This window comes from Capricornis sumatraensis, chromosome 13 (genome assembly GCF_032405125.1).
Source record: "Capricornis sumatraensis isolate serow.1 chromosome 13, serow.2, whole genome shotgun sequence".
NCBI classification, from domain to species: domain Eukaryota; kingdom Metazoa; phylum Chordata; class Mammalia; order Artiodactyla; family Bovidae; genus Capricornis; species Capricornis sumatraensis.
The window spans coordinates 88,155,913-88,227,128 of NC_091081.1; the positions used below are offsets into that span (position 1 = coordinate 88,155,913).

The 71,216-nt window shown below is 49.1% G+C and overlaps 1 protein-coding gene and 1 non-coding gene across 4 annotated transcripts; one reads left to right on the plus strand and one right to left on the minus strand.

Annotated features, from left to right (window-relative positions):
- Positions 1 to 20,001: 20,001 nt before the first annotated feature.
- Positions 20,002 to 29,452, minus strand: TBXT (T-box transcription factor T). Of its 3 annotated transcripts, none has more exons than XM_068985418.1 (8): positions 29,247 to 29,452; positions 28,354 to 28,618; positions 27,300 to 27,434; positions 26,219 to 26,280; positions 26,041 to 26,102; positions 23,874 to 24,047; positions 22,477 to 22,606; positions 20,002 to 20,275 (listed from the first exon to the last, which is right to left on the minus strand). In XM_068985418.1, the coding sequence occupies exons 1-8, from the start codon at positions 29,450 to 29,452 to the stop codon at positions 20,002 to 20,004; spliced, it is 1,308 nt and encodes a 435-aa protein (XP_068841519.1). The 3 variants fall into 3 exon arrangements, with proteins under 3 accessions (XP_068841519.1, XP_068841518.1, XP_068841520.1); XM_068985417.1 differs by having other exon boundaries at positions 23,874 to 24,050; XM_068985419.1 differs by lacking the exon at positions 23,874 to 24,047.
- Positions 29,453 to 61,223: 31,771 nt separating this feature from the next.
- Positions 61,224 to 61,326, plus strand: LOC138090027 (U6 spliceosomal RNA). Its single transcript, XR_011145851.1, has one exon. It is a non-coding gene; the product is annotated as a U6 spliceosomal RNA (small nuclear RNA).
- Positions 61,327 to 71,216: the final 9,890 nt, after the last annotated feature.

Genomic DNA, 71,216 nt, shown 5'->3' on the forward strand with positions numbered 1-71,216 from the left:
AACTCAGTGCTGGACAACCACCCACAGGAGAACGTTGGCTTCCACCAAAAAAAGATACCCCACATGCAAGGGCAAAGGAGAAGCCCCAGCAACACAGTAGGAGGGGCAAAATCTCGTTTAGACTCAAACCCCATACCCACCAGAGACGCTCGGAGGGCCCAAAGCCTTATGCTCACAAGGAGACCCCACAGACTAAGCCAGACCTGCCTTTGAGTGTGAGAAAGCAGTTTATATTTTTGCTTTTAAGTGGTTACCAGTGGTCCCAGGAGAGCGACTGAACTGAGTAGATAATATGTCTTGAAATTATTTAGGATTTTGTCCTTTTTCAAGGTCACTTTCACCATATTAGGTCATTTCCATTTAAAATTTACAGTTGGCTTTTCAACATCTAATAAAAAGGCCTGCTGGGACTTAACTGAAATTGCCTTGAATCTATGGATTAATATAATGAGAACCAGCATCTTAATGACATAGTCATCAATCTGTGAACATAGTATATCTCTCCGTTTATCTGAGACCTTCGTATTCTCAGCAATGCTTTGGAGCAAGATATTACAGATAAGATAAATGTCCATAACTAGGTAATTTTGCGATGCACCCTCGTTATATCAGTAAGGGACAAGCATTACTAGACAAGATAGCTCACATTACAGTAGTTTATAAAGATGGCGTTTTTTATTAATTTTAATTGGAAACTAATTACTTTACAGTATTGTGGTGGCTTTTGCCCTACATTGACATGAATCAGCCATGGGTGTACATGTGTCCCCCAGCCTGAACCCGCTTCCCACCTCCCTCCCCATCCCATCCCTCTGGGTCATCCCAGCGCACCAGCCCTGAGCGCCCTGTCTCATGCATCGAACCTGGACTGGTGATCTCTTTCACATGTGGTAATATACATGTTTCAATGCTATTCTCTCAAATCATCCCACCCTCGCCTTCTCCCACAGAGTCCAAAAGTCTGTTCTTTACATCTGTGTCTCTTTTGCTGTCTTACATATAAGGTCAGTGTCACCATCTTTCTAAAGAATGGAGTTTAATTTTCTCTAATTTATAAATCCTGAAGGAGTTATTTCAAGGTTGTATGGAAGACCCAGGATGTCTTAACTGACCCAGGTCCTTCTATATTTCTTCTCTATCAATCTTATCTCCAGGTCCTTCTATATTTCTCCCCTGTCAATCTTATCTCCAGTTCAGTTCAGTTCAGTCGCTCAGTGGTGTCCGACTCTTTGCGACCCCATGAATCGCAGCACTCCAGGCCTCCCTGTCCATCACCATCTCCCAGAGTTCACTCAGACTCATGTCCATCGAGTCCGCGATGCCATCCAGCCATCCCATCCTCGGTCATCCCCTTCTCCTACTGCCCCCAATCCCTCCCAGCATCAGAGTCTTTTCCAATGAGTCAACTCTTCACATGAGGTGGCCAAAGTACTGGAGTTTCAGCTTTAGCATCATTCCTTCCAAAGAAATCCCAGGGCTGATCTCTTTCAGAATGGACTGGTTGGATCTCCTTGCAGTCCAAGGGACTCCCAAGAGTCTTCTCCAGCACTACAGTTCAAAAGCATCAGTTCTTTGGCGCTCAGCCTTCTTCACAGTCCAACTCTCACATCCATACATGACCACTGGAAAAACCATAGCCTTGATTAGACGGACCTTTGTTGGCAAAGTAATGTCTCTGCTTTTGAATATGCTGTCTAGGTTGGTCATAACTTTTCTTCCAAGGAGTAAGTGTCTTTTAATTTCATGGCTGCAGTCACCATCTGCAGTGATTCTGGAGCCCAAAAAAATAAAGTCTGACACTGTTTCTATTGTTTCCCCATCTATTGGGGACCGGATGCCATGATCTTAGTTTTCTGCATGTTGAGCTTTAAGCCAACATTTTCACTCTCCTCTTTCACTTTCATCAAGAGGCTTTTTAGCTCCTCTTCACTTTCTGCCATAAGGGTGGTGTCATCTGCATATCTGAGATTATTGATATTTCTCCCAGCAATCTTGATTCCAGCTTGTGTTTCTTCCAGCCCAGCATTTCTCATGATGTACTCTGCATAGAAGTTATATAAGCAGGGTGACAATATACAGCCTTGACGTACTCCTTTTCCTATTTGGAACCAGTCTGTTGTTTCATGTCCAGTTCTAACTGTTGCTTCCTGACCTGCATACAGATTTCTCAAGAGGCAGGTCAGGTGGTCTGGTATTCCCATCTCTTTCAGAATTTTCCACAGTTTATTACGATCCACACAGTCAAAGGCTTTGGCATAGTCAATAAAGCAGAAATAGGTCCTTCTGTATTTCTCCCCTGTCCATCTTATCAAGGCTTCCGTCTGGGGTCAAGGCTGCCGTCTGGGGTCAAGGAGACTGCTGGAACTACCGTCAGTTTGTCCGCACACAGACAAACACAGACACTCAGATGAGGACGGTGCTGGGAGCAAAACTGCTTACGACACAGTGGAGAAGTTTAGGGCACAATCTGAAGCAAGTAAAACAGAGCGGACGTGAATAATAATCCAAACAAAAGCAAAAGCAATGAATTCAGTTGACAAGCACGTAATGCATTATAAATGTATAGCATATCCCCAAACGGGGAACAAAAGCAGCAGAGCTAATGTCAAACCACAAACTATACAGAAATATGCAAGAAGTTACAAGAAATTTCTGAAATACGCTCGGTAGATTGAAAAGCCCACAACAGCCATTGAAAACAAGTCACAATTTACTGAAAAGACCAGGACACAAGTTACTGAAAAGACCAGGACACGAGTTACTGAAAACCAAAGTAAAGATGAAATTTTTAAACATCCAGACAAAGAAAGACTAAAGACTGTAAAAGTGAAGTATCAGACTGATTCCAAAATAACTCTGAGAAGCATTCCATCCATTCATGGAGAAATATCTACAGATTTCCAAAGAAAGAATGCGACTGATGAATTTACTACCAAGGAGGTGTGTTAGTCACTCAGTCATGTCTGACTCTTTGTGACCCTATAGGCTGTAGCCCCCCAGGTTCCTCTGTTCACGGCATTCTCCAAGCAAGAATATTGGAATGGGTTGCCATTTCCTTCTCCACCCAAGCCAAAGTATCATTTAAATATAAAAAGACACAATGGGAAGTATAAAGCAACTGCTGGAACAAAATACTTATACAATTGTCCAGCTTACTAGAAGTATACACACGAGGCAAAGGAACCACAAAAACAAACACAGGTGGGTTTAGTGGAAAACATGCTTTAAATAAGCAATAAAAATGGTTACTTGTTGCTGTTCAGTCACTAAGTCCTGCCTGATCCTTTGTGCCCCCATGGACTGCAGCACACCAGGCTCCCCTGCCCACTGTCTCTGAAGCTTGCTCAAACCATGTCCATTGAGTCACTGATGCCATCCAATCATCTCATCCTCTGTCGCTCCCTTCTCCTCCTGTCCTTAATCTTTCCCAACATCAGGGTCTTTTCCAGTAAGTTGGCTCTTCTCATCAGGTGACCAAAGTATTGGAGCTTCAGCATCAGTCCTTCCCATGAATATTCAGGGTTGATTTCCTTTAGGATTGAGTGGTTTGATCTTGCAGTCCAAGGGACTCTCAGGAGTCTTCTCCAACACCACAATGGGAAATCATCAATTTTTTGGCACTCAGCCTTCCTTATGGTCCAACTCTCTCACAAGTACATGACTACTAGAAAAACCATAGCTTTGACTCGATGGACTTTTGTTGGCAAAGTAATGTCTCTGCTTTTTAATATGCTGTCTAGGTTTGTCATAACTTTTCTTCCAAGGAGGAACTGTCTTTTAATTTCATCACTGCAGTCATTCATTGTCCGAAGTGATTTTGGAGCCCAAGAAAATAAAACCTGCCATTGTTTCCATTCTTTTCCCGTCTGTTTGCCATGGAGGATGCCATGGTGTTGGTTTTATGAATGCTGAGTTTTAAGCCAGCTTTTCACTCTCCTCTTTCACCTTCATCAAGAGGCTCTTTAGTTCCTGCTCAGTTTGTGCCATAAGGGTGGTATTATCTGCATATCTCAAGTCGTTGATATTTCTCCAGACAACCTTGATTCTAGCTTGTGCTTCATCCAGCCTGGAACATTAAAAATCACGACAAACTACTTTTATCCTCCATAGCAATCAATGCAATTAAACTAATCTCATTTTTAAAATGTGTGTGTGTGAGTCGCTCAGTTGTGCCTGACTCTTTGTGATCCCATGAACTGTAGCTTGCCAGGCTCCTCTGCCCATGGGATTCTCCAGGCAAGAATACTGGAGTGGATTGCCATTCCCTTCTCAGACTCTCAAATTAGATCAAAAGGGAACCCTAGCATGAAATATAGAAAAAAATAAAACCACCTAAAATAAAGCTCACCTGAGTGAGAACCTGGTAATGACTTTACCTGAGAAATGGGACCACTGTCTTGCAGTGAGACAATGACTTTCTTTTCCACGGATGACACTCTATATAAAAGGGTCTCGATTTAGTGTTTTCAAGAACCGGGAAGATACAGTCAGCTAGTTAAACAAGAACTGCACAACCAGTATTGATGGGACCTCTCTGGAAAAGGCATTTAAATTCAAATTATTTTTAAAACTAGGTGATGAAATAAAATATTTCTGCAAGTGGATACACAGGTCAAGAGTTTCTGATCCTAGTATTTTTACTTAAGGGAAAAAAAGTGTTTACGTAGGAGGTAAAGTGATAAAGTCAAATTACGGTTGCGGTGATGGGGGAGGGCGGGAGAAAGTTCTGAAGGAGACAACTGGGGAGGGGGGCAGTGGTTGTGGGAGAGCTGGCAGGGCCAGGAAGGCCAGCAGGGGTGGGCTGTGCAGAGGGCAGAGGGCAGCGGGCAGCGCATCTTAGCTCTGTGGTCACTGAAGCCACCACACCCATCCCATTACACGGAGAGCTTCATGTTGTTGCTTCTTTATCCACCACTGTGCTCTGCACTTGCAAGAGAGACTGCCTGGAGTCACAGGAAATCATCAGCTCTGGAGTCAGACGAGCATGGACTCAATTCGGGCCAGCTACAGCCACCCACGTCCACAACAGCTCTGCTCTCTGGCTTCTCCCAAATACATTAAAATCTATGAGATATTGAGGGCAATGTTACAGAACTTGACGTTTATCCTTAGGACCAAATATCGGGCGAAGTGCAATCCTCAGCCCCCAGGATGCTGGCCCGCATCCTCTCTCCCAGGGGCCCCAGCTCATGTCCCTCCCACTGTGTCTCCATCTTCACTTTTCATAGCTTTGCAGTTGCAAGACTTTTCTTTAACCAGGTAAAGCATCGAGAACAAGGGCCCCTACGCACTTGTGCACAGTTGCCTTTGCAAGCTGCCAAATCAGCTATTCGTCTGAGGATCCCTGCAGCCAGATCTGTTTACCCGCGTGAAGACCAAGCGTTCAAGAGCACACACGGCTTCTGTTTGTCTCCTCTGGAGGGAATGTTCTCACAGCCGGGGCCGCAATAAGCCGAGTCATATATCACCCCGCTCCCTTTGACATGTTTGGTCCGCGGCCACCCACCCACACCCAAAAAGAAGACTCCACACTGCCAGTCACATCTAATTAAAAGTTACAGGACCCAGGAGGTGTTTTGGAAACAAACGAAAAACTCATTCTGGAGAGTTCTAACTCAACGCATTTTTTTCCTAAAAATTCCATCAGAAACTTTTTCATGAGTCGCCACCAGGGCATGAAGCAAAGTAGGCACACCAGTGCCAGGTCTGACCCGGGAGAATTTCAGATCCACCCAAGTTCCAATTAGAAAGCAACCATTAGGTGCCCGGCCACCTCGCCATCCACAGAGGGTAACCTGGCTGCAGCTGCCTGGCTGTGCTCATCACCCCGCCTGAGAACACACAGAAAGCAGGGGCCAAAGTCCCTGTGACCTCACCTCCAGGAAGCTGGAAACCCATCTCAGTGAATATGGCTCCATCACATGCTCAGGAGATTTAAAATCTGTCCCATGAAATTCAGTGTTTGTTATGCACTGGAAACTGTCTTCAGATGCGTTATCCTGGCCTTAAGCCAACGTGATGAAGAAATAAGCCAAACAATTTTCAGAATAATACCTTAAACTTCGATGCATAAGAAATTTTTTGAGCAATTGAGCTGTGTCATCCTGTTTGAAACATACACTGTCATACTATAAAGAGTTATGCTATTTAAAAATAATGCAGAATGACTTTTTTAAAAATCTTTTTATTTTATACTGGAGTACAGACAGATTAACAGTGTTGTGATAGTTTCAGGTGGACAGCAAAGGGACTCAGCCACACACATACATGTGCCCCGTCTCTCCCAAACTCCCCTCCCGTCCAGGCTGCCACACGACACTGAGCAGCGCTCCCTGAGCTGCGCAGCAGGATGACTTTTAAAACGGCTAATCTAATAGCCTGGTTTTAATTCAGTCACCCTAGGTAAGAGGGACCACACCACATGGGAGCTATCTTGTCCCTGCGAACATCCCAGGCATGAAGTCATGGAAGGATCACAGGCTTTAGAGACCGACACACACCGGGGTTCCACTCCCAGCATTCCATTAATTACGGCAACTTGGACAAGTGTCTGAAAACTCCAAGAAATGGTCAGACTAGGAACACAGGGTTATGTACTTGCTGCCACATATGTACCCATCACTGGGACAGATCGCGATGGGAGGGCTCTTCCCTGTCCAGCCTAAGACTGGCCTGTGGATCTCCTTTGCCCCCTCTGATTTTCTGACGTTCACATCTGGAGCTGGCAGCAGGCTGTATTGCACAGGTCCTGTGCTTCTGCTGCTAAAATGCATGTAGGAACAGTGCTCCCCCCGTGGGCTGGTGTGGAGGTAAGCTGAGAGGACGCTGCTGGGTATAATCCCTGGCACAGAGTAAGCCAGTCTGTGGATGTGAGCTGTGAGGATCACGTTTTTTCAAGGTCCCGTCCAGCTTTTTGAAGGGTCAATATCTGTAACACAAACAGAAAATGAAAGTGTGGAAGAGATGCTATGAAAGCACAGAAGGGGAGACTACCCACATTATGGGAAGAAACAAATTCTGATCAAGGTGGAAGACGTGAGGGGAGTAACTACTAAAAATAGAGTTTAGTGTTCTTCTACGTGAGACTATTAGTTACAACTGAGACCATCATGGGGCTTCCCTGGTGGCTCAGACAGTAAAGAGTCTGCTGCAATGCAGGAGACCTGGGTTCTATCCCTGGGTCGGGAAGATTCCGCAGAGGAGGGCACGGCAACCCACTCCAGTATTCTTGCCTGGAGAATCCCATGGACAGAGGAGCTTGGTGGACTACAGTCCATGGGGTCTCAAAGAGTCAGACATGACTGAGGAACTGACACTAACCAAGGCCATTATGCTAATATGTTTTTTTGCAAAATTTACACAGATATAGTGGACACATTTCCGAAACCAAAACTTGAAGCACAGAATTAAGTGATGGACCAAAATCGTTTATTTCTGAGAGTGCAGTAAGCTAAAAACTGCAACAAAAAGCTCCTATTTCATGAGCGCCTGTGATGTTCCTAACACAAGCTTTTTAAGATGCAATTAATTTCTGCTTTTAAATACTCTCAAGATGACATTCTTTTGAAAATGACAAAACTAGGTTGTTTCTAATTCTAAAATAATTTGTGTGCTCTTTCTTTAATTTCCCTTCAATATATTGACTAGCAATTATTTATAAAAACATCTCAGAAACATCCTTAGTTCACAAAACATTGCTCTTTGGAGATGTTTTGAGGGTATGCAATTTCCTCAAAATATTTTCCCTAAAATGAAAGTTAAGTGTTAAAACAAGTTTCATGATTACCAATTGTTTTTATAAAAGTCAAATGTCAGCCATGGTTCAACCACAGCTAATTATCCATGTCCAAAAACGAAGCTTTAGAAGCTCTGAAATAATTTCTTCAAAAACACATACTGCTGAGTTGGAACACACGCTGCCTGCTGGGTTCCAGTCCACCGCCCATCAGTCACTGGGACCAGAGGAATTTTCCTCAACGCTGTCTGAACTATGTGTTTTTTCTGATGAGAAAATTCTCCTACATAGGTGAGGAATGGCATTCGTTTCCACACCGGGCTGCTAAGAACAGAGCTCACACAGAAAGCCTGGGTGGAGATGCTGCCTGCAGTTGAAAGCAAGACCACACGGCTGGGGCCCCTGTGTGTGCAGGCCTCAGAGAAGCCCCGATTCCCACCAGAGAGAGGTCAGAGCACTGGGTCTGCTCTTGTCGCTGTCCAATGAATCAACAAAAATGATTTTAACAAAATCTTGACCTTTGACAAGAAAGTGGCATGTCTAAATATCGCCATAGAAATGGTACATCCACATTCTGAGTTGTTTAGTCACTAAGAAGTGTCCAACTCTGCAACCCCATGGACGGCAGGAAGTTGCTTAAAAGAATATGACTTAGTCAGAAATAGCCTGGCAGCCCTTTCTGGGCTGGAGGGAATTATCTGAAGAGCAAGGCCATGAAAGAAATCTGTTCTACACCTCATGTAATTTTTCGAACCATTTTTTGTCTGTCTTCTAACATGTTACTAAGCAACATTACTAAGTAGAAAATAAGGCAGAATTCTCACTTCCAGAAAATTAGAGATAAGTTCAAAGCCACAAAAAGGGATGAGAATGAAGCTATAATACCTGGTACCATCTGAGCAGGCGCACGGACAAGCGTTATATTGATAATGCTGTTATTCATGAAGGGCCCTGAAAAATACCCCCTTGGCCACCACCTCACTCGTGTCGTATTGGAAGTTCCATTTCCTAGAGAAACTTGAGTTTTCTGCACATTTGCTCGCTGCTCAGCCCTCCTTCCTTGCCTGCCACTACTACAGAGGTTATAGAAGCGATCTATAGAGCTTTTCTCAGCCTCCTAAGAAGAAGCAGCCTCAGGACATAGTTCTGGGAATGAAACTCAGATAGCGGGTAATGGATGTTTTTCCTTCTCTCTTTCTTCCTGCTTGAAACGTGGCTGGGGGCCTAGAAATGTAGCAGCCCCTCAGAAAGGTATAAACAGAAGGGTCAAGTTCAAGGTGGCAGAGATCGTGGAGCAGAGGAAAGAATCTGGGTTCCTGTGAGCAACATGAAGCCTCACTGTAAATCCCGGATTTCCTCTCCAGCTTCTCATTATGTGATGTCAAGAAGATCCCAGCTTTACCCGGGCCTATTAGAGGTTTGTGGTTTTTGCAAAACTCATGCCAGTCTTAAATATAAATAAATTCTAATCAGAGCTTCAGATCCCTTATATATTAAATCAAGTAGAAATATCCCTTGAGCCATGTGGACTTACAGTGTTGATGGGCTGCATGGAAGAATCTAGACTGACGGGCATATCGACATTCTCCCTACCTGCAGACTGCTTGCCTAGATTTCAGAGCAATAGTGCTGCAGGGCTCAGGACTGAGACGCTCCACTGTATCGGACTGCAAGCATGCATAGCTGCACCCGTGTAGCCAAGGACGTGCAGAAGCAGCTTTCCATGCTGGCCGAAGAGCCAGGTGTGAGGGGCTTCAGCCAGGGACAAGGTGTTAACTGTCGCTGTGTATTTACAGTGAGGGCTTCCCAGGTGGCTCAGCAGTAAAGAATCTACCTGCAACGCAGGACACACAGGAGACTTGGGTTCGATCCCTGGGTCAGGAAGACCCTTTGGAAAAGGAAATGACAACCCACTCCAATATTCCTGGCTGGGAAATCCGTGGACAGATTTAGTCCAGGCTACAGTCGATGGCAGCCTTTATTTTTGGGGGGCTCCAAAATCACTGCAGATGGTGACTGCAGCCATGAAATTCAAAGACGCTTACTCCTTGGAAGAAAAGTTATGATCAACCTAGATAGCATATTGAAAAGCAGAGACATTACTTTGCCAACAAAGGTTCGTCTAGTCAAGGCTATGGTTTTTCCTGTGGTCATGTATGGATGTGAGAGTTGGACTGTGAAGAAGGCTGAGTGCCGAAGAATTGATGCTTTTGAACTGTGGTGTTGGAGAAGACTCTTGAGAGTCCCTCGGACTGCAAGGAGATCCAACCAGTCCATTCTGAAGGAGATCAGCCCTGGGATTTCTTTGGAAGGAATGATGCTAAAGCTGAAACTCCAGTACTTTGGCCACCTCATGGGAAGAGTTGACTCATTGGAAAAGACTGTGATGCTGGGAGGGATTGGGGGCAGGAGGAGAAGGGGACGACAGAGGATGAGATGGCTGGATGGCATCACGGACTCGATGGACGTGAGTCTGAGTGAACTCTGGGAGATGCTGATGGACAGGGAGGCCTGGCGTGCTGCGATTCATGGGGTTGCAAAGAGTCGGACATGACTGAGCAACTGAACTGAACTGAACTGAGCTGAACTGACAGTCGATGGGGTGGCAAAGAGTTGGACACGACTGAACAACTGAGCACAGCACAGCACATTTTCAGCGAACGTTTCTCTCCCTCCCAATGTCTGTACCTTAGGCAGAAGACAGATGTAAGAGTTTTTCAAATTGGAAAAAAAAAATTTTACTAAAAATTCTACCAATCCCCAAAGGACAAAAACATTTTTTGGAGCTCTTCTCGCAGAGTGAAATACAAAAGCGAGAGGGGCGTGCTCTCCCCGATATGCCAGCCGCATTTCACCTCTGCCACTGCAAACGTCCCAGAGCAACCATGGGAGCCTCCGGGCAGGGGCAGCTCCAGTGAAAGGCTTCTGTTTTCAGCCAGAGATGGCAACTTGGAGATGTTCAATCCTCGGGTCAGGAGATCTCCTGGAGTAGGAAATGGCAATCCATTCCAGTTTTCTTGCCTGGAAAATCCCACGGACAGATGAGCCTGGAGGGCTACAGTACATGGGCTCACAGAGTCGTACACAGCTACACATGGACAGAAAGCATGGCCCCACCCTCTCCTTTTGAAAGCTGACCAGGAAAAAAACAAAACAAAACCTCATTTTGTGTAAAGATGAGCAATGAAAAAACTAAACAGCTCAATATCTAAACATTTAAATTGGGGGGTGGGAGGGGGGAATCAGTGGAAAGAAAATGGAAAGCATTTTGTAGATGAGTAACACATCAGAGGGGTTTTTGACTCTGATTTAAATTTAAAAAAAAAGTTGTCTGAGACCATTGATTTTAACTTAACAAGAGAAAGGAGATAAGCTACAAAATGATAGCGCTTGTTTAGAATTCTGAGGACACAAAGACACATAAGAAAGTGACGAGCTGTCCACAGGAGGGAAGACACCCAAGAATGCACTCATTCATAGCAGAATGGTAAGGCCAGGGTGAATCTACCTCGGGTGAGGCTAAGAAGAAATAGTCAACGTTTTCACATCTGCACGTGAGCTGGATAGAATCCTGGGAGCCCAAGTCTCAGATCCTTTCTGCACTGAACCACCAACCATTCTCCCCGGGCCTCCACTGAGCGCTTCCCTGGGTGCTGAGAACAAAAGCTGATCAGAGAACAAGAGCTTAAAGGGAGCTCAGTCAGGTGCATGGGGCCTCACCCAGGCACAAGGAATCCCTTTCTGAAGTCCAGAGGGGCACAGAGAGCTGTGAGCATTCCGTCTTAGGTGTTCTGAGCCTTTAGAGATGGCAGGGCAACAGCTCAGATGTGAAACAGCTGAGACAGCTTCTGGAACCACAGCCATGTTCAAATCCCATCCATCAAAATACGTAAGCCAGCAGTGAACTGAATCACACAGAAACAGCAGCAAACCTCAGACTGCCCTGAACTACAGATCAGACTGACATCCTTACCTCAGCCCAACAGAACAAGAGTTTGCCTCTGTCTGCAGGTAAATATCATCCACTTTCAGTTCAGTTCAGTTCAGTTGCTCAGTCGTGTCCGACTCTTTGAAACCCCAGGGACTGCAGCACGCCAGGCCTCCCTATCAATCACCAACTTCCAGAGTCCACTCAAACTCATGTCCATTGAGTCGGTGATGCCATCCAACCATCTTATCCTCATTGTCCCCTTCTCCTCCTGCCCTCAATCTCTCCCAGCATCAGGGTCTTTTCCATCAAGTCAGTTCTTCACATCAGGTGGCCAAAGTATTGGGGCTTCAGCTTCAACATCAGTCCTTCCAGTGAACACCCAGGACTGATCTCCTTTAGGATGGACTAGTTGGATCTCCTTGCAGTCTAAGAGACTCTCAAGAGTCTTCTCCAACACCACAGTTCAAATGCATTAATTTTTCACTGTTCAGCCTTCTTTATAGTCCAACTCTCACATCCGTACATGACCACTGGAAAAACCAGAGCCTTGACTAGATGGACCTCTGTTGGCAAAGTAATGTCTCTGCTTTTGAATATGCTGTCTAAGTTGGTCATAACTTTTCTTCCAAGGATCAAGCGTCTTTTAATTTCATGGCTGCAGTCACCATCTCCAGTGATTTTGGAGCCCCAAAAAATAAAGCCAGCCACTGTTTCCCCATCTATTTCCCATGAAGTGATGGGACCAGATGCCATGATCTTAGTTTTCTGAATGTTGAGCTTTAAGCCAACTTTTCACTCTCCTCTTTCACGTTCATCAAGAGGCTCTTTAGTTCTTCACTTTCTGCCATAAAGGTGGTGTCATCTGCATATCTGAGGTTATTGATATTTCTCCTAGCAATCTTGAGTCCAGCTTGTGCTTCATCCAGTCCAGCGTTTCTCATGATGTACTCTGCATATAAGTTAAATACTCAGGGTAACAATATACAGCCTTGATATACTTTCCCTATTTGGAACCAGTCTGTTGTTCCATGTCCAGTTCTAACTGTTGCTTTCTGACCTGCATACAGATATCTCAAGAGGCAGGTCAGGTGGTCTGGTATTCCCATCCATTTCAGAATTTTCCACAGTTTATTGTGATCCACACAGTCAAAGGCTTTGGCATAGTCAATAAAGCAGAAATAGACGTTTTTCTGGAACTCTCTTGCTTTTTCGATGATCCAACAGATGGTGGCAATTTGATCTCTGGTTCCTCTGCCTTTTCTAAAGCCAGCTTGAACATCTGGAAGTTCACGGTTCACGTATTGCTGAAGCCTGGCTTGGAGAATTTTGAGCATTACTTTACTAGTGTGTGAGATGAGTGCAATTGTGCAGTAGTTGGAGCATTCTGTGGCATTGCCTTTCTTTGGGACTGGAATGAAAACTGACCTTTTCCAGTCCTGTGGCCACTGCTGAGTTTTCCAAATTTGCTGGCATATTGAGTGCAGCACTTTCACAGCATCATCTTTTAGGATTTGAAATAGCTCAGCTGGAATTCCATCACCTCCACTAGCTTTGTTTGTAGTGATGCTTTCTAAGGTCCACTTGACTTCACATTCCAGGATGTCTGGCTCTAGATGAGTGATCACACCATCATGATTATCTGGGTCGTGAAGATCCTTTTTGTACAGTTCTTCTGTGTATTCTTTCCACCTCTTCTTAATATCTTCTGCTTCTGTTAGGTGCATACCATTTCTGTCCTTTATCGAGCCCATCTTTGCATGAAATGTTCCTTGGTATCTCTAATTTTCTTGAAGAGATCTCTTGTCTTTCCCATTCTGTTGTTTTCCTCGATTTCTGTGCACTGATCGCTGATCATCTATTTTAGTCTCTACTATTCTTTTCTACAAAAATACCCAGCAGAAAATCAAAAATTACAAGACATATGAAACAGTAGGAAAAGAAACTCATGTTTAAAAAAAAAAAAGGAATCATCAGTAAGCTCAGTTTTAAATAGTTTTAAAGAGTCAGAGACTTTAAAATGGCTATGTTAAAAATGTGAAAGTGCACTGTGGGAAAAGACTGCTTGTGTACACATGGAACTCTGCTCGGTGTTACATGGCAGCCTGGACGGGAGGAGAGTCTGGGGGAGAATGGACATATACATGGCTTAGTCCCTTCACTGTTCACCTTCACCTGAAACCATCACAACACTGTTTGTTAATTGGCTACAACCCAATACAAAATAAAAAGTGTTTAAAAAAGAAAAAGATAGCTTGTGTAAAGAGACAGCTAAATTCAGCAGATAGAACACTAGAAGTTAGGACCAATTTCTCGAATGCTAGATGTTAGAAATAAAACTTACTAGTAATAAACGAATCCTTAGACAGGCTCCCCACGTGGCCCCGTCCACCCACGAATGCAGGAGACACGGGTTCTATCGCTGGGTTGGGAAGATTCGCTGAAGGAGGAAATGGCAGTCCACTTCAGTGTTCTTGCCTGGAGAATCCCATGGACAGAGGAGCCCGATGGGCTACAGTTCATAGGGTCGCAAAGAATCAGACAAGATGGAGCAATTGAGCATGTACACACACTGATAGGTTTAACAGTAGATTGGATGTTGCAAAGGAAAGACACAGTGAATTGAAGACAGATCAATGAAGAGTCCAAACTGAATAAAAAGGGAAAGAAAGTAGAGGCAAAATCAGTCAGGAGCCCACAAAATTTGTGGGACAAGATCAAAAAGTCAAACATCAAACAAGCAAATGACTGGAGTCCTAGAAGAAGAGGAGAGAGATAACGCCACAGAGAAAACCTGTCAAGACACAACAGCTAAGAACATTCCCAAACTGGTGAAAAACACTAACTCGCAGATACAAAATTCTCAGCAAACTCCAAGCAGGATTACTGCAAAAAATACATGAATAAATAAATTTAGGCGCATCATAGTAAAACTGCTGAGAACAAAAGATAAATGACTGATCTTAAAAGCACCAGGAAAAGAGTAGTGTGCAGAGAAAAATGGACAGCACAGTGCGTGACGCCGCTGTGAGCGGCGTCTGACTTCTCGCCAGAGACCATGGCGGTCGGACGGCTGGGGAATGGCCGAGAAACACCCGCAGGATATAAACAAGCCAGGAAGCGAGAATCCTATTCCTGGCAAAAATAGTATTCAAAGTTGAAAGTGAAATAAAGAGGGTCATTGACAAAACCTGAAAGGATTCATCTCCAGCAAACCCATCCTATGAGAAATACTGATAGAAATTTCCCAGATGGAACTCCAAATCTGAAGGAAATGAGGCAGATTACCAGAAAGGGTAAATATCACATCATACACTGATCATTTAAACCAAAACTAATAACAGTTTGGGGGCATAAGCCTATTATCGACTTCCCAGGTGGCTCAGTGGTAAAGAATCCCACTACCCATGCAGGAGACCTGGCTTTGATCCCTGGGTTGGGAAGATCCCCTGGGGAAGGAAACGGCAACCCACTCCAGTATAAGAATACTGGGAAATCCCACGGACAGGAAAATCTAGCGGGCTACGGTCCATACGGTCACCAAGAGTCGGACACGACTTACTGACTCAACAACAGCAGCAACATATATTTAAAGTGATCAAGAAGGGTAAAGTTGGAGAGCTTTCATTCCTTAAATTCAAGCATTATTATAAAGCAAGACTGAAATAAAGATAGGAAGACAGATCAATGGAACAGAATAGTCAGGAATAGACCCACACTTGTACGGCCAGTTAGTTTTAAACCAATGTAGACAGCACCCCTTCCTCAAGCCCCCTCCTCGCCCCAGCATCCAGCCAGCCGTGGGTCCCTGTGAGGTGGAGTTAAGCCGTGTCTCCACTGGATACGGTCGAACTGTTATCAGATGCCTCGATATTCTAACAGTGCAACAGAGCTCCTCCTGGAACCACCGGGGCACTCCGTGCCTCCCTCAGCCTCCCACGTGGCAGCACCAGGGAAGACGCCCGACCTGTTTCGCCAGCCAAGCACACAAGTAGCAAGCGGGGGCTCTGCACGCAGATCCCCTGGCCGCGCCACCCAGCCCTCCGCCCACCGTCTATGTGACCTGGGACAGGCCATTCCACGCCTCTGCTCTCCACCTGCTTTTCTATGAAATGAGGAGAGTTTTCATAGAAGTCAGAGACACAGGCAATGTACTTAGAACAGTGGTGGTGGTGGTTTCATTGGTAAGTCGTGTCCGACTCTTGAAGGAGGAAATGGCCACCCGCTCCAGTATTCTTGTCTGGAGAATCTCATGGACAGAGGAGTCTGCTGGGCTGCAATCCATGGGGTCGCAAAGAGTCCAACACGATTAAATAACTTCTCCAGAGGATCTTCCCAACCCAGGAATCAAACCCAGGTGTCCTGCATTACAGGCAAATTCTTTTACCAACTGAACTATGAGGGAAGCCTCTGAGAACATTGACGGGCACATACTAAGCACCCCAGACTGTACAGCTGTCGTCTCCAGAGAATTTAAAACTGGGAGTCAGGAGGCCTCCCTGGTGGTCCAGTAGTCATGACCTTCCCTTCCGCTGCAGCGGGCACGGGCTTGCGATCCCCGTCGGGGAACTAAGTTCCGGCATGACACAAGGCCCAGCCAGAATAAAAACTAATAATAGTAAATTTCTTTAGAGTTTATAAACTGCGAGTCAGATGGGCGAGCTCCCCCCAGGCCGGCTGGAAGCAGGTGACCTGCGCTTGGGTGTGGGAAGCCAGCACCTCTACCATGCGGATTCTTCACAGGGTCTGTTGGGGAGGAGAATCTGGGGGCCTTTATGAGGCCTGAGGGTGGAACAATTGTCTTGCCGTTTGATGTCTGGAGGTTTTTACACCTGAGTCAATGAAGAGCTGGGTGAGTCAGCAGTAAACCTTTCTTTCAAGTGGAAAAAGGGCAATAGGGATGGGGCTGGGAAGGGGGACTCCACTGCAGGGCCCTTCCCAAGCAGAGCGGCTTTAGGAGCAAGGAAGCCCGGGAGTGAGGATTAGGAAGCAGGAGTCCACTCCAGCTTTCCCCAGGGCAGGAGGCTCTGCCGCGAACAAGGCCACGGACATGCCTTTGCAGTCCCTGTACCACGGGGGTCCCGTGTCCCGGCCCCCTGCACCCCCTCACCCCAGGACCTCTCGTCTTCCCACGTGGAAGGGTCCCCCTGCAGGTTTTGTTTTGCTTTACCGGTATTTATGGTTTCTCAGGGAGGAAACGACAACCCACTCCAGTGCTCCTGCCCGGAAAATCCCATGGATGGAGGAGTCTGGTGGGCTACGGTCCACGGGGTCGCTAAGAGTCGGACACGACTGAGCGACTTCACTTTACTATTCACATTAATATCTTTGTGATTGCACTGCTTTCTCCCTCTTGGTTTTAGAGCCAAATTTTAAGAAGAGGAATGTTTGCTAACAGAGGTCCTCTGTCCATCAGAGGGGGACGGCAATTACAGGTTCCAATGCAGGGCAGGAGGGAAGCGGGGTGAGCTGTCCTCTCCTGTCTGTGACCATCTCTGGCTATCTCAGCCCAGCCGGGCTCAGAAGCAGCTCCCCTCCCAGCAGAGCCAAGCCCTCTTCACAGGCTCTTACGTCTCCTTTCCTGGGGGCCTCTTTCCTCCTGTGTGACACAGTCCCTTCTCTTGGTATACTGTTGATCAAATTTCCTGATGTCTTCTAGGTTAAGTGTCTTCTTCCTGATAGAGGCCACAGCATTTTTCAGTTGGCCAGTGGGACAGACTGTGCTCCCGAAAAGTGAGTTTTCTGGGTAAAACATGCATTTTGACTTTATTTCTATGTCCTTTTGCTTTGGGGATCTTAGTTCCTGGACCAGGGATTGAACCCATGTCCCCTGCAGTGAAAGCACTTAACCACTGGACCGGGCAGGGAAATCCACAGATTCGTTTTGACAGCACCCAGGTGTTTTTTTTCTGCATCTGGACAGATAAGGAACTTCAACTTCTAGAAGCATAGCTAACTTTCCTGAGGTTCCCACAGCAAGGGATGAGAATGAACAGTCCTATCCAGGTCTTTTGTACCAAAATTGCCGGCTCCGTGCTCTTTTTGGCTGCCACTGCCCCGCTACACGGCCAAAAGGATGCTGTTGGATTTATTAAAATATTAACTCCTTGAATTTGCTCTCTGGGTCACCTTCAGAAACTCCAACATGTCAAAGCCCAGAGTGGAGGCCCCGTCTTCCTGCAGCCCCCAGCGGGGGCAGGGCCCCGTTCCTGGTGGTGCTTCCCAGCGACCCAGAGCATCGAGTCTCCCTGGAGACATGCTCCTCTTCCCCGGCAGCTCGGACATCGCTCCCTAACACTCCTGAAGGCCTGGCAAGGGGCAGGTGCTGGGGACGGCCCCAGCCTGCGGACAGCAGTCAGGTGACGTGTTCTGGGAAACCCCAGCACGCCCCATCCTGCCACCTCCCTCCCCGCCTCACTCTTCTCCGGCAGACCGCGCGTCTGGGGCCAGTTTACTTCCCAGTCCCTCTTGGGCAGTTGTTTATTTTAAAATACTCTTCCAATACTTCTGTGTCTTTAGTGGTTTAGTCACTAAGTCACGGCCAACTCTTGCGGCGCCGCGGACTATAGCCCGCCAGGCTCCTCTGTCCATGAGATTTTCCAGGCAGGAATACGTGAGTGGGGTGCTATTTCCTTCTCCAGGGGATCCTCCCGACCCAAGAATTGACCCCGGGTCTCCCCCACTGTGGGCAGAGTTTTTTGCCAGCTGAGCTACCAGGGAAGGCACTTTATATCTTTATATAATATCAGATCTTCTCATCTAGGGTATTTCTACAGGAGTTGCATTAAAACCAGCTTCCCTGGTGGCGCAGATAGTAAAGAATCTGCCTGCAATGCGGGAGACCTGGGTTCAAACCCTGGGTGGGAAAGATCCCCTGAAGAAGGGAATGGCAACCCACTCCAGTATTCTTGCCTGGAGAATGCCATGAACAGAGATGCCTGGCGGGCTACTGTCCACGGGGTCACAAAGACTCAGACACAACCGAGCGGCTAACACACACATACAGGAGTAAAACCAAGAAAAACTTTCAAGTGGCAAATAATTTACAAGAAGCATGGCCCAACTTGAAAGCAGGCACAGACACACCAAAGGTGCGGCCCTTTACACTTCAGTTCTGGGTTCACACTCATAGACACCGGAGGCTCAGAGTATCGAGCTTGAACAGTAGGATTAAAGGAAGGCTCCTGCCACTAGGTGGAGAAATTGCCCCGATCTAGCGCAGGCGTGGTGCTGACTCACTGCTGGGAAGCCTTTCTAGCAGCGAAGGTATTAACAAATGCCTTATTGCTCCAACGACTGTGGTGGCTACACCTGACACCCCTAAACTGTAACCTTTTGCCAGTTCACTCCACGTATTTTTGCTTGAATGGAGTAAACATCCCATTTGATCTTCATGGCATCATAATGTTCTACATCCTGTCAGTATCCACATTCACCCCTCAGCACTGGCTCTCTTGAAAACCATTCATCACCATTTGCATTTTTGTGGCAAAGTAATCTATCTATTGAGTAAATAAATATATGAACATTTCACTTCCAGTCCTGCCACTGATTGGATAAAATGTTAAAGTCCATCACAGACTGAAAAGCTCCTCCAGGACAGTCGTAAGCAGGAACAAAGTCTCGTTCCGAAAGAAAAAGGGTTTTAAATAATAACTAGCCCAGCCGGATTTTGCACATTGCCTTTATTTTGCAGAAAATACTTTCTGCTGATTGTCTTTGGCTAGTTTGTCAAAAGAAAAACATAAACAGTTGTCGGTTTAACAGTACAAGAGATCAGCTACCTATGCTCAAAAGTAAACATTCTAGCAGGCAGAGCTGGACACTGCTGTTTCAACGGCCATCTGCTGTCCCCTAAGAGTGGCGCAATTCTGTCTCAGCTGGGCTCTGACTAGGATCCCGGCCACAGGGGTCCCAAAGGGACCTGGAGCTACTGGAAAGTTTCAGGGAGAACTGGAAGCGTGCTTTTTACCTCCCCAGAGTATGACCGGAGAAGTTACAAAGCCTGATGCGCCGGAGGCACCTCCAGCTGTATGTAAGAGAAACACGGCTTCTGGATGCTGGCCGGTCATTGTTACTGCGGGTCCTGGCGAGGGAGGCCCCCGCCTTGCTTCCACACCTGCATTCACCTGCAGCACAGAAAAGACCCAGGACGCACCGCCACCACGGAGGACGAAGCACAGTGCTGGCGGTGGGACCCCTGATACGTAACAGAACATGAACCTTCTTCCTCTTTCCTTTGAAGGGCGGTTAGCAGGCCTGACCCCCTTCCCACGCCCCGTGAGACTGCCGCTCAAACACTTGCAGTCCCGGCCTCCTTTCAGGCACAGGCTCCGGCTCACATGGACGGGGGCGACACGGCCGTCCACGAGGCCAGGAGGCGGGCCTGGGCCGAGGCATCATACTGGCTGTCGGCAACGTCTGTGGCCGTGGCGGCCCCCTCGTACAGTGGGGACCCCGACGAGGAGGACGCTGAGACCGGGTGGGCGAGGGGGGTAGAGTGGGCAGAGGAGCCTCGGAAGAACTGGGCTCCCAGCCCGCTGGGCACACCCGCCGCCTGGGCGCCCGGGGCGACGGCACCACTGCTCACGGACCACAGGCTGGGGTACTGGCTGAAACACAAAAGTGGGGAGACAGACGGGTCAGAGACCCGGGCAGGTGCTCCAGGAGGGGAAAAGAGACCCCCGCCAACCCCACCCCAGACGGCCGGGGAATAAACGGCTCATTTCTTCTGTGTGATTAAATCACACTTGGACATGGATAGAGGTCACGTCTCATCTGCCCACAAGAAACAAAATCATCAGGAGCCGTCTAAAAACACCTTGACATGCACTGTTAGCTTCCGCTCCAAAGACTCCAGCTTTGTGCTCAAGCTGAGAATCCAAGTTCTCAGATGCACCGAGTCCGATGTTTCCGAGGATGTGCACACGCATCTGTGTTGACTAGTAATTCTGGGGCTTCCCTGGCGGTCCTGGTTAAGAATCCACGTGCCAGGCCAGGGGACACTGGTTTAATCTCTGGTCTGGGAAGACCCTACGTGCCCCAGAGCAATCATCCCACGAGCCACAGCTACTGAGCCTTGCTCTGGAGAGCCCGTGAGCCGCAGCTCCTGAAGCCCACACACCCTGGAGCCCGTGCTCAGCCACGGAATCAGGCGCTGCAGCGGGAAGGCTGGGCGTCGCGACAAGAAGCCCCCACTCGCCACAAAGTCCGTGTAGAGTGAAGACCTACTACAGCCAGAAGAATTAGTAAATAAACAAATCTTTTTTAAAAAAAAAAGCTGCCATTCCTTCGAGGGAGACAAACACAGATGGTGGAGGGCATCCTCCGGCGACTCCCTGTGGGCACCACATGTCAGTGTGGCACCCGGCAGAAGGAAGAGCCCCAGGACTCAGACCTGGAAGCAAACCCCTGTTAACCCACTTCGCCAGGTGAGCCTGGCCCCGAGCCCACCTTCGAGGCCCTGCTTCCACATCCCTGAAGGAAGGAACTGGAAACGGACGTTAGCCCTCCCCTGTCTGAGAACACAGGTCTGACCAACACTAGACCAGGCTGACGTTTTGCTTCTGGAAAATGTCCCTCTCTTCTAGCAGAATCAATCCTTCTGTAAATGAACAAGGAGGGCTTAGGCTATGGGGGGCTATGTGGTTGACCAGGCCACGTCCTACACTTCAGATGCCCTTGGACTTGCACACAGGCGTGATGGAGTGAGGCAGGGGACTCTCCCCGTTTTACAGAGGAAAGGCAACAAGGCTCCGAGATGCACTGAAGTCCTCGGGGGACCCCGCTGTAGCCTGCAGGTCATCTGACTCACTGCAGTCTTCTAGGCGACCCTGGAGCCCTGGAAAGGCTTCCTGGTTACACAGTGCTTGCTCTATTTTGAAGAGTAGACATTAGATTCCAACTTTAAAGGAACTGCTTCCTAAACATAAAGAATTAAGGTCTTAGGCAAATGCTGATATTCTGTTCAGCCCACGGGGTTGCAAAGAATCGCACACGACTGAGCAACTGAGCAAGCACCCACACAGAAACTGCACTGCTTTTGAGGTCAAGGTGCCTTGTCCATAGATTCACTCTGCTGTGAGCCAACTTGTTCAATCATTTAATACCGTTGACTCATTTTCTCCTTAGAAAACGTGGAAAAGGCTCTCAATTTGTCATTTTAGTTTTTATTATAATAATCCTATGAAGAAATATAATACGCTGACCGACCAGCTTGATTTTTTGAAGCCAACCTCCCTCTATACAATTTTCAAGTTAATAATAAAATAGTCATCATTCTTTTCAAGTTACCTAGCAAGTATGTGAAGAAACACACTGATTCTATATCCACAGAAATCCAACAAATGTATTTCCTTAATTTGATAGCGCCTGTCAAAAGAGGTTCTGGAAACTTGTCTTCAAGATTCACCTACTGACCCCACAATTCTGTACACCTACAAGCCTATGACGGTGGGCTGAGGCTGGGGTTATCTGGTGCCCTTTTCTTGAAGAAGCAAGGCTCAGGAGACTTGTCCATCACATGAACTAGTAAACAGCAGAGCCAGGAGAGGGTCCCTGCTCCCTTCCATGAGATTCCAGCTCCATCCACCCTGAAAGCACCACTGAACTCCCAGAGGACAGGCTGAAGCAGGAACTCACGGCAGTTATGTAACCCGGGGTCCCAGACACAGCTGGCTAGTGGTCAAGTTACCAATAAAAACCCATCACCCGTAAGTGAAGAGCAGGATACAGGCTAATGGATGGGATGGGAGGACATCACAGGCACTCCCGTTCCCACGACACTTTGCATCACTCCCCAGACGTGCATTACCTGGAGCCCGCAGGAGGACCAGCGTTCGGACCCATGGGCAGCATGCTGGTGTGGGCAGGCACTCCAAGGCTGGACCAGTTGTCATGGGGCTGGAGCATGGACAGACATGCAGATGAACTGTCGGAGTAGGCTACAGATGTAAGAAAGTGTCGTGACTGATGAGGGCTTCCAAGAGCGACAAAACACACTGAAATGCTACCAACAGCTGGAGCTGCATCAGCACCTGCTTAATCGGTCATCAAAGGCCAATGCTGGTGCTGCTGCTGCCAAGTCGCTTCAGTCGTGTCCGACTCTGTGCGACCCCACAGACGGCAGCCCACCAGGCTCCTCCGTCTCTGGGATTCTCCAGGCAAGAACACTGGAGTGGGTTGCCATGTCCTTCTCCAATGCATGAAAGTGAAGAGTGAAAGTGTGGCCAACTCCTAGCGACCCCATGAACTGCAGCCCACCAGGCTCCTCCACCCATGGGATTTTCCAGGCAAGAGTACTGGAGTGGGTCGCCATTGCCTTCTCCATCAAAGGCCAATACTCACTGTCAAATGTACATACTGGAATGTATTCCAGCACCCAGGCTTTTTCTTATCATTAGATCAATAGCTATGCTATAGAAATGGACTCTTACAGTCACACGATTAAGAATTGATTACACTGAAAAATCAGTGTAATTTTTACCTGTCTTTTCTGCAAAGGATTATCGCTTAAGAATTAAAAGCACTTTGAAAATCATTTACACAAGGCAAAATTTAAAATATGATCTAGCCTCTAGCTGGACTGCTATTTCCTTCCCAAATAAGCTTCTTTCATTTCAAATCAGCTTTAATTGCTTAATTGTTTTATGGCGTTCATTTGCTTTTTTCCTCCTTTCAGAGCCAGACAAAATGAAGTCTGGGACATCCGTGGTGTTAGAGGGAATTAGGTCCGGGGGTCTTCATGGTCTGGCCCAGTGTTCATACCACTCAAGCCTGCACCTAGGGGCAGGGATAAGCCTGTATCCCCTAGGGGCACGTTAAACCACAAAGTGCTGGACCACCAGAGCGTCTGATTCTGTGGGTCTGGGGAGTTTTCAGATGATGCTGGAGCCACTGACCCTGGCCTCATACTTGGAGAAACACACTTGCGTCTCATCAAGCTAGTAATCCTCGTGCCTGGCTGGCCCGGCATCATCACATTACAGGGTTCACAAAATACGCAAACCGGGGCCCAGGGTCCTAAAGTAAAGAGGCTCAAGCAGTAGCAGTCACACTCAGCCCTGAGGCCCCTGGCCTGCAGGTCTCTGTGGTGGAGCCAGCAGCGATGTGGACACGAAAGAAGGGCCCTCTTGAGCCAGTCAAGAGCCCGCTCCCTTCCCGGAAGTCTTCCCAGCATCCCCAACCCGGCCGCCTGCCGCTGGGACTTACTTGGAGAGCTGTTGCGATGCGCGTACGGGCTGGGGTAGGGGGCTGGCCGGTGGCTCCTCAGGGCCGGGAACCTTTCGCAGCCGTGCGTGGAGGGGAGCGAGAGGGGGCCTCCGAACTGGGGGTGGGGGGTGGCGGGTGGACACAGGCTACTGGTTCCGGGGATCAGCCAGCCCCCTGCTGTGAGAGAAGCAGGCTGCGGACCCCGCTCGGCCTCCCTCCCGTCATCGAACGGGCAAGACGGGGCTTCCCTGCGGTCCAGAGCCCAGGACTCCGAGCTCTCACTGCGGAGGACCCCGGTTCAGGCCCTGCTCGGGGAACTAAAATCCCACGAGCCACGTGGCCGGAAACGAAGCTAAGGGACAGCGGGGCAGAGGCCAGGGAGCGGTGGGTCTCCTTCTCGGGGTCCGTGGACATCGAGGGCCTGACCAGGCTTCAGGGGTCGTGGGCGTCAGCCGTGCGGCCAGAGAAGGGCCAAGGAGTCCAGACGTGCAGGGCACCCGAGAACCTGGGAGACTGACCCCAACCTCGGCCAGCCCTGCGGCTTCCTCAAAACCGCCCCCTCCCAGGATCCTCCCAGAATATCCCCCGCGACGTTCTGTCCCTCCAGGCAGGTCAGTTTTCAAGGCCAAACTACTGAGCGTGAATAAATGTTAAAACAGACAAAATTCAGACTCAGGACGCACAGGGGGAACCCTGCCCCCAGCTTCTCCCCCCTTCCCTCCCCGCTGCAGACCACACCGCCACGCGGAGGAGTCTCGTCCTGCCTGGACCGGCACCCGTGTTCTCCTCGCTTTCCGTCTGGGTTTGGCTCACCCTTTCCCACCTTACAGGTCAATCAGAGAATCATTCCAACACTGCCCTGCCCTCCTTTACAGCTCCCGTTTCTTCTCCATTCCCTTTACTTTCCTCTTTCTTTAAAAAAAAAAATTCAGAAAAGCAACCACTAGGAAGACAACTGCTCAGGCTCCAATTCCCAACTCTAACTGCAGACAGCATTCCAGCGAGAAAAGGGTCCAGACAGTGGCCACAAAGCTCGGGCCCATCGGCGGCCAGAGCAGTTGCTCATATTCTGCTCTGTGAGGTGGCAGCCATGAGCCACTTAGGAGAGCTGTTTGTTAAAGTATTCCATGAAGGATAAGGAGGGAGGGAGGGAGAAAGAAAAGAAAGAGAAAGAAAGCGAAAACGGTGTTTTGAAGAAGCCGCCGCTCTGGTTCCGCCCGAACTTAGAAGTGATCAGCCAGCAATAACTTTTCTCTCCCAACCGTTGCCAGTTTCTCATCTCTGAGTCCCCGCCCTGCCTGGATGGGTAAGACAAAGCCTTTTCCCCGATAGACTCTGCTGTAGACCTGCATCACTCCGCTGAACACCTCACTAACTCCTAAAGAAGGCTAGACTGAAATCAGGCTTGCCCATCCTGCGAGCCGCTGTCTCCAGCAGGACCCGGCAGGCCATTCCCAGCCCCAAAGCAAGCTGGAGGAGAGCTACGCGTGATCAGAAGCACCGTCCCAAAGATGGTCCTTCCGTTCTCAGCCATTAACAAAAAGACAGACCATCTCAGAGTGGATGAGAGCCAAGTTCTTCTCCTGCCCAACACAGCAGAGTCTGAACACCCATCAGGGTCTCAGCAATCCATCCTAGCCATGGCTGGAGCCGCCTCGTGTGTGCTCAGCCCTCGGTCGTGTCCATGGACTCTGTGATTCCATGGATTTGTAGCCCTCCAGGCGTCTCTGTCCATGCGATTCCCCAGGCAAGAATACTGGAGTGGGTTGCCATTTCCTCCTCCAAGGGATCTTCCCGCCCCAGGGATTGAACCTGTGTCTCCTTTGTCTCCTGCGCTGGCAGGCAGACTCTTTACCATCATGCCACGTAGGGAGCCTCTGGAGTGGCCTCAAAGCGAAAGAACCCAGGCTCCTCTGTCAGGAATCCCGTGAGCTGGCAGGGGCGTGGGGGGCATCCGGAAGCCCCAGGTGGAGCAGAGACTGGGGACCAGCAGTTCGGGGACCAGCAGGAGCAGCATCAGCACGCAGGGCCACTGCCTTGCACAGCCAAGAGCGGTGTGCCCCCCAAGGGCACCCAGAAGCTCCGTCAGCTCCATCCCCAGCCCCCTGCCCCAGACAGGCTGGTCCCTGAGACAAGGTCCGCCTGGGCAGAGTGCAACAAACCGTACATTGGCTGTACCCAGGCTGCTGGCTGTCTCCCGCTTCTTCCGTCATCTCTTTGTGATCGCTTCTGTCAAGAAAGTGTATTGAATGGTCAAGGAGAACATTCAGGAAACAGTATCTGCAGCAGTAGCTCATCATTCTGCACACTTCTTCGCCCAAGGGGTATCGCTAGCATTCTCTCACCTTTCCTTTGCGTCGAGGAAAGCTTTTGCAAATGGATTGTATTTAATTTTAAGAGCTGTGATCTGAAAAACAAGAAGTTGCATCTACTAGTATCTGCTCCTTAGTCAGAGGACTTAATTAGGCACCAAGAAATCAGGCACCACCAATACCCCCTTTAAATATTCAAATATAATCAGACTTCTTTCCAGGTGTATTTTCCTATTTGAATCTGAAGTAGCCAAGTAATTATAATATTTCATAAAGAACAGCACATTTATGTAAAGCTTTTAAATGCTGATTTCCTAAGTGGAGTTCACAATAATAAATTTAACCTACTGCTGACAAGGGCTTCCCTTGTGGCTCAGCTGGTAAAGAATCTGCCCACTATGCGGAAGACCTGGGTTCAGTCCCTGGGTTGGGACGATCCCTTGGAGAAGGGAAAGGCCACCCCCTCCAGTATTCGGGCTTGGACTGTGTAGTCCATGGGGTCCCAAAGAGTCGGACGCGACTGAGTGACTTTCACTTCACTTCTTCACTACTGACAATATTTTGTGTGCATCAGTCTGACAAACCTGGCTCAAACCACAGCGCAGGTCCATTAGGGAGAGTGACTTCTAGTCTGGCTGGCGGTCAACACCCAGAGCCTGACCAGCTAATCACCTACTGTCTTTCCTTTGGGGTCAGACGTAGACACGGATTCACAGGCAGTCAACTGTGCATCTAGCTGACTATTCACACAGCACAGACTTGCAGGGGTGCCCCTGACCCTTTCAGGAAGGTTTTCAGAGTAAGGAGACACCTCTCTCTCTCTCTCTCTCTGAAGTCTCGTTCTCAAGAAATCTTACAGTCCTGAACCTGAATGTTTGATCCATCTTTTCATTTGGAGCATTTAGTGGATGCTTCTGGATTTAGACACTTTTAGGGAAACTAAAGCAGACAGTGCTGGAAGGGGTATGCATTTTAAAACTTCTCTCCTCCTGTCCTGTGTGGTAGGTACTGTTATGGGAAATTATTTGAAAAGGCATTAGTTATCCGTCTAAACTTTAGACTCTAAAGGACACTCATCGCACACACACAAGCCCGCTGGCTGCCCGCGCCTCACCTCCTCGTTTTGGTAAGCGGTCACCGCGATGAACTGGGTCTCCGGGAAGCAGTGGCTGGTGATCATACGCTGTGGACCCCCAACTCTCACGATGTGGATTCGAGGCTCATACTTATGTAAGGAGTTCAACATGATCTGAGAGAGACACAAACACAGGAACTGCGATCCTCAAAGTCCCACCGTTAAGGACAACAAAACTTTCATTTGCCCTGATGTGAACGCAGAAACTCCTGCAGCTCACAGGAAAATGTCTTTACTGCTGACTCCAGGGGCTTCCCTGGTGATTCGGGGCATAACGAATCGCCTGCAATGCAGGAGATGCAAGAGGCACAGGAGACGAGGGATACCTGGGTTGGGAAGACCCCCTGGAGGAGGAAATGGCAACCCGCTCCTGTATCCTTGCCTGGAAAATCCCATGGACAAAGGAGCCTGGTGGGCTACAGTCCCTGGGGTCACAAAGAGTCGGACACGACTGAGTGAGCGAGTTGAAGGTGGTAGGTTGCCCGTCAGGTGCTGCTCCCGCGACTAGGTCGGAAAAGGAATGAGACACTGCACACGATCAGAGGCAACGCCTGCCTTTCAGGACGTGCTTGAGCTGGTAGAACAAAGTTCTAGAGCTTCCAGGGCAGCTGTAGACAGCTTGGAATGCCTGAGCACCAGTGCGGTTTTTGGAAACACTCCCCAAGGAAAGACTACCCGTAGAAAAGGACAGCTTTGCAAGTCTGTTCAGACTCCGCGCGGTCAGTACGCGGGCACATTCAGCTCTGAAGTGAGCACTTACCCTCGACATGCATATTTTATCTACCCCAGGAAGTTGAAGGCTAGGACGCAGAAGTTCCCCCAAAGCTTGAGAACTGCCCGCCCTCTCCCCGCTCGCTCTCCAGGCCCGGGTGTTACTGTCGTCAGCTTACTATAAACAACACTGAGGGCTTAATTGAGGAAGGCAGGCTTCACCTCCAGGCCAGCAGCGCCCTTCCAGCTCTCTGCCACAAGAAGGTGCAGAGTCACGGGCCCCTCCTAGAGTCGGCCCCCACCCTCCAGCCCTCACACCTACCTGGCCCCCTCCATTGAGCTTGTTGGTGAGCTTGACTTTGCTGAAGGAGACAGGCGCCTTCATCCAGTGCGCCCCGAAGTTGGGGGAGTCGGGGTGGATGTAGACGCAGCTGGGCGCCTGCGGCTCCGGTTTGCCCCCCGGCACCCACTCCCCATTCACGTACTTCCAGCGGTGGTTGTCGGCCGCCACGAAGTCCAGCAGAAAGGAGTACATGGCGTTGGGGTCCAGGCCGGACACGCTCACCTTCAGCACCGGGAACATCCTCCTGAAAAGGGGCGCAGCTGGAGGACCCCGGGTGGGATCGTGAGGCCGAAGGCAGGGGCATCTGTCATTTGGGGCAGGAAGCTCCCCCTGGGAACTTAAAAGGGGCCACGCACGGTGCTCCTTCCCAGGACTCACCTAGATCCGCATGCGCCCACCCCACCATCCCTCATCCCTCGGCCTCCGGAGGCAGGTGGGACAGGACCTGGCAGAGGCCGCAGCACACGGGTCAGGCCGGGGGCAAGAGTGGGTGAGGCATGGGTCCCCCGAGTTCCGGGGGAGTCCCCCTCCCCAGGGTTGTGTTAGTTTCTCAATGGTGTCCGACTCTTTGCGACCCCATAGACTGCAGCCCACCAGGCTCCCGTGTCCACGGAATTCTCCAGGCAAGGATACTGGAGCCTGTTGCCATTTCCTTCTCCAGGGGATCTTCCCGGAATCGGAACCGGGGTATCCCGCATAGCAGGCAGCTTCTTTACTATCTGAGCCACCTCGTCCTCCCCAGGAAAGTGGCAGTTCTGCGAAGAAGGCCCAGAGGGAGAGGGAGAGGCCACACGAGTCTGTTCCCAGCCCGAGCGGGAACGAGCGGAAAGACTAGGCGAGGGTGTTGCCGGGCAGGGAGCCGGCGCGCCCACCTGCCGTTCTTGGTGACGATCATCTCGTTGGTGAGCTCCTTGAAGCGCAGCCACAGCTCGCTCTCCTCCAGGCCCACGCGCAGCTCGCGCTCCGTGGGGTCGCCCTTCTCGCTGCCCGCCTGCAGCTCGCTCTCCACGGCGCTCAGCAGATGGTCCACGCGGTACTGCAGGCTCTTCCCCGGGCTGTCGGTGCCCGGGGAGGTCATCCTCCCGCCGGCCCGCGCCCCGACGCCCCCCTAAATCCCAACTGGCTACGCGAGCGCCACCTTCACCGCCGCAGACGGCCGCTCTTCCAAAAAGACCCAAGAAGTGCCCAGACCCGCGACGGCACAGACCCAGCGCCGACCTGCGTGGAGGGCGACGATCTGGAGAGGAGGGGGCGGGGGAGAGGGGTAGGGGAGGTTATTCCACTTGAACTCCCGCAAGGAGGGACGCGAGTAGCTCTCCTGGGAAGGAAAATCGCCCCTCGGCATAAATAGAGCCTGCAGCGTGGCGCAGGGGGGCTCGGCGGATTGGGCCGCGAGCCCTTTGAAGCGCCGGGGCCGCCGCCCATTGGCCGCGCGCGGCCATATCAGACTCCGCCGGGCGGGCCGCGGAGGCGGGGGGCCATCAATGGGCTCCCGCGCCGGCTTTTTGTAAATCCGGAGCCGGACCCTACGAGCCCCGGCCCAGCCCCTACACCTCCGCCCTCCCCCAAATGTTTGCACCTCCATCAAAGCGTCTGGGCGGGCCCCGAAGGCTGGGAGGAGGTGGGGGACGGGATGGGCGCGGACTGGCCGGCCCGCGAGCTCGCGCCTGCCCGCACCTTGCCCAGGGGCTGCTCGGCGGCCCGCGAGGCTCCCCCACTCTCGCGCGCGCGCTATCCCCTCCTCTCTCTCCGAGGGCGTCCCGGACCCCACAGGTATGTCAGTCCCACCGCGGCTCTCGGGCGTGCCGGAGCCCGCGACCACCGCGCGCAGCCCAGCCTAAGGGCGTGCGCAGGGCCTGGCCCGAGTCGGGCTGGTCTCCGCGCTTCTCCGAAGGCTCAGCTGCCACCGGGCCCGGGCCCGGCCTGACACGTTCCTTGGCGCTTCAGGTGACCCCACCAACACCCTCGACCACGGACCAGCCCACCGGGCGCTCCCAGTTCTCCGCAGCCCTCACGGGTCTGGAAAGGAAATCGCGCTCCGAGTCTCGCGCCGGGAGAGGGAAACAGACTGAAATCAGTAAAACGCACCCCCCACCCCCCGCCTCCAGGATTTCTCGCTTCCCCCATAAAAGCGGGACTTTGATGGCGAGGTCTGTGCGTGCACTGGGTGTAACCCGAGAGTCTGCTCGACTTCTGTGGGTCTTGGTCTTTGCTTTCGCGGAAGATGGGAGCGGGAGGGGAAGGGCCAGGGTTTCCCCGCGAGCGGGCTTCGGGCGCGTCTCCTCGCGCGGCCGCGACGGAGCTCCTGGCGGGGTGGCAGGGCCCGGGTGGTTTATTACCTTCCGCGAGGACCGGGAGGAGAGCGCAGGAAAGGTGACAATGGGCAGGAAATAGTTCAATGGGGCCTCTTCAGACAATAACATTCCTCCTAAAGCGGGAGCCCAGCAAAGAAGGAAGCAGGCGCTCCTCGTGGGGACGCGGACTGCGCGCCGCGGACTGCGCGCCTCGGACTCGCTAGCCCGCGGCTCGAAAGAGCCCAGCGTGGCCGCAGCCTCGGTCCCCCGCGTCTGCTCCGCGCGCACCCCACCTCCAGGCTTTCTGGAAGAAGCCTCGTGTCGGTGGGGCGCCCCATTCAGAACAACCTCGAGCCTTGACAAGGGGGCTCTGCGCCCCGCGCTAACCCTCCCCCGCCCGACGCGGGGCCAGCCTCGTTCCGCCGTGGAGAACCGTGGGGGCACCGCGGGAAGGACCGCGGCCGACCCCGCGCGCCCGCCGTCCCAGCCCTCTCCACCTCTGGCCGGGAGTCGGGTAGCCCCGCGCCTCGACTCCGGCGCGTTTCTCAGTTTCTTTGTTGTCTAGGAACAAGGAAATGCCCAGGGGCTGGCCCGAGGGGGACAGTTTCCTTCTGGAAGGAGACACTGAAATGACCTCATATGCTCGCGGCACCCAGACCCTGCTGAGTCACCTTCACCCGACTTCTTGGGCCACGGGCTTTGGGGGGCTTTACGTGTCTTTTTGGACAAATTAAGAAGCTGCTCCCTGCTGCCTGGGACTGCTCGAGCCTGAGTATTTAGAATAAGGCGGGCGGGTGTGAGGGGGTGAGGGAAGAAGCGTGAATATCGGCAGCCGCGCAGGCGGGCGTTCTCCAAAACCTTGGCCCGAGAGCGAAGTTTAGGTCGCTCCCTGACCCCCGAGGCGGGGAGCTCTTGGCGCTGACGCTTGGGGGTCGATTTTTCCCAAAGTCTGGAAGCTCTGGTGAGGACCCCCGGGTTTCTCGGGTCCCTCCTGCCAACTGTAATTCCGATTTCAGTTCGGCTCTACAAAAGCGGTGTGGCACGGCCGAATAAGAAGGAAGAGCCCGGCAGAAGGGAATGTTAGCTCTCCAACGTGCATTGAGGACATTTCTTCTCTCCAGCAGGCATGGCCGGTTTTCGGGATCCCCCGCCCAGGGCTCCACGCGCGGTTGGCCGAGAGGTTGGGGCGCAGGGCTGCGCCTAGCTGCGGAGGTCCCCCGGACGGTCGGCGCCCAGGTTTTTCCCTTTCGTTTCTGGGCGGGGGTTTCTGGGTCTTCGTTCCTTGGTTCCCAGGACCAGCGTCTCCGCTCTCGGGGTCCTTTCAACGAAGGCTGCCGTGCATGACACTTTACAGCCAAAACCTTCCTCCGGGCCAGCTGTAAAGAGTTCTGAGATAATAACAAGGTGCTTTCTTGTGGGGAGGGGGGCCAAGGCTCCCCAGGCACATCTTTCCCAAGCTCTGTCTCTTCTTTACAGAAAAAATAAGCAAAGGTTTTACGGCTGGGGCTCAGAATGCAACTGGGCGTCACCCTCACAAACAAATAACTTAGGAAGCATTTTACAAGAAATCACACACACACACACACACACACACACACACACACACACACACCCCTCAGTTCCCAGAGAGTCAGGTTCCCCCAGACCGACCCCTTCTCAAGCCACGAAACCATTTGTCTTGTGGGAGCGGGTATCACTGGTGCCCTAACAGGCTGGAGGATGGTCCCATGGAGCAGGGACTGTTCTGGTGGGACCCCCACCATGCCCTCCAGCTTCCTTCTTCAGAGTGAAAATAAGTTTACTTTTGATTATATAACTTGTGCTCATTGTAGAAGATGCTATACACGTCTGTGTGTGTACCTTTCTGCATGCGCATCCCCTGTGCACTCTTGTGTGTGTGTGTGTTTATGTGAAGATGCAAACCTCAACCACTAACTGCTGTGCCTATGTGAGTGCTTTCTTCAACTTTTTTTTTTATCATTTTGTTCTTCTGCTGAGCTCTTCTTCCATTCTGGTTAAGCAGACGTAACAATAGCATCTGCACCCTAAATTTCAGACCGCATGTTAGAGGCATTTGACAGTATCTCTTTTCCGTCACCTTTGGTGTATGTCTATCCCACTGAAAGAAGCCGGATGGGTTTTGTTATGGCTTTTAAAGTCGTACCATGCAATTCTGTAGACTCCTTCACACGGAAAGTTTTCCAAGCCCATTGGGTTGTTCAGGGACATCTCTGGTTTGTGGAAAAGAGCCAAGATTGTTTTCCAAAGTCTTTTCTCAGCACAGTGTCTTGGCCCTGGACCTGGCTGACCCAGCCCTGCAGCCCAGGCTGTGGGGCTACCGTTTTTGAGCTTCGGGAAGTCTCTCCCAGAAACTGCATGGGAGGGTGTGGCCTTTGCCGGCGAGGGGCAGCCTTATTAGCCCGAGGAAGTGCTTCAGGACCAAACCCATCCTGGCTATACTTGCAGAGTTTGCCACGGATGACAGTGCGCAGTTTCCTGACGGGAGTTCACACACTAAAAACAAACAAGCCTGGTGAGGCTGAAGCTCAGGGCGGTGAGCTTGCTCTGTGCAAGTCCGGCCCCTCCCGGACTCAGCCGAGGAGGGGCTCTGGAGGTGGCTGAACTGTGGTCCCGTCTGCGGCGGGTCGCCCGTCCTGGGCTCTTGAGTTTTCACTCCTCTGAATTGGCAGCTGTCTCGAGGGAAGAATCTCTGTTTCCTGGTTTTGCTCGGAGGGCTGGGAGTCTCAGCTCTGCCCTGCGTTGTGGTCCCCATGTTCAGTCCTGTTCCTACCTAGAGGCGTATCTGCTTCCCCGTCGTATTTCTTGCCTGTCCCATTTCTCCACCATTGCATCCCTTAGACCTTTCTGCACAAACCGTGCCGCCTGTGAGATAATTTTCCCACTTCCTTCTGTCAGTTTGCTTTTTTCCGTCACGTTTGGTTTTTATCGCCTCCGGTGCAGGATTTCTTTCTGAGCCGTAGGGTGGGTTTTCTGACAATCCCGATTCCCTCGTCCCTGGGAGTCTCCCGGCGGCTCCTTTTCCTAGAGGCCATGGTTTTTGTGTCTGACTGGAAAGGAAGCCAACCTGTTCGCTGACTTTCTTTCTGCTCCTTGTCACCGATTATTTCCAGCGGCTGTTTCGCCTCTGGCTTTCAGGACTCAGCCCGCTGCTGCTCCCAGCCCCGAACGCCTCGCTCCCTGCTACTTTCTGCCCCCCACATTCTCCTCCGCCCTTGGTCGGTCTCCCCAGCCTGCCCACCGCCCTGAGGACCCTTCCCGGCCACCCTGCAGACAGGCAAGGCGCAGGGTCTGTTTACTCACTCAAACCAGCGCCTGACTCCCGCTGGGGGCCCAAGGGGTCCCTGTGGAGTGACTGGGTGGGCAAAATCGGAAATCAGCCCCCACAGGCATCTAAGGAGAAGCTAGAACTCCAACCCCCCCCACCCCCACCCAGGCCTGCCAAGCAGCATTTTAACAGCAGTGTAGACGAAACATTAACCCTTAACTTTCACCGAAACAGGAGCCACAGGAGCCACAGCGGCCTTACAGCCGTTATCATGGACTCAAGTCACCTGTTGTCGGGAAGACAGTAAGGGGAGGGCCCCTGTGGGCGTTGAGTATAAAAGGAGACCTGAGAATGAAAAGAAATGAACCCTTTCAAGAGACGGGATCAGGGCGAAGAGGTAGGATTTTAGGCTTGAAAGTGACTGTATAGAATACTGCTCACCCCACGCTCCTCTCTATATACCTTAGTTTGGAGGATCTTATTTTCGCACAAATTATATCTGAAGTCCCAAACCAATTCTCTTCCAGGAAAGAACGCTGGGAATAAATGCAGGTAGATGTAACCTGGTTGCTGTTGTTACTGTTCAGTCACTAAATCGTGTCCGACTCTTTGTCACCCCATGGACTGCAGCACGTGAGGCTTCCCCCTCATGGATCACAGCCTTACTATGGCGAAAGGCTCGTGTAACTCAATGAAGTTATGCGGCATGCCGTGCAGGGCTGCCCAGATGGGTCACAGTGGAGAATTCTGACAAAACATAGCCCAATGGAGGAAGGCATGGCAACCCACTCCAGTGTTCTTACCTGGAGAATCCCATGGACAGCAGAGCCTGGCGGGCTACGGTCCATGGGGTCGCAAAAGAGGCAGACACGACTTAGTGACTCAACAACATGTATAAAATAGATAACTCATACAAAAGTTTAAAAAGTTAACATAAACTGAGGACAACCAAGAGAGCATGTACTTTTAATGACAGCGGAGGCTCCAAGGACACAGTCATCTAATTAGTAAGAACCAGTGGGACATGCGGAGAAGGCCATGGCCCCCCACTCCAGTACTCTTGCCTAGAGAATCCCATGGACGGAGGAGCCTGGTGGGCTGCAGTCCATGGGGTCACTAGGAGTCGGACACGACTGAGTGACTTCACTTTCACTTTTCAGTTTCATGCTTTGGAGAAGGCAATGGCAAACCACTCCAGTGTTCTCGCCTGGAGAATCCCAGGGACGGGGGAGCCTGGTGGGCTGCCGTCTATGGCGTCACACAGAGTCGGACACGACTGACGCGACTCAGCAGCAGTGGGACATGAACACAGGAGGGCTGAGTGGACGAGCGTTCATGGCGAGGCAGGCGTGAGCTAGGTGGTTTGGGAAGAGGAGACGGGAGGTCAGAGATGAGCCGGCAGGTGTGGGGCTGGGGCGCTGGGTGGGCTTCTGGGGTCTTCAGGGACTAATAGCAGGAACTCTAGAAAGGTCTGCATCGTATGGTAGACACTCTGGGGCACGTTCAGAGGCTTCCTGCAGAAATTCACATAAATCCTGTAGACAAAGACAAACGCAAGGGAGAAGACGAAGAGTGGTCCAAGGGCAGGGATATGTGGGGAGGGCTCAGCTGGGCCCGGGAGAGGAGGGAGACAGGGGCAGCCCTGAGCAGATGCCTGCGGAAGGACTGGCAGGGCGGGCGGCTGCAGCTGGGGTGGGAGCAGGAAGCTGGAGGGAGACCCTGGGGAGCGCCCGGTGGGGGGAGCCGGGGGCGGGGTTAAGGGGCAGCCGCCTTCCATATCAAGTACCAGACTGACAGAAAAAGCAAGACTTAGCATGTCTGTGAGAAAGGAGCCCCGGTCAGTGGTTCCCACCGCGGGGACTTTGCCAGCTGAAAAGAAGCCTCAGAGGAGGAAGCCCATTTGGAAATTAGAATTAGCACATTCTGCCACCTAAACCCACACGTTTCCAGGGTCCCAGCCGTCCCAGCCCAGAACCCAAGGAGGAGGAAGTAGCATTCACCGCGCTCTATTATATGCAAGGAGTTCTGCAGATGCTATCACCAGGCGTCAGCTCTGCAAGGCCCTGAAACTCCTCTTTTATATTCAGGTAGCTAAGGATTCTCAAGGCTCCTCGGGGGCTTCCTGATGGCTCGGTGGTAAAGAACCCGCCTGCCAGTGCAGGAGACCCAGGAGACACCAGGTGGGGAAGATCCCCAGGAGAAAGAAATGGCAACCCACCCAAGTATCCTTGCCTGGGAAATCCCACGGACAGCCTGGCAGGCTGCAGTCCATGGGGTCACGAAGGAGTTGGGCATGATTGAGCCACTAAACCAACTAGGACTCCAGAGAGAGGGAAAAATGGGAACCAGCTGGACTTCTGATTTGTCTTACTTTAAAACTCATCTTGTTTTCACTAACCTAAACTAGGTTAAATATATAGCAAGTGGAAACATGTATTTTTCTCTTTCCCACCCACCACACTCATAAAACTACTTATAAATGGAATCTGGTGTGTGTGTGTGTGTTTACAGAGGGGAAAGTGGTTGGCTTAAATACTTTCAAAATCTGAAAAATGTTTCACTAGGCAAAGGATAACAGTGTAATAGGAGCTGGGCAACCACTCCCTTACACAACTTAGAATCCAGCAGAGGTGCTAGTGATTTCAGAGAAAAGCAAAAGCCAAATAATACTTTGGCCTGAATACATCATCCCTGTGTTTCCAAAGCACCTATGAAGGTCAATATAGTTATCCCCTTTCTTTTAAAAATCTTCATAATAAAGTGTGGATCAGAGAGGTAAAGAAGTCTCCCAAGGTCACACAGTTCATGTGGAACTCCAAGTTAGGTTAGTGTCATTCCGGAACAGAAGTAGGAAGACTCAAATTGTGTTCCTTGGTCTTTGTTTAATTCATTTCTGTCAACTTCTATAACTTTCAAACATCATCGAAAATCTCAGAGGCTGGCTTAAAAAAAAAAATCTGCTATTGTAGCTACCTCCTTTGGATGCTAGAGGTGTTGGTGAGATTAAAGGCGTGAAACGGTGTGGGAACTTGGACAGCTGTCTGCTGAGGTCTGAATACAGGTTATAGATCTTGTGATGCCCGTGTGTGAGAGTGCTCGTGTGTGAGCTATAAGACTACAAAGGGGATTTCTGGGTAAGGTCCGCTTCGGTATTCACAGTATTTGCTGAATTGCTTTCCAGAAGAGGCTGTAGCAGTTTCATATGCCCCCCGCGGTGAGGAAGCCTCCTCTCTCTCTGCATCCCAGCCAGCACCTAATCCTGTCAGGTTTTTCCATGTTTCCAGTCTGAAGGGAATAAAAAAGAATGTCCTGGTTTTAGATGGCATTTCCTGGAGCACTAAAGGCTTTGAGTCTTTTTCTTTTCATTGAAGGAGAGTTGATCCACAGCGTTGAGCTAGTTTCTGCTTTACAGGAAAGATTTCGTTTATTGTATTTCTATAACTTTTCCATGTCTTTTACACTATGGTCTATTACGGGATACTGAAGTTCGTTCCCTGGGTTACACAGAAGGACCTTCTGTTTATTGTACATGTAGGTGTGTGTATCTGTTCATCTCCACCTCCTAATTTACCGCTCCCCACACCCCCTTTCCCCTTTTGGTAACCGTAAGTTCATCTTCCGTGAGGCTGTTTCTGTTTTGTAAATAAGTTCATCTGTGTCATATTTTAGATAGCGTATGAGAAATATACAGAATTTGTCCATTGAATCTTTTTTAAATGTTCAATTACAGGCGTTTTCTTTAATGCTAATACTCACCATTTCTTGATTTTATTCTCCCTCTTCAAGACTAGTTTTTCAGGTCCTCAATGATTTTTTTTTTTTTGCCAAAACGTAAATTCTCAATTTCAATAAGGTCATAGGTCCCACATTTTTCCTTTCCACTTTATACTTGTTGTGTCTTTGTTTAGGAGAGCCATCTCCCAAGATAGTCACTTGGATTTTTAAAGTTGTATAGCTCTGCCTTTTTACATTTAGGACTTTAAACCATGCAGAATGAACTTCTGCACCTAAGATGAGAAAGAGGTCCACTTTCAAGGCGGAAAACAGATTGTCAGGCACTGTTTATTAAATCATTCATTAGCGCTAAACAATCAGCGATAAATCTGCCATTGGCAGTCTTTGTTCTGCATCTGAGTTGGGGCTGCGATCCTGGGCTCTCTTCTGATTCGCTGACAGACGCTGTTACCTGTACTCCCGCCAGCGAAGCACTGTCTTCATTGTTCTGCGGCTTTGAATCGGGGCCGACAGGAGGGCAAGCCCTGCGCCTCGCTACTTTCTGCTTCTGGTAGGTCTCATCTGTTACAACTGGTTGCTCTTCTATATAAACGTAAGCTTGTCATGTTCCGTGAAAAATTACTGAAATTGCTTTACCTCTAAAGATCAGACTGGGGAGAACTGAAATCTTGGAAATGTATAGTGTTTCTCTCCATGAGGATGATATCCCTTTTATATCAGTTCAGTTCAGTCGCTCAGTCGTGTCCAGCTCTTTGGAACCCGAGGGCTGCAGCACGCCAGGCCTCCCTGTCCATCACCAACTCCTGGAGCTTACTCAAACTCATGTCCCTCGAGTCAGTGCTACCATCCAACGGTCTCATCCTCTGTCATCCCCTTCTCCTCCTGCCTTCAGTCTTTCCCAACATCAGGGTCTTTTCTAATGAGCTGGCTCTTTCCATCACGTGTCCAGAGTATTAGAGTTTCAGCTTCAGCATCAGTCCTTCTAATGAATATTCAAGATTGATTTCCTTTAGGATGGACTGGTTGGATCTCCTTCCAGTCCAAGGGACTCTCAAGAGTCTTTGCCAACAGCATAGCTCAAAAGCATCGGTTCTTCAGCTCTCAGCTTTCTTTATACTCCAGCTCTCACATCCAAACATGACCACTGGAAAAACCATAGTTTTGGCTAGACGGACCTTTGTTGGCAAAGGAATGTCTCTGCTTTTTAATATGCTGCCTAGTTGTCTTAGCTTTCCTTTCAAGGAGCATGCATCTTTTAATTTCATGGCTGCAGTCACCATCTGCAGTGATTTTGGAGCCCCCAAAATAAAGTCTCTCACAGTTTCCATTGTTTCCCCATCTATTTGTCATGAAGTAATGGGACTGAGCGCTATGATCTTAGTTTTCTGAATGTTGAGTTTTAAGCCAATTTTTTCACTCTCCCCTTTCACTTTCATCAAGAGGCTCTTTAGTTCTTCTTCACTTTCTGCCATAAGAGTGATGTCATCTGTGTGTCTGAGGTTATTGATATTTCTCCCAGCAATCTTGATTCCAGCTTGTGCTTCATCCAACCTGGCATTTCATATGGTGTACTCTGCATATAAGTTAAATAAGCAGGGTGACAATATACAGCCTTGACGTAGTCCTTTCCCAGTTTGGAAGCAGTCTGTTGTTGTTCATGTCCAGTTCTAACTCTTGCTTCTTGACCTGCATACAGATTTCTCAGGAGGCAGGTCAGGTGGTCCGGTATCCCAATCACTTGAAGAATTTTCCACAGTTTGTTGTGATCCACTCAGTCAAAGGCTTTAGCAGAGTAATAAAGCAGAAGTAGATGTTTTTCTGGAACTCTCTTGCTTTTTCGATGACCCAACATATGTTGGCAATTTAATCTCTGGTTCCTCTGCCTTTTCTAAATCCAGCTGGAACATCTGGAAGTTCACACTTTACGTACTGTTAAAGCCTGGTTTGGGGAATTTTAGGCATTACTTTGCTAGTGTGTGAGAGGAGTGCAATTGTGCGGTAGTTGGAGCATTCTTTGGCATCGCCTTTCTTTGGGATTGGAATGAAAACTGACCTTTTCCGGTTCTGTGGCCACTGCTGAGTTTTCCAAACTTGCTGGCGTATTGAGTGCAGCACTGTAATGGCATACTGACAAACTGAAAAAAAATGTAAACTGAGAGAGCAGTGTGGGAAAAACGTCTCCCAGGATCCGCAGCACATGCAAAGAGGTCTAAGGGACGAAGCAGAGGAGAGACAGAATTTCGCTTCTGAAATTGAGCAAAATTATAAAAATTATTGAGAGACATTTAAAAAGACCTATATAAAAGGGTCAATACTGAAATCAGATTGATTATATTCTTTGCAGCAAAAACAAGACTGGGAGCTGACCGCGGCTCAGATCATAAACTCCTTATTGCCAGATGCAGACTTAAAACTGAAGAAAGTAGGGAAAACCACTAGACCATTCAGGTATGATCTAAATCAAATCCCTTACAATTACACAGTGAAAGTGAGAAATAGATTCAAGAGATTAGATCTGATAGACAGAGTGCCGGAAGAACTATGGGCGGAAGTTCATGACATTGTACAGGAGACAGTGATCAAGAACATCCCCAAGAAAAAGAAATGCATAAAAGCAAAACGGCTGTCTGAGGAGGCCTTATAAATAGCTGAGAAAAGAAGAGAAGTGAAAAGCAAAGGAGAAAAGGAAAGATATACTCATCTGAATGCAGAGTTCCAAAGAATAGCAAGGAGAGATAAGAACGCCCTCCTCAGCAATCAATGCAAAGAAATAGAGGAAAACAATAGAATGGAAAGACTAAAGATCTCTTCAAGAAAATTAGAGACACCAAGGGAACATTTCATGTAAAGATGAGCTCAATAAAAGACAGAAATGGTATGGACCTAACAGAGGCAGAAGATATTAAGAAGAGGTGGCAAGAATACACAGAAGAACTGTACAAAAAAGATCTTCATGACCCAGATGATCATGATGGTGTGATCACTCACCTAGAGCCAGACATCCTAGAATGCAAAGTCAAGTGGGCCTTAGGAAGCATCACTACGAACAAAGCTAGTGGAGGTGATGAAATTCCAGTTGAGCTATTTCAAATTCTAAAAGACGATGCTGTGAAAGTGCTGCACTCAATATGCCAGCAAATTTGGAAAACTCAGCAGTGGCCACAGGACTGGAAAAGGTCAGTTTTCATTCCAATCCCAAAGAAAGGCAAAGCCAAAGAATGCTCCAACTACTACACAATTGCACTCATCTCACACACTAGCAAAGTAATGCTTAAAGTTCCCCAAGCCAGGCTTCAACAGTATGTGAACCGTGAACTTCCAGATGTTCAAGCTGGATTTAGAATAGGCAGAGGAACGAGAGATCAAATTGCCAGCATCCGTTGGATCATCGAAAAAGCAAGAGAGTTCCAGAAAACATCTACTTCTGCTTCATTGACTACTCCAAAGCCTTTGACTGTGTGGATCACAATAAACTGTGGAAAATTCTGAAAGAGATGGGAATACCAGACCACCTGACCTGCCTCCTGAGAAATCTGTATGCAGGTCAGGAAGCAACAGTTAGAACTGGACATGGAACAACAGACTGCTTCCAAATTGGGAAAGGAGTATGTCAAGCCTGTATATTACCCTGCTTATTTAACTTACATGCAGAGTACATCATGCAAAATGCCAAACTGGATGAACCACAAGCTGGAATCAAGATTGCCAGAAGAAATATCAACAACCTAAAATTTGCAGATGACACCGCCCTTATGGCAGAAAGCAAAGAACTAAGGAGACTCTTGATGAAAATGAAAGAGGAAAGTGAAAAAGTTGGCTTAAAACTCAACATTCAAAATATGAAGATCATGTCATCCAGTCCCATCACTTCATGACAAATAGATGGGGAAACCGTGGAAACTGTGAGACTTTATTTGGGGGGGGGGGGGCTCCAAAATCACTGCATATGGTGACTGCAGCCATGAAATTAAAAAACACTTACTCCTTGACAGAAAAACTCAGACAGACCTAGACAGCGTATTAAAAAGCAGAGACATTACTTTGCCAACAAAGGTCCATCTAGTCAAAGCTATGGTTTTTCCAGTAGTTGTGTATGGATGTAAGAGTTGTAAAGAAGGCTGTACACTGAAGAATTGATGCTTTTGAGCTGTGGTGTTGGAGAAGACTCTTGAGAGTCCCTTGGACTGGAAGGAGATCCAACCAGTCCATCCTAAAGGAAATCAATCTTGAATATTCATTAGAAGGACTGATGCTGAAGCTGAAACTCTAATACTCTGGACACCTGATGGGAAGAACCGACTCATTAGAATAGACCCTGATGCTGGGAAAGATTGAAGGTGGGAGCAGAAGGGGATGACAGACAAGAAGATGGCTGGATGGCATCACCGTCTCAATGGACCTGAGTTTGCACAAGCTCCAGGAGATGGTGAAGGACAGGAAAGCCTTGCAGTCCATGGTGTCGCAAAGAGTTGGACATGACTGAGCGATTGAACAACAATAATGTTACATTTTGTTCTTTAGTCGCTGTCGTGTCTGACTCTTTGTGACCCCGTGGACTGTACCCCTCCAGGCTGCTCTGTCCATGGGATTCTCCAGGCAAGAATACTGGAGTGGGTTGCCTTGCCCTCCTCCAGGGGATCTTCCTGACCCAGGGATCAAACCCACATCTCCTGGACTACAGGTACATTCTTGACCACTGTGCCACCAGGGAAGCCCTCAATAATGTCTGTAAGCACTTTTATCTCATTACAAGATGTCACATAACGACTCATTATGAAACAAGCATTAGTAACCCCCACCCCATTCTCAGCAACCATAGGTTCCCTTCCTAATCACAAGCCATTACCTCCCTGTTAAACATTTTCCAGAAAATTATAATAGTTATTCTCTTGCTTTTCTATGCTGGAATTTTTCTATTAAAAAAAAAGACATTTTCTATCTTTCATGAACCTTATGATTTTTATTTCTTTTTTCCTTTTTATACTGGTCAAACTTCCAGTCCAAGCTTGAATAGAAAAAGGAAAAAACAGGCTTCCTTCTATCATTCCATAATTCAAAAGGAAAGGTTTCAGTATTTCACCATTAAGTACAGTGTTTATTTACAAATATTTTTAAAACCATATTAACCGATTAAGAAGTTTCCCTCTTATTTATACTTTGCTATGATTTTCACTATGAGTAGAAATTACTGAAATAAACAATAGTTATTGGGCCAATTTACTAATATTATGTTTAAAATTTTTGGAGCTGTATTCTTGAGTGAGATTTTCCCTTTTTTTTTTTTTCTTTTAGGTTTTGCAGGCACCACAAAAAGAGGTGGAGGACTTGCCTTCTTTTTCCATTTTCTAAAAGAGTTTACTTATAAAAGATGACATTATTTTCCCTTAAATATTTGGCTGAAATTCACTATGAAATCATATGGGCCTGCAGTTTTCTTTGTGGGCAGGTTTTTAAATTACGGATTCAATTTTTTTAATAATTGTAGGACTATTTGGATTTTCTATTTCTCTTTACTAAAGTAACTTGTCTATTGTTGCTTTTGAAATGTCATCTGCATTTCTAATTTTTAATCTATTTCTTTGTGAGTGATGTGTCTTTTCTCTCTGGCGTCTTTAAAAATTTCACTTTGCTTTTGGTGGTTTTTTTTTTTTTTTAATCTATTGCTCTTGTGGTTCTTTGGAATCCTTAAATCTGAGGATTGGGGTCCTTTATCAATTCTGAAATTGAAAACAAAAATTTTCTAATCTTGCTTCTTCCTCATCTTGTTTATCTCTACTAGTAACGTGATGGAGCACATGTCGGAGTTGCCTACTCTGGGCTGTATGTCCTTAATGCCGCTGCTGCTGCTGAGTCGCTTCAGTCGTGTCCGACTCGCAGCGACCCCATAGACAGCAGCCCACCAGGCTCCCCCGTTCCTGGGATTCTCCAGGCAAGAACACTGGAGTGGGTTGCCATCTCCTTCTCCAATGCATGAAAGTGAAAAGTGAAAACGAAGCCGCTCAGTCGTGTCCGACTCGCAGCGACCCCAGGGACCACAGCCTAAGGGGCTCCTCCGTCCGTGGAATTTTCCAGGCAGGAGTGCTGGCGTGGGCACCACTGGCCTCTGCATTATGGATTCGGCCACTGGGGTTCCCTGTGCTCTATTTAGGGTGATTTCTGCTGATCTGTGTGCTGTGCTTGGTCTCTCAGCCGTGTTCGACTCTGCAGCCCCATGGACTGTAGCCCGCCAGGCTCCTCCGTCCATGGGGATCCTCCAGGCAAAACTACTGGAGTGGGCTGCTGTGCCCTTCTCCAGTGGGTCTTCCGAACCCAGGAATTGAACCGGGGTCTCCTGCATTGCAGGAAGATTCTTTACCAGCTGAGCTACCAGGGAAGCCCTCTATTGATTTATATAGGTCACTAATTCTATCTTCACGTATGCATAATATACTCTTTAACCCACTTGCTATTTTTACTTACTATATTTTCCCCTCTAAAAATTTCTTTTTCAAACAAATTTGATTCATTTTCATAGTGTCATATTTTTAACTCATGATTTAAAATTTGTTTGTAAAATTTTATTTAACCATATCAATCATATTTATTGTATTTTCCACACATGATAATTTCCATTATCTTGATTTTTTTGCGAATCTACTTCAGCTGATTCTTATTTCTACTGATTTTTATTCATGTTTCCGGGTTTATATTATTATTTGCTAGATAATACCATAATTTCTTGTCATAACTTTGAAGAAAAAGAAATCTGCCATTTAATTATTTCTTTGGGAGTTTCAACATTTATGCATTCTTTTCATGCAGGTGGGACACTACACTTGCATTCTCAATCCACATAGTTAGTCCAGTATCGACTTGCTGTCTTAGCCTCCTAGAATCAAAAAAGGAAAAAACTACATATAAACTCTGAAGGCAAAGTGCCGTGGGGATGTGCCCTCGCCTCTACTATAACTGTGATTCTTGGCTATTTGCTCTCACTCACCAAGGAACTGGGGGGCAATTCATGGCCCTGCACCCTCCTGCTGCGTCTTCGTGGGAACGTCCACATCCTCCGGCTGCTCACCCGTCTCACTCGGTCTCCCTAAAACCGCCATGACTTCACCCCTACTCCACGGAGGGCAGGCGCTCATGCTCCTGCCTTCAGGCACTGCCCAGAGCTGCTCCGACTCTAATCTTCAGCTCAGCGTCCTGCTCTGGCCCCAACCTCCCACCTTGGGCAGCTCCTGCTTTTACTCCCACTTCAACTTGCTTCTTCGATCTCCTGAGAACTACACCCTCTAACTCTACGGGCAGAGAAAAGACAGGAGCCAACCAGAACACGGGACATCTGACTTGCTTGTTCCAGGGTGAGGGGCGTTGTGGTCATCCCTGAAGAGGCAGGCTTACTCCTCATTTGTTCTGGAAGGTTACTCCTGAAGGAAAGAGACAGAGTCTTAAAGACTGTATTTACCAACAGTGAATCTTCCGAAAAAGAAATCAATCGCATTTACAATAACGTCAAAAACAATTAAATACTTGGGAACAAATTTGACCAAAAAGATGAAAGCTATCTACTCTGAAAACTGTAAGACTTTGATGTAAGCAAGCTGCCGCTGCTGCTGCTCAGTCGCCTCAGTCGTGTCCGACTCCTAGCAACCCCATGGACTGCAGCCCACCAGGTTCCTCCATCCATGGGATTTTCCAGGCAGGAGTACTGGAGTGGGGTGCCATTGCCTTCTCCAATGCATGAAAGTGAAAAGGGAAAGTGAAGTCGCTCAGTCGTGTCCGACTCTGTGTGACCCCATGGACTGCAGCCCACCAGGCTCCCCATCCCTGGGATTCTCCAGGCAAGAACACTGGAGTGGGCTGCCATTTCCTTCTCCAATGCATGAAAGTGAAAAGGGAAAGTGAAGTCGCTCAGTCGTGTCAGACTCCCAGTGACCCCATGGACTGCAGCCCACCAGGCTCCTCCGCCCATGGGATTTTCCAGGCAGGAGGACTGGAGTGGGGTGCCATCGCCTTCTCCGTTGATGTAAGAAAGCTAAGAAAATACAAATAAATGCAAAGCTATCCCATGTCCATGGACCGAAAGAATTAATATTATTAAAATTTCAATGTCACCAAAAGTCATCTAGATTCAACACAAGCCTTATCTCAGGAATTCCCAGGGCCCCCCTGAATCCTGACTTTCCCAGTCTCTCCATAAGGCCCAGCTCTGAGTTATGGTGGCTTCTTTACAGTGCAAGGGCCTTAAAAACAAGAACTCTGTTCATTTCTCTCCAAAAAGACAAGAGGAGTTGACCAGTTAGCAAAGTAGTGAGATGTGGAACCCCAGTGTCTTGTCTTGGCTTTCCTGTGTCTGCTACGTGAAGCTAAGCTCATGCCAAAAGCGTCTTTCTCGCAGACACAATCAGACAAGACCAGCAGCCAGGCTGCAGCCGAGCTTCTCCTCATCAGAGGCCGCCTCACCAGTGCGGCTCCAGCTGGAAGCCCAGGCCTCCCCTTCCCACTCTTTATGAGACTGTCCTCATAGCTCCGCTGGTAAAGAATCCACCTGCAGTGCGGGAGACGTGGGTGCGATCCCTGGGTTGGGAAGATCCCCTGGAGCAGGAAAAGGCTACCCCCTCCAGTATTCTGGCCTGGAGAATTCCATGGACTGTATAGTCCTTGGGGTTGCAGAGTCGGACATGACTGAGTGACTTTCACTTTCACTTTGGGAAAGGTCATGCCTGGCATAGAGGACACGCTCCATCACATCACCATCTCGATGGATGCAATCCACGGTACAAAGTGCTGGACAGTCAAGAGCTTGCACCACGAGCAGGCGCTATGTGTGCACCTTGCCTGCATTGCTGAGTTCATCCTCACAAGAACCCTGGATCAGGCGCCCTTGTACCCACTGCTTAGAATAAGGACACTGCTCAGAACCACGGGTGGACCTCACTGAGGCCACGTGGGGAGACGGGGCCAGCAGGACCAGCCTCTGCGTGAGAAGAGGGGGGCAGTGCACTGACTTGGTGGATGGAAAGCGGAACGGGGAGGAGCTCACTCACTCGTTCATTCGGGACAAGTCATGGGTCTCCTCTGCGGGCCAGTTACTGTTCCTGAAGTAGGGGGCTCTGCAGTGACCGAGACAGCTCTGGCCCACTCACTGGTTTCCAACACGGGGGAGGATAGGGGGAGAGAGGAGGGGGTAGATCATAAGCCATTATCCCTCCCTCCACGGTGATGAGAGGAGGAAAACACCAGATGGGGAGGATGGGGCAGGAAGGGGCCCAGTGTGGGCCCCACTCCCTGCTACCAGCATCCTAGAAGGCTTCCTGGAGGAGGTGATACCCGGCTTGAAATCTCAAATGGAGCCACAGTCTGCAATCTCTCAAGTCTCTCCCCCTCCCCCTGCCAAATTCTTCTCGAAAACAGCAGAGGTTTTGAAGAATGGATAAAGGTGTGGCACGTACGTAGAATGGACTATCACTCAACCACTAAAAAGAATGCGGTTCACGGGGTCGCAGAGTCGGACGCAACTGAGCAACTGAACAGAACTGAAAAAGAAATAACGCCATTTGCAACAACGTGGTTGGACCCAGCAACTGTCATGCTGAGTGAAGTAAGTCAGACAGGGGAAGAGAAATATCGTATGACATCCCTTATACGCTGGACCTAAAAAGAAATGACAGAAATGAACTTATTTATAGAATATAAGCAGACTCACAGACCTAGAGAACGAACTTACGGTTGCCGGGGGAAGGATGGGGGGAAGAGGCGGCGAGTGTGGGATGGACACGCACGCACTGCTGTGTTTGTAATAGATAACCAACAAGGACCCACCGGCACAGGGAACGCTTGATGGCAGGGAGCTTTGGGGGGAGAACGGATACATGCATGATAGATGTATGGATGAATCCTTTTGCTATTAACCTGAAACTATCACGACATGGTTAATCAGCTACACTCCAATACAAAATAAAAAGCTTTTTTTAAAAAAATAGCAGGGGTTGTTCTGTTCAATTTTTCCTCTTTGTTTGGAGTATTTCTCATTTCCGGCAGTTTTCTAGACCACTCACATGCCACCCAGGGCTGCTGCGTGTCCTCTTGCCTTCTCACTGGGATCTTTCTTCCCACTGGCCAGGCTGTCGCATCTCAGGAAGACGAGAGGAGGCCGGGCTTCGTGCTGACGACCAGAGGCCCGGGCACCCTCCGGCCGCCTTTTGGGGGGCTGCACCTGGTGCTGCCCGTGTCCACTGAGGAACGCGGGGTCCCACTTTGGGAAGCAAGCGTCATTTTTGTGGTTATGGTTTTCATTTCATTCAAAATGTGAGAAATAACTTTTAAAAAAGGTCTGATACAGTTGCACCAGCAATCATCACTAAAATGTGCATTCAAATTTTCATTATACCCTATTTGATGTTTTGGAAGATAGTACCTATTGCTATTAATAAATCATGACAATAGATACCACTGAAGTCCCTGAGTTCATCTTGTCTGTGATCGCCCACCAAGGGGTGGGGAGCTTTGCTGGGTCGTGAGAGTGGGTGGAGAAGAGAGGGAGAAAACTCAGAGCAGAAAGGCAGGTGCGGTTCTGGCTTGGCGTTGGTTTTAAATCAGAGTCAAGGTTAGATCTGCGTCTCTAAACCCAGACCTAACGGCTCTGTCCTCTGGTCACCACATCAAGACCCAGAATGCAGATGGACATGCCTTCATCCTAGGTTGTAAACGGTGGCCGCTGCTTCCAGGCAGCCCTCCTGGGTGCATCAAGACTTTCACCGCACAACCTGCTGACCTGCAGCAGTGGGAGGGGCAGGGTGTGCTGTGCCCCTGCCCACCCGCCCCACCCAGATCGGGGACAGAGCCTCCCTGTGCGCCTGCCAGACCCAGACACTGACCAGACCGCCGGCTCTGCCGTCCGCGCCCACGTCTGCACCGTCCGCGCCCACGTCTGCACCCCGGTGGCTCGCCTCCAGCAGGCTGCTCGGGGTAGCACCAAACAGAGAAAAGCAAACAGAAGAAGCTGTCAGGCTGGGCGCCTCGAGCACACAGCGCCTAGTCAGGACGCCTCGAGGCTTTTCCTGGCTGGAAGCCAAGCGCGCACACTCCTCGTGAAAGAAGCAACAGTAAACCAGGGGGCCCGGCATTCCCGACCCCGTGCAGCGTGCGTTCACGTGTCAGCCGTCTACACGGATTCCGTGTGAAGCATGTTGAATCCACCATCGTAAGACCCCATTTTCCCTTTCCTCTTCCAGAGCATCAGTAATAAAACCTGGCACAAACTGCGCCTGAATGCAGAAAGTTAGGGGCTGACGGAGGCGCGTGGCTGGAGGGGGCCTCCCTGAGGCGGGTGAGGATGTGGTCCCCTGACCTGCACCCTCAGCCCAGGTAGGCTGCCCGCTACTGTGGCCCTGGGAGTCCCCTCTGAGCCCGCTCTCTGACCTGCAGCCCTGATGACTCAGAGGCCTGCGAGGGACAAGGGACCCACGTGCCCAGTGCCCAGACCCTGGCCAGTCCCACCAGGTGCCACCTCTCTGCCGATGCTAACAGCAGGGGCAGCCTTTGTCACCAGGCCGCGTCCCATCTGCCTCTCTCACCTGCATCCTGGAGGGCCTGGGAAGCTGAGGCCAGAGCCGAGGAGACTGTGGTCTCATGGGGAATTCGCTTCGGGGCGCTGGGACCAGAGGGTTATGCGTGGGGCCCGTTTCAGACCCCCCGGGGACGGTGACAAGGACGTGTCCCAGCTCCGTGGCTGTCAGTGGCCCCACGCCCTCTCCCCTGGGTCTCACAACAGCTCCGCCAGAACACGGAGTGATGGGGTCGTCACTGATTTCGGAGGTAACAGACTCTAGACCGGGTGGGAGACTAGGCCCCCAGCATTTCATCCTCCCTCCCGAGTAGCTTCTCCCGGAGAGGCGGGGCAGCTGGCAAAGTGCAGCCGACCCCCTGCCCCAGGGGTGAGCTCCGGGGGTGCTGGCACCAGCAGCGGGGGGCAAGTGGGGTTCCCTGGCATGGGTGCCCGCATGCTGGGACGGGACAGGTGTCTGAAAGCCCGGCCTGCCATTTGTCTTCTGTACACACGACACCGCAAACACCGAGGCAGAAACAAACAGCCTTTCTCCCTCCTGGGGAGCAGCTGCTTGACAAATTGCTTTCCTCGGGAAAGTGCTCAGGCCTGTGGGAGAACACATGATCATTAGAAACGGTGCCTGCCTTTGAGGTCTTTACAGAGCCCACACAGCTGAAGAATGCAACTGGTGGAAGGGTGGTTTCAGCCCTGGCTTAGGTGGGAACCCGGGAGTGAAGGGGAGGCATCCTGGAGGACTTCCTGGAAGTGGTGATTTGTGAACAAGAAGGGGAGGTGAAGGGGACGGGTCAACCCAGTCTCAGAGAGGGGAATTCTCCAGATGTCCAAAGTAGGTGGGGAAAGGAAGCTAGGGAATATTTCAGCTGGACCCGTGACAAGACGCTGCTTGGTGTGCTCGGATACCCTCTGCAGGCCCAGGGTGATGCGGCAGCAGTTTCTCCTTGTGCTGAGCCTGGACCTGGGGCAGAGCAGGGCCAGAAGCGTCTCCTCTCTGAACGTGCAGAGCAGAGCAGGGCAGCCTCGGCTCCCCCCAGCTGGAGCTGAGACCGTGGGTCCAGGACCCTCCCCTGGGCCTCAGGCTCTCGTGACTCCTAGGGTTTTACAGTCTCGCTTTCCGGATGCTCCGTGGGGATGTCGCCAAGCCCGTCACCCTCAGGGCCCAGGAGTCGTAGGCCCTGAAGAGCAGCCAAGAGCTTCCTGGAGGGTGGCGGCCCAGCCTGGGTGTCAGGGTGCAGAAGTAAGCCATCCTGCTGACCTCAGCTCTGAGTTTGGCTACAAACTCATCAACTTAGCAAAGACCTTTATTTTCACCAGATGGGTGGCCTTTAGTCATCTGTGTTTCTAAGAATCCAAAATCATCATGTCTGCGTGCGCATAATATGAGAAAATGTGAGCGAAATAAAGGAACCAACGAGGCAAGTGAGGGCTTTTGAGAACTTGGCCCGGCATCTTCTTCAATTTAAAAGTTTGCAGCTTTTCTTCGCTAGGAAAGTGAACAGAGTGTCTCCTATGCACACAAATTAAAAGCAAATTGCTCCCTGGGCCCAGGACCTTGGCTTCCAGGGTGTGCTGGTGTCACCTCTGGACCTGCCAAGGAGCTGCCCCTTCCCGCCTCGCGTGCAGGCCACGGATCAGCCAACAGAGAGGAGGCCTGGACTGTCCACCTCCCGGCTATGTCTGTCCCGCTGGGCGTGCATGCTCAGTTGCTTCAGGCGTGTCCAACGCTTTGTGACCCTGTGGACTGCAGCCGCCAGGCTCCTCTGTCCATGGGACTCTCCAGGCAAGAACACTGGAGTGGGTGCCCTTTCCTCCTCCAGGGGGCCTTCCCGACCCAGGCACCAAACCCGTGTCTCCTGCACTGGCAGGCGGATTCTTTACCACTAGCGCCACCTGGGAAGCCATAATTATTGGGGTTGGTTTAACGCAAACAAGAGAATAATATTTTGAAGATATCCAGTCAGCCTCTGACAGACAGGGCAGCAGGCTAATGGGGGCGGAGGTCTCCCAGGCTGAGTGTCACTTGCCGCACGAGGGGCTGGTCTCCGGCAGCTTCAGCTTTGGGACAGGAGCTGAGTTTGCATTTCCGAGGCCAGACCACACCTTCCCCTCCACCCCTCCCACCCCACCCCCCCCCACCCCCTCCCCGTATATATCGCCATTTCCCCCAACTCTCTGCCCTGATTAAAGGAGGGGAGAAAATCACTTACGCCCCTGAATTGCAACAACAAAGGCTGGGTTTCTCTTTTCAATCAAAACAGCAGGACGGCCTGATTCAAATGCTAATCGTGGGGCCTAAATTGGCCACTAAGAGAGGGAGACACTTTTCCCTGCAAATGCCCACAAGGCCACTCCTTCGCCCAAGAACCCGCGGGCTCCGCCCAGTCATCAGGCTGTGAGATCTGTGAAGTCGCTTCACGGAAACGGCTCCGAGGTGGTGTCCGGCCGGGCCAGCTCCGGAGCCTGTTCCTAGAGAAGAGACGAGGGCCTCCAGTTTGAACAAAGTTCTCCTCTTCCCGTTACACATCCAGGGAGAAGTGACAAGATCTGCGTGACACCGGGCACGGCGCTGGCGTCCACACCTCCGGTGCATCGTCGGTGTCACAGGAGGGGCTGTCACAGAAGGGCGCCCCCGGACGCCAGCTGAGTGGCCAGGGTGAGGCTGGTGCGGGGTGCCAGCGGGCCCCACGGGGCATCCGTGTGCTCCTGCCTGGGGAGGCAAATACAGCCTTTCTCTTCCTGAGACCGTCCCCCTAAGGACTCAGGCTGCAAGGGACACACAGCACGGACCGGGCCCGAGGCCACGCCCTGAACGGCAAGACTTGAACTGGGGTCACCGGCCCCAAGGCTGCCTGTCCCCAGCTGTCCCACCTCCCCAGCAAGCAGAGCGCTGGGGTGCAGCATGCTGGTGGGAGGACTGGGGTCGGGGGATGTGGCTGTGGGGAGCACAGCGGCAGCAAGGCCAGGTCAGAATCAAGATGAATTAGGGCAGCACCCAACCCTCGACCTGCAGCCTTTTCCAACAAAGGCTTCCGAAGTCTCGCCTGATGGAGAGGCTTGGAAACCTCCTCAGCTTCTCTCTGCCATTATCACAGTATGGGTCTGTTTTTGAAGAGTTCAGTCAGTTCAGTTGCTCAGTTGCGACCCCATGGACTGCAGCATGCCCGGCCTCCCTGTCCATCACCAACTCCCGGAATTTACCCAGCATGTCCATTAAGTAAGTGATGTCATCCAACCACCTCAGCCTCTGTCGCCCCTTCTCCTCCTGTCCCTAATCCCTCCCAGCATCAGGGTCTTTTCCAATGAGTCAACTCTTCGCATGAGGTGGCCAAAATATTGGAGTTTCAGCTTCAACATCAGTCCTTCCAGTGAATATTCAAGACTGATTACCTTTCAGATGGACAGGTTGGATCTCCTTGCAGACCAAAGGACTCTCAAGAGTCTTCTCCAACATCACAGTTCAAAAGCATCGATTCTTCGGTGCTCAGCTTCTTTTACAGTGCAACTCTCACATCCATACATGACCACTGGAAAAACCAGAGCTTTAACTAGCTGGACCTTTGTTGGCAAAATAATGTCTCTGCTTTTTATTATGCTGTCTAGGTTTCTCATAACTTTTCCTCCAAGGAGTAAGTGTCTTTTAATTTCATGGCTGAAGTCACCATCTACAGTGATTTTGGAGCCCCAAAAAATACAGTCTAACACTGTTTCCACTGTTTCCCCATCTATTTCCCATAAAGTGATGTGACCAGATACCATGATCTTAGTTTTCTGAATGCTGAGTTTTAAGCCAACTTTTTCACTCACCTCTTTCACTTTCATCAAGAGGCTCTTTAGTTCTTCACTTTCTGCCATAAGGGTGGTGTCATCTGCATATCTGAGGTTATTGATATTCCTCCCAGCAATCTTGATTCCACCTTCTGCTTCCTCCAGCCCAGTGTTTCTCATGATGTACTCCGCATATAGGTTAAATAAGCAGGGTGACAATATACAGCCTTGACGTACTCCTTTTCCTATTTGGGACCAGTCTGTTGTTCCATGTCCAGTTCTAACTCTTGTTTCCTGACCTGCATACAGATTTCTCAAGAGGCAGGTCAGACGGTCTGCTTTCCCATCTCTTGAAGAATTTTCCACAGTTTATTGTGATCCACACAGTCAAAGGCTTTGGCATAGTCAATAAAGCAGAAGTAGATGTTTTTCTAGAACTCTTGCATTTTTGATGATCCAACGGATGCTGGCAATTTGATCTCTGGTTCCTCTGCCTTTTCTAGAACCAGCTTGAACATTTGGAAGTTCACGCTTCAAATACTGTTGAAGCCTGGCTTGGAGAATTTTGAGCATTACTTTACTAGCATGTGAGATGAGCGCAATTGTGCAGTAGTTTGAGCATTCTTTGGCATTGCCTTTCTTTGGGATTGGAATGAAAACTTACCATTTCCAGTCCTGTGGTCTCTACTGAGTTTTCCAAATCTGCTGGCATATTGAGTGCAGCACTTTCACAGCATCATTTTTCAGGATTTGAAATAGCTTAACTGGAATTCCATCACCTCCAATAGCTTTGTTCATAGTGATGCTTCCTAAGGCCCATTTGACTTCACATTCTAAGATGTCTGGCTCTAGGTGACTGATCACACCATCATGGTTATCTGGGTCATGAAGATCTTTTTTGTAGAATTCTTCTGTGTATTCTTGCCACCTCTTCTTAATATCTTCTGCTTCTGTTAGGTCCATACCATTTCTGTCCTTTATTGAGCCCATCTCTGCATGAAATATTCCCTTGGTATCTCCAATTTTCTTGAAAAGATCTCTAGTCTTTCTCATTCTGTTGTTTTCATCTATTTCTTTGCACTGATCACTAAGGAAGGCATTCTTATCTCTCCTTGCTATTCTTTGGAACTCTGCATTCAAATGGGTATATCTTTCATTTTCTCCTTTGCTTTTCACTTCTCTTCTTTTTTCAGCTATTTGTAAGGCCTCCCCAGACAGCCATTTTGCTTTTTTGCACTTCTTTTTCTTGGGGATGGTCTTGATCCTTGTCTCCTGTACAATGTCACGAACCTCCATCCATAGTTCATCAGGCACTCTGTTTATCAGATCTCGTCCCTTAAATCTATTTCTCACTTCAACTGTATAATCATAAAGGATTTGATTTAGGTCATACCTTAATGATTTAATGATTTTCCCTACCTTCTTCAATTTAAGTCTGAATTTGGCAATAAGGAGTTCATGAACTGAGCCACAGTCAGTTCCCAGTCTTGTTTTGGCTGACTGTATAGAGCTTCTCCATATTTGGCTGCAAAGAATATAATTAATCTGATTTCAGTATTGACCATCTGGTGATGTCCATGTGTAGAGTCTTCTCTTGTGTTGTGGGAAGAGGGTGTTTGCTATGACCAGTGCGTTCTCTTGCCAAAACTCTGTTAGCCTTTGTCCTGCTTCATTCTGTACTCCAAGGCCAAATTTGCCTGTTACTCCAGGTGTTTCCTGACTTCCTACTTTTGCATTCCAGTCCCCTATCATGAAAAGGACATCTTTTTTGGGTGTTAGTCCTAGAAGGTCTTGTAGGTTGTCATAGAACCGTTCAACTTCAGCTTCTTCAGCGTTACTGGTCGGGGCATAGACTCGGATTACCGTGATATTGAATGGTTTACCTTGGAAACAAACAGAGATCATTCTGTCGTTTTTGAGATTGCATCCAAGTGCTGCATTTTGGATTGTTTTGTTGACCATGATGGCTACTCCATTTATTCTAAGGGATTCCTGCCCACAGTAGTAGATATAATGGTCACCTGAGTTAAATTCACCCATTTCAGTCCATCTTAGTTCACTGATTCCTAAAATGTTGATGTTCATTCTTGCCATCTCCTGTTTGACCACTTCTGATTTGCCTTGATTCACGGACCTAACATTCCGGGTTCCTATGCAATACTGCTCTTTACAGCATCGGACCTTGCTTCTATCAGCAGTCACATCCACAACTGGGTATTGTTTTTGCTTTGGCTCCATTCCTTCATTCTTTCTGGAGTTATTTCTCCACTGATCTCCAGTAGCATATTTGGGCACCTACTGACCTGGGGAGTTTCTCTCTCAGTATCCTATCATTTTGCCTTTTCATGCTGTTCATGGGGTTCTCAAGGCAAGAATACTGAAGTGGTTTACATTCCCTTTTCCAGTGGACCACATTCTGTCAGAACTCTCCACCATGACCCGCCCGTCTTGGGTGGCCCTACACGGCGTGGCTCATAGTTTCACTGAGTTAGACAAGGCTGTGGTCCATGTGATCAGACTGGCAGGTTTTCTGTGACTGTGGTTTTCATCGTGTCTGCCCTCTGACGGAGAAGGGTAAGAGGCTTATGGAAGCCTCCTGATAGGAGGGACTGGCTGAGGGGAAACTAGGTCTTGTTCTTGTTTTTTGCAGGGTTGGGAGGGTTTAAATCAGAAAAATGTGTTTTATTAATTTACTTTTTAAAGATGAGTTGGGTTGTGCTGCTCTAGGTGCAGAGTGCTGACCTCTCTATTGATGGCGTGCGGGCTTAGTTGCCTTGCGGCATGTGGGATCCAAGTTCCCCCACCAGGGATCAAACCCATGTCCTCTGTGTCAGAAGCTTGGAGTCTTAAGCATGGGATTTCCAGGGAAGTCCCATGTCTTAAAACAAAATGGTCGACTGGGCATCTGACACTTCTATGAATACGAAAATCTGGAAAACTAAATTTTGAGGGAGGGCTGAGAGGCGTGCATGCAGGCAGCCCGCCCCCAGGGAAGGGGCGCAGAGGCAGCCCCCGCGCACTCATGACCAGCGTCTGATCAGCACAGCATCTCCCTCCACGTGGGACCAGGGCCCTTCGGACATACTGAGCTGCCACGTCAACTCATGTGGCCCACGGCCTCGAGGCCTGCTCTGAGATTTACAACAGCTATTGTTTAGCTGTAAATCAACCTAGATATTACATGTCAGTGAAAACACCTTTTCACGTACCTCACTGCATAACTTGTCATTTTTATCTCCTACCTTGATGTTTAAACATCTTACCATCAAACTGTCAACACAGCATGGAGTGTATTTTCTATGTGACTAAAATGAGTGATTGAAGAGCTGATTGAAAAAAAAAAAAAGTATGTGTCTTTTTAATATTTGCTTTTGTGTCGCCCTTATCCACCCATCAGGCTTCCCAGGTGGCAGAGAGGTAAAGAATCCACCTGCCAATGCAGGAGACTCAGGACGCTTGGGTTTGATCCCTGGGTCAGGAAGATCCCCTGGAGGAGGGCATGGCTACCTGCTCGAGTGTTCTTGCCTGGAGAATCCCACGGACAGGGGAGCCTGGCGGGCCTCGGTCCTTAGGATCACAAAGAGCTGGACACGGCTGAGTGGCTGAGCACACACACCCACCAACCCCATGCTTGTGCATGGGTGGACCCTGCACCCACCAAGAGCCCAGCTGGGGTGCCTTGCTCACCAAGCTCCACACTCTGTCGCTGCTGGTGCGTGCCTGGACTTGGCTCCATTCTGCCAGAATCTGCATGTTTGCTGGGAGCAACGCTGATTTTAAATCTGCATCAGTAAGAGGCTTTAACAATTTGCAATCTGGAGGGAAGTGTTACATAATCCTCTGAGATAACCATCCCTTCGTCTCCTCTCTACCTCCACCTCCTACAGTCCCGACGACCCCAAAGGACAGGGGTTACTTTTGCTTGCTTTTTAGATTTACATTATGCTAGTAACTCCACTCCAGTATTCTTCCCTGGAAAATCCCATGGACAGAGAAGCCTGGAGGGCTACTGCCCATGGGGCTGCAAGAATCGGCCACAACTTAATGACTAAACATCAACAACAAATTCTTATTGATTAGATTTCATGATGCTTCTTTTGCTGGAAAGCAGTGTTGGTACCATATTGTGCAGTGACAGTTCTTTCATACCTCTGTGAAAACACCATGGATGTGATTGTGCAAAAGTTATCTAAAATGAGCATCCATGTATGTGTTAGAAAGAGACTTACCTCCTGGAGAACTCCATGTTAGCGAGCGAAGTGGAATACATCTGATGTAAGTGACTAAGATGCCTTTTACTTTGAGAGTCCTTCTTATCTGATTTACAGATAATCTTGGCCTGAAAGAAACGTTTTATTTTTATTGTTTGTGTCTTACCTCTGAGGCTGGAGTCTAAGGCTATCAAAGATGGGTCCTTCCTCCTCTTTATATTTCTAGTGCAGGGATTCATGTGTTACACACAGTCAGTGCACTGTGCTGCTGGAATAAGGAAGAACCTTTGTAACCTATTGCAAGTTAATCTCTAAAGGGACATTGACTGTAAGTTTAGATTATACATAGCGGCCCACCTTTGGGAACCTTGTCTTGCAGGTTAGGAGCATTGAGCTAAAATATCTTCCCAGGAAGCACGGTGGCCAAGCCCAGAAGGAGGCTGCCGGGGACCCCCCCAGGAGGCTGCCTGGGGCCACCAGACATGTGGCTTTCCTCCCTCCCCTTTTAGTATAAAGAAGCCTGACTTCTAACTCAAGCAGGATGGTTCTCTGGGACACCATCTTCTCGGTTTGGCGCCTTTCTTTGCCCCAGCAACTCGTCTCTCAGGTTACTGGCCCGTCTAGTACGAGCTTGGACTCAGTATCACTGTTTACTGTGTTGCGTAAACCTAGCAGTTACTCTCTGAATTTTGTATTTATAATGCTTTTGGATCTATGTCAAAATATTCTGGGTATGCTATAAATATTAATACTTAGACTTCCCTGCCCTGGCCTTCTGGTATAAACTAGTCGACAAGATAACGTTAATGCCACTGGCCTGCCAAAACATCTCACGGACAGCGGACTCCCAGGCTAAGACCTGCACGGACTAAAGCACAGGGTAATTAAGGGTAGCATCAAGCGCAGTATTCGAGACAACATTTTAAAAATTCAAAAATAGTGATGTGAATTATATCACCCTAAGTGTAGAAGAGGAGAAATGAAAAAAAAAAAAAAAACCCACAGAAAACAAAACATAGAAATAGTCAGAAAGCTAAAGTAATGGGTGGGCCAAAAAGTCCATTTAGCTTTGTCTATAAGATGTTATGGGAAAACCCAAACAAACTTTTTGACGAAGCAATAAAACCAACTGAATGCCAAGTGACAGAATATCAGGTTAGAGAAAATTCCAAATGGGTGAAAAGAAACCAAGAAACAAGTGGGACCAGGAAGGTGGAGGAAGGGAGGACTCAGAAATCAGGGCCGCTGGGTTGAGTTTTCAGCCCCCTAAGGCCTTGGTGGGGACGTGCACGGCTCACTTGGAGCCAAGGAAGGAGCTGAGCCCGTGAGCCATCCCTTAACTTCATGTCCACCAGACCAAGCCAGCACCAGTGGAAGAGTCCGTCTTTCAGACCGTCCCACAGCACCTGCTTACCACTTACCCCTTCGCTTAAGGAATCAGATTTCAAGATAGACTACGTTAGTGAGGGGCTTCCCTGGAGGCTCAGACACTAAAGAATCCGCCTGCGACACAGCAGAGCCAGGTTGGATCCCTGGGTCGGGAAGATCCCCTGGAGAAGGGAATGGCTACCCACTCCAGCATTCTTGCCTGGAGAGTCCCATGAATGGAGGAGATTGGTGGGGCTACAGTCCATAGAGTCGCAAAGAGTCGGACACGACTGAGCGACTAACACTTTCACTTTCATATTAGTTATAGGACAAGGTTTGTGTTACAAGTGAAAGGCATTAGTGTCTGTGTGTTTCCAGTTTACTTGTCCTGTTGGGGTGGCGGCTGTAATCTGGTCCCTAGATTTCTACACATGAATATTCATGGGATTTTACAGTCTGAACAAGCTGCTAAGAAGACCATCTTCTCAAACTCCCTCATTTGACTGCCAGCAGACGCCCCTGTGTGCTTTGTACACAGGAGGACCTTACTGAAGGTGTGGGTCTTTTCTGAGCCTGGGAAGATTCTGGAGCTTACTCCCTTAAACTTTAACCTATAAATGAATTAAACAGAGTCCGATGCCAGCTTTCCTAACCAACGACAGTAAACCTTTAGGGGAAAGTTTGTGCAGCAAAACTCCAGGAGTTTCAAGAATTCACTTGCATCCTAAGAAGCTCAAATATGGCTCAGGTTATCCTAACGTGGCCTTGACCTGCTCTTGGGAGATTGAGCCAGTGTATCCGGCTTTGAGGCTGGCACTTCAGATAGCGAAGATAACCCCTTTATCTTGGGGAAGGGAACCTTTGCTCAGCCCTCAGCCAGGCTTTGTGGCTATTCTCATGGTAAAGAAAAGCATTTGTCTGTGGTTTTTTTCTTCTTCGCCACCACTGAATTTCACTTTGAACCCCTGACACCTTGGGCCTTCTCTCAGGCTGAACGGGTGGAATCCACAGGCGCCCAGGGTGGGAGGAGGTGGGGTGGGGGTTGAGGGGGCGGGTGCAGGGACGGGGGAGGGCGGTCCAGCAGGGACTGAAGGGCACACACCCCCCCAGCTCACCTGCTCCGGGCCTCGGGGTCGCGGGGCCGCAGCTTCTCGCTGTTCACGCTGTTCCCTCCACTCCGTAAGCCGAGAAAGAAGGCCCTTAGGAGGAACGTGAGATATTTTTTAATAAGTATCCTCCCGTGTCACAGTTCACCGGCCCCGACAGCCGAGCGTGGCCCTCCAATTTCCACCACAACTCACAAAGTGGGTTTTGTACCCGGACCGGGGGCGGCGTGGGGCAAGGTTCCCTGTTATTTAAGGCTAAGGTTCCAAACGCAGCCCAGTGTGGCTGAGACCCACGTCTCAGTGAGGCTTCTCCCCGGTTTTAAGACGTGCGTGCACACGGTGCCGGGACCTCCCTTTCCGCGTTCTGACGGCTCTGCGTCTCATGCAGAGCGCAGCGGTGGAGCTGGACCTCGTATTCTCTGGTTAGGCAGGAATGGGGTGCTTCAGATACAGCGCAGTACTGACGACTTCCTCCGTATCTTCCTTGGCTCCTCTCACTGCTGGTTCTGCAAGCATGCTGGGCACCAGGTACAGGGTCTGCACGGCCGTCTGCCCGCTGTAGTGTGACGCCACTGCCGGGCCCGGCCGGGGGGCGGGGGCTCTCCGGGGCGGGGGCCCACTAGGGGCCCATTTTCCTCCTTACTCACAGGGCCCCAGCGTTGCACTGCGGTACAAAGCACACTGGTGAAGGAGGCTTCCTGGCACTCAGGGTGCCCAGGGGAACCTGGGTGAGTTTGGATGCTCGGGTGCCAATCACTGTTCCCAGGGCTCGGGAGCAGGTCAGCCTGCCCTTCCTGCTGGGTCCGGCTCCTCTCACACGGGCCCGAAGTGCTGGAGCCAGACGGGTGCCCTGTCGTCTCCAGCCCAGTGTCTTTGCCAGAAAGGGTCTGGTCTCTCCCACTCCAGCAGGCCTACCCTTCCAGTTCTCCCAACAAAACAGATTCAAAGTTTCCAAATATTTTATTTCCTTGTTTTAGTCAGAACTTGTGTATCTCAGAGTTTATAAGCATTCTCAAATACGTCCAGATCTGAGGTCTCTGACCCACTGTCCCTTTATAACCTGTATTCATTTTCTCTGCTCATTTTGGAAGTTACGCTGCTTTTTACATGTTTTTATATGTATACATATAATTATGCTAATATTATTATTAGCTCACCATTTGAGAGAAAGTTACAAACATAATGACCCTTTACTCATAAATATTTTATTATGTATTTCCCAGTAAAAAAAGTCATTTTCTTATACAACATCACTAAAACGACCAGATTTAGGAACTGAATATTGCTATAATGCTATTATCTGATTTTCAGCCTACATATTACCAACTGGTTTCTCTAAAGTGTTATACTTAATGTTTTAAGGACATGTTGAGATTCAGTCAACTAAGACAAAGAGATTTTATTAACACTCATAACTTGCTTTCAAAAGTGATCTGTGTCATAAAGGGAAAAAAATCTATGTGAGAGACAGATTCTATGGTGAGAAATAGGCTCAATCAACAAGAATTGTCTAAGCATTTGAGAAAACACTGGAAGAATCGCTTTGGCAGTACATCTACTAAAGTGGAACAATGCAGGGAAGACCAGCATGGCTCCTGCCCAAGATGGTCCATACATGCACGAGGTGGTCGCTATTCTTTCCAGAAAAGGAAAAAAGCATTTAAGTGTTATGGACTGGGTTATGTTCCCCCCAAATCCTTGTGTTGAAGCCTTAACCCTCTATGTGACATGTCTGGAGACAGAGCCTTTTAAAAAGAAAGTAAGGTCACCTAAGGATGGGGCCCTGGTCCAAGAAGACTGGTGTTCTTGGGGAAGAAGGGACACCAGGCTGCTCTCACGCAAAGGAAGGCCACGTGAGGACAGCCCTTTGCAAGCCAGGAAGAGATCTCTCACCAGGAACCCAGCCTGCTGGTGCTTTGATCTTGGCCTCCAGCCTCCAGAACTGTGAGAAATGAACTTCTGTTCTTTAAGCTGCTCGGCCTGTGGGATTTTGTTACGGCGGCTGTAGCAGAGTAATTCACTGGGTGAAGATAGTAGACTGTCCTTCTCAGGAGATTCTTAAATTAGATTTGACGCTTGAAGCAAACATTATAACACTATCTGATGCAGTGTTCCATGTGTGCAGAGGAAATACTCAAGACAATTTTATTTTAAAAGCAGAACGAATTAAGGACCTAAATGGGAGTAACCATTCAATACTTCACTCAGAGTGCTAAGATGTTGAGCAGGCCATGCTAAGTAACTTAAATGTGTCCTAATATCTAGAACAGCCACTAAGAAAGCTACATAGAATGATATGATCAAAAATGTTATACATAAATAAAAGTGGTATTTTAAAATATGCTGAGATAATCCAAAGGAAATCAAGAAAAGAAAAACAGAGGAATGCTAAACAGAAGAAGCAAAACAAAAATTGAAATGTAAGCAAACTTTTAAAAACTGGAATCATACAGAATTTGTTCTCTGATCACAATGGAGTCATTTCTCAAACCCACAAAGTACCAAAACTCAGCCAAAATGAGAAAGATAACCTTCTTAACTTCAGAAGTCTTAAAACAGTGAAAGAAGTTGAATTTAGAAATATCCAGTCCCAGATGATTTCACAAGGTAATTTTATCTAATATTTAAGTAAGAATTGGACTTCCCTGGTGGCTTAGACAGTAAAGCGTCTGTCTACAATGTGGGAGACCCAGGTGCAATACCTGGGTGGGGAAGATCTCCTGGAGAAGGAAACGGTGACCTACTTCAGTATTCTTGCCTGGAAAGTCCCATGGATGGAGGAGTGTGATGGACTACAGTCCGTGGGTCGCAAAGAGTTGGACACGACTGAGCAACTTCACTGTCTTTCTTTTCTTTCGAAGTAAGAATTAATGCAAATTTTATACAATCTCTCCAAGAAAATAGATGAGGAAGAAATGTTTGCCAACTCCTTTTATGAGGCTAGCTAGTATTTACCCTGACAGCAAAGTCCAGAATATGTTCTCTCTTCAAAAAAAAAAAAAAATATATATATATATATATACACGGAGTAATCTCTCTCATGAACGTATACTCAAAAATTCTCAACAAAATATTAGCAAACCCAATCCAGCCATGTATACAAAATGAGCAAGTAGAATTTCCAAATATCCAAAGCTAGATCAATATTGAAAAGTCAATCAGTGCAAACCAGCATATTAACAGCTAAGTAATCCATCGGCACAGAAAAATGATTTGGACAAATCCGGTACCCAGTGGCATAAAATCTCTCGGCAAACTGGGCATAGAGAGGTGCCTCCTCTCCCTCATGAAGACCATCTACAAAACCCCACAGCCACTATCACAATTACAGGTTAAAGACCGAATTTTCCTCCTTTAAGACTGCAAGTGACGCAAGGATGCCTGTGTTTTTAACTTTCAATTCCAATCATTCACTCTTGGTATATTGGAAAGTCGACCATCGTATATTAACCTTGTAACCATGAGCCACAGTATAATCACCTAATTCGAGGCATGTGAGGGTTCTTGGGAAGTTCGCCCTCAGAAATGTTTTTGCAAATATTTCCTCCCAGTCTCTGATTTGTCTCCTCACTCTTTTGACAGTGTCTCCTGGATTCCTGACCACTGCACCACCTTGGCAGCCTCCAAATATGAAAGGCAGACGTATAAGACTTCAAGAAGAGGACGCAGGAAGAAAGCTAGGTGACCTTGCTTTGGTAAGGAGTTTTTAAGCTGCCACACTGAAAGCAGCACAGTCCATGAAAGGAAAAGCTGATGCGCCGCACTTCATTAAAACGGAAAACATGGGCTCTGAGGGAGACGCTGCTAAACCACTGAAGGGACAAGGCAGAGAGTCGAGGAAATATCTGCAAAAACAGATCTGAAGGGGGACCTCCCTGGTGGTCCAAGGGTTAAGGCTTTGAGTTTCCACTGCAGGAGGCCCTGGGTTTCATCCCTAGTAAGGGAACTAAGATCCCACAAGCTGCAGCCAATAATAATCAAAATCAAGTCATTAAAAATATCTGAGGGTTTGTATTGAAAATATACAAAAGATACTTGAAAGTCAACAATCAGAAATCTGCACAATCAAAAAATGGGCCAAAGACTTAAAAGACTGCTGAGCAAAGAAGACACACAGAGAAGCATCTGAAAAGCTGCTCCACATCACATGGCATCAGGGAAACGCAAGTTAGAAAGAGATTCCCCTGCACACCTGCTGGAACAGCCAGTGTCAAACCAGCAAGGACCTGCTGCACAGCTCACGGAACTCCACCCAGTGCTACGTGGCGGACGGGAGGGGAGTCTGGGGGAGAACGGATACCCGAACACGGATGGCTGAGCCCGCCTGAAACTATCACCACGCTGTAAATCGGCAATCAGTTCAGTCGCTCAGTCGTGTCCAACTCTTTGCGACCCCATGGACTATAGCCAGGCCTCCCTGTCCATCACCATCTCCCAGAGCTTACTCAGACTCATGAGTGTCAAGTCGGTGATGCCATCCAACTGTCTCACAATCTGTCATCCCCTTCTCCTCCTGCCTTCAATCTTTCTCAGCTGCTGCTGCTGCTGCTAAGCTGCTTCAGTCGTGTCCAACTCTGTGCGACCCCATAGACGGCAGCCCACAAGGCTCCCCCGTCCGTGGGATTCTCCAGGCAAGAATGCTGGAGTGAGTTGCCATTTCCTTCTCCAATGCATGAAAGTGAAAAGTGAAAGTGAAGTCGCTCAGTCGTGTCCAACTCTTCACAACCCCATGGACTGCAGCCTACCAGACTCTTCCGTCCATGGGATTTTCCAGGCAGGAGTACTGGAGTGGGGTGCCATTGCCTTCTCCAATCTTTCCCAGCATCAGGGTCTTTTCCAATGACTCAGTTCTTTCATGAGGTGGCCAAAGTATTGGAGCTTCAGCTTCAGCATCAGTCTTTCCAATGAATATTCAGGACTGGTTTCCTTTAGAATTGACTGTTAATTGGCTATACTCCAATACAAAATAAAAAGTTTTAAAAGAAGAAAAGAATGGCCATTGTCTGGTCTGGAACACTGACAATTCCAAATGCTGACCAGGATCCATTCACTGCTGACAGGGAGTGCAGAGCGGTACAGGCACTTTGGAAGACAGTTTGGCAGTTTCTAATAACACTGAACATACTCTGACCACAAGATTCAGCAATGGTGCTCCTTGGTATTTATTCAAAAGAGGTGAATATTAATGTCCACACAAAGACAGATGTTTATAGCAGCTTTATTCATAATCACCAAAATTTGGAAGCAGTCAAGGTGCTCTACAGTAGCTGATGGATAAATAGCGGGGTTCATCCAGACCATGGAATATGGTTCAGCCCTAAAAAGAAATGAGACGTCAAGCCATGAAAAGACACGGAGGACCCTTACATGCATATTCCTAAGTGAAAGAAGCCATTCTGCAAAGGCTACAATACTGTACAAGTCCAACTGTATGGCATTTGGAAAACGTAAAAACCGAGGAGACGATAAAATGGTCATTGTTGCCAGGGGCTGAGGAGTGAGGGGGATAAATAGACTGGGCATAGGATTTTTAGGGCAGTAAAACTAACCAGTATGATACTAATGTGGTAGACACACGGCAGTGCACGCTTGACAAAATTTAAAGAATGTACACCTCTAAGAGCAAACCCCAATGCAAACTATGGGCTACAGTTAATAAAATGTGATGATTCTATCTTTACCTTGAAGAGTCTTGGCTAGACTTTCTAACTCTGCCAGGTAGCAACCTAGTCATTGTCGATTATCTCAGAGAAGGTCAGCATATTTGGAACTCTTTCCTTCCATTCATCACACACTAAAATCTTCCAAGTGTCTCATTCAAAATGGACCGGTAACCTCTGTGTGGTGCAAGAGTGCGTGGCCAGGGCCTGCCTCATGACACATGTCACTATAGCCATCCTTACACAGTTTATATTTTATTTTTATTAAATATCAGATTAATAACATCCTACATATCTTTGCCCACTTCTGGATTCCACTCATTTTGCCTGAGTTTGCCTAGGATGATTCAATGAATTAATTTCACATATGATACTGTATCTGGGTTTCCCAGGTAGCTCAGCGGTAAAGAAATTGCTGAGATTCGAGTTTGATCCCTGGGTTGGGAAGATCCCCTGTAGAAAGAAATGGCAACCCACTCCAGTATTCTTGCCTGGGAAATCCCATGGACAGAGGGACCTGTCAGTCTACAGTCCATGGGCCGCAGAAAGCTGGACACGACTGAGAGACTGAGTACACACACGCAGACACACGATGCTGGGTCTATAGCTTCGCCCCAGGTTCATTCTCCTTAATTCCTGCCAAAGCTGTCACTACATCAGCAATTGCATTTTCAATGATTTTCCATAATTTTTAAGTTATTGACTCTTTAAAAATATGCCTTTATTGTATACACCACGGGTGATATTCAGAAATGTTTTTAAAATGGAGTTGTACAGACAGGCTTCCCCGATGGCTCAGTGGTGAAGAATTCACCTGCCAGTGCAGGAGGTGCGGGTTCAGACCCTGGTCAGTAAAATCTGTCTTAGCCAAGAGATGCGGCGCCCACTTGGGAGGATCCGAGACAAACCAAATATGGATGCAAACCAGGGAAGTTACAACAACTGACCAAAGAGACCTGGGAGAGCTACTCCTGAAAGTAATTCAAACCGCCCGAGGGCACAACTCAGCAGCTCTTTCCCTGAGTCTGCCCCTGTGTCTATCCACACATACTGTACTTTTTTCCTCTTAATGAATACTGGTTTCACTATTTTCTGTCTTTTCTGCAAAGCTGAAGGGCCAGGGCCTTGTCACTGACCACTGGTCTAGCGCTCGGATCTGAGACTCTCTCTGCGGCGACGCCGGCTTCGGTCTCTGGCAGGGAAGCCAAGCCCCGCTCCAGACCTGCAGGCTGAGGCCCCGGGGGATCCGGAAAACCCTTCAGTCCTGACACAATCCCAAGGTGAGCGGGGGGCGGGAGCCCTCCGCGGATGGAGGTCAGCCTGTCTCCCGAGAGGAGAGGGTGGTCAAGAATGCCCCTCCAGGGGTCCCGTGTTGCCCAGCAGGCAGGGGGCAGACCGGGAGCAGGACAGCGGCCTCTGGAACCACCTGCTGGGAGATGGGTCTGCTGCCTGTGGAAGGGACCCGGGGCTACGAGGGGTGGGCTGGGGTCTGCAGCACCCCCGGCGAGGACCACAGGCAGGGCTCGGAGCTCGGGAAAAGCAGAGAGAAGCGCCCTGCCCGCCCCCGGGCGCTTTGCAGGAAGGTTTGTAGACGCCGCAAAATATAAATTAGAAGTCCCAATCGCATACTCACTGTTGACTCAAATTAACCAGTGACTCTCACGCTGTTTTCCTTAAACCATTTTCCCCGGTGAACGCAGCTGACGCGGCTATGACCGAGGGCCTGAGCCCTTTCAAGTAGCTCCTTCATCAGGCCGAGCAGATAGCGGGTGGTGAGGCGGTGCGGGTGGGCTGGGCTGGGAGCCATCGCCTGGGGCTCCCTGCTGTTCCGGTGTTAACACACCTAGGCGGGATCAAAGGCTGCCTGCCCATCCCGGTGCTCTCCACGGGGGAGGGAGAAGTCTAATATCATTACAAATAAGCTGCAATTTGGCATCATCGGCAACTGTGACAGTCGGTTACGGAGGTGGAGGTTTATGGAGACCAGCTTGTAGGTGCTGTGCTCAGCCGTGTCCGACGCTTTGCGACCCCATGGACGGCAGCCCGCCAGGCTCCTCTGTCCCTGGGATTCTGCAGGCAGGAATACTGGAGCGGGTGGCCATTTCTTCCTCCAAGGGATCTTCAGTTTACTACAAGCCAATTGAGGAAATCGCTGCAACTTTTCTATGGAAAACTTCCAGTCTTTGTGTCTGTCAAGATGTGGTCTCAGACCTGCCTGTTTCAAATGGTCTAGAAATCATTTTGAAGGTAAACGCCATTTCATTTGTCACCCACATCACATGCAGCCCAATATGGTATACCTCGCTGAATAGGCAACATGGTCCTATTGATTAACTAAAAGGACAGGGAAAAGGAAATATATATACACACATATGTGTGTGTGTGTGTGTGTGTGTGTGTGTGTGTGTGTAAAAGGGCATCTTACATGTCAGACTCTGTTAGAAGCTTTCTTGTAATTATCATCTGCTCCAATGTATATTCCATAAACGATGTATGGAGTGTTTGCTAAGACCTGTGCCAGCCATGGTGGGCCCGTTGGAGGGTGTCACGGACAGGATCCTGTCCCCAAGAGGTCTGAGTTCCTCAGGAGATACAGATGTCATTAACCAAAGAGCCACAGAAATACATCCGAAAAACTGCAGCTGGGTGAGGGCTCCTGAGGATGGGGACCCCAAAGCTGAGAGCCTCGGAGAGAAGGAGGGTGGGGTAGAGGGGAAGGGAGGAGGGCCAGGGAGGAGGGCCAGGGAGGAGGGAGCAGGAGGGAAAAGTGTCTAGGAGGCCCCAGTGCAGACCCCCTTCATCTACTTCAGGACCCAACGGCCAGTGAGATGGGAGTTGAGGACACAGAGGCTCGAGACTGGGGCCTTCGCCTTTATCTTAGGAGCACTGGGCCAACACTGAAGTATTTTGAGGGCGAGGCTAACAGGATGCTGGGGGCCCCTTTGAAGTGACTCTGCTAATGAGCATGGGTAACAAAGAGCAGAGTGGACACAGAGGCTGCTGGGCTGGGTGCAGACGATGTGGCCGGGCCCAGTGTGGGAGGGGGCAGGGACGGACAGCAGGCCTGGCCTCGGCCACCTTGAGTCTGGGGTGTTAGTCACAAGGGTGGGGGATCTCGGCGGGGGGAGGAAGAGAGTGTTGAGGGGACAGTGCCCAGGGTTCTGGCCTCGAAACCGTCCCTGGGGGTGGCCACACTGAACGCTCAGGAGGCCCTCGCAGTTCACCCTGCGGTCACAGTGAGTGACCGAGAGTGTAGCTTCTGGTGCTCCCAACCGGTGGGGCGCTTCCCCACCCCAGAACCTCCCTGAAACCCCACTGAACCACCCACCAGACTAGCCCTCAACGCTCCTTGAAATACGCCCACAGGCACCAGGGCCAATTCAGCCAGACGGCAGGAGCTGCTTGTGTGACTGCGTGGCTCCAGCCATCACCAAAGTGGTGGTCGTCGGGGGTCAGCTGTGTTAGTTCCCGTCCAATGCCAAGTACAGCTATAATTAAAGTTATAGAATTTAATGAACTATTTACATACACTGGAAAAGTATAACTGGAAGGGGTGGAACCACTATCGCTTGTCTCGACAAACAGAGCAAGGACTGTTGTTTCATGACCACTATGCCAACTGCTTTGGGAAGGCACATACAGGTAAGTCACCTAAAAGACCACCAACGGACTGGGTCAGGGGAGAAAAAGAAGAGGGTCTGAAAAGGATTCTGCATTTAGGTCTGGTGCCAGGAGGGTTTAACTAATCAGGTAACCAAAGATCTGAAACGTGAATAGTGTGTTCAAGTTGCTGGTGATGCAAGAAAAGCCACAGGGAACTAATCTGCAAACCCGACTTCAAAGGAGAAGCCTTGACCCCGGCAAAAAGCTGTTGAATGAATCTATGATCGTATCTTTCGCTTTAAACGCATTGTTTAGTCGCTGAGTCGTGTCTGACTCTTGTGACCCCATGGACTATAGCCCGCCAGGCTCCTCTGTCCCTGGGACTTCTCAGATAAGAATACTGGAGTGGGTTGCAATGCCCTCCTCCAGGGGATATTCCTGAGCCAGGAATCGAGCCCAGATCTCTTGCATTGCAGACAGATTCTTTACTGACTGAGCTACGAGGGAAGCCTGAAATTGATGAGTGCAATTTAAAAATGTGAGCTCCACGTCCAGAAGAAGTAACCGGGGAGAAGTCAGTCTACAGACTCCTGTACGGCGCCATCACAGGAACCACTCAGACAAAACAGAAAACGCAGAGTCCAAATGTCCTTGAAAGTGGAGTCTGTGAAAATGATGGTGCTCCAAACAAGTTGGGAGAGAATGGATTTAATAACCGATGGATTATAACAGGCAGGTTTAAGGCAAACGGCTAAATATTTTGTAAATATAATTCAGATCTCTGCTTCAATCAGATAAACATAGAACATGGAATCATAAAAGCGCTACGCAATATGAATCACAGTTTATCGTGGCTTTCCAGTGGGCACACTGGAAAGAAATTTTTGGGGAGGCGGGTGGCCCCTGGCACCTATATGTCTTCAAGCTCCTCAGAGGTCTTCACCCTTCAGCCAATGTACAAAACCACAACACAGGTCAGTGTTTATATAAGATTTGCTTTGGGAAGACGTGCTACAACAAAGGAAAAGACTGAAACTTCTAAATCACCTAATAATGGAAACTGTCTCTGCTTCCACAAATTTAAACTATATAAGCATCTGGGACTACCCTGGGGGCCCAGTGGCTAAGACTCCGCACCCCAATGCAGAGGCCCAGGTTTGATCCAATGAACTAGATTCCACATGCCGTAACTAAAGACCTGGAGCAGTCAAATATCTAAATTAACCAATTTTTAAAAATATATACACATTAAAAGGGAATTGACACACTGCATGTATAACGCTGATGCGAAGAACTAACTCACTTGAAAAGACCCTGATACTGGGTAAGATTGAAGGCAGGAGGCGAAGGGGACAACAGAGGATAAGTCAGCTGGATGGCATCACCGACTCAATGGACATGAGTCTGAGTAAACTCCGGGAGTTGGTGATGGACAGGGAGGACTGGCGTGCTGCAGTCCATGGGGTTGCAAAGAGTCGGACACGACTGAGCAACTGAACTGATCTGAACTGAACTGATATATAATGTGTATTGGACATTTGTCTAGATAGAAAAAGGAAAAAATGTTAAAGTAAATTGGACATTAGGCACCCTCTTGAAGTGCTCATCATCACTCATTCACTCAAAACATGTATTAAGTGCTTACTGCATGCCAGCCTCTGTTAGATGCTGCTGCTGCTAAGTCACTTCAGTCGTGTCCGACTCTGGGTGATCCCATAGACAGCAGCCCACCAGGCTCCCCGTCCCTGGGATTCTCCAGGCAAGAACACTGGAGTGGGTTGCCATCTCCTTCTCCAATGCATGAAAGTGAAAAGTGAAAGTGAAGTCGCTCAGTCGTGTCCAACTCTTCACAACCCCATGGACTGCAGCCTACCAGGCTCCTCCACCCATGGGATTTTCCAGGCAAGCGTACTGGAGTGGGGTGCCATTGCCTTCTCTGCTGTTAGACGCTAAATGAGAATAAAAAGATAATTTTTTAAGAAGTGAATTAACAAACTTGAATTTTTTGCAGCCGTATGACTGGCACAAGATGAATATTCCAATGAAGAGGTCGTAGAACTCAAAAAGAAATAGAATCATCAACACACGTGTGTGTATACACATCCCCTCCAACACAGAAATGGCCTTGATGAAGGCGATCTGCAGAACACACATCAGTGAAGCAATGGAAGTGCGTTCCATTTCACCAGGAATGAAAGAAATGCAAAACTAACCTTTGTTATGTGAAATATTGATTAAATGCATTTTTTAATTGAAATGCTTCTGT

Bases quoted from the DNA above. Each gene is read 5' to 3' on its own strand.
- TBXT (XM_068985417.1), bottom strand. From the start codon at position 29,452: ATGACCTCCCCGGGCACCGACAGCCCGGGGAAGAGCCTGCAGTACCGC. The intron at 26,281-27,299 runs GTGAGGCGCGGG...CTTGTTTTTCAG, and splicing joins CCGCTTACCAAAACGAGGAG to ATCACAGCTCTTAAAATTAA. The intron at 20,276-22,476 runs GTAATGCACGTC...TTTGTGTTTCAG, and splicing joins GGTCCTCCTGCGGGCTCCAG to CCAGTACCCCAGCCTGTGGT.